The sequence below is a fragment of the Gossypium hirsutum genome, chromosome A11, assembly GCF_007990345.1.
Source record: "Gossypium hirsutum isolate 1008001.06 chromosome A11, Gossypium_hirsutum_v2.1, whole genome shotgun sequence".
NCBI classification, from domain to species: domain Eukaryota; kingdom Viridiplantae; phylum Streptophyta; class Magnoliopsida; order Malvales; family Malvaceae; genus Gossypium; species Gossypium hirsutum.
The window spans coordinates 59,236,913-59,309,001 of record NC_053434.1 but is presented as its reverse complement, the minus strand read 5'-3'; the positions used below and the strand labels follow the sequence as shown (position 1 = coordinate 59,309,001).

At 33.8% G+C, this 72,089-nt stretch overlaps 1 protein-coding gene and 1 non-coding gene across 3 annotated transcripts; one reads left to right on the top strand and one right to left on the bottom strand.

Moving 5' to 3' along the window:
• Nucleotides 1-12,249: 12,249 nt before the first annotated feature.
• Nucleotides 12,250-14,411, top strand: LOC107898910 (transcription factor bHLH18). 2 transcript variants are annotated; one of them, XM_016824485.2, is made up of 5 exons: nt 12,250-12,337; nt 12,437-12,502; nt 12,568-13,164; nt 13,260-13,640; nt 13,747-14,411. In XM_016824485.2, the coding sequence occupies exons 2-5, from the start codon at nt 12,467-12,469 to the stop codon at nt 13,819-13,821; spliced, it is 1,089 nt and encodes a 362-aa protein (XP_016679974.1). In that variant the 5' UTR covers nt 12,250-12,337; nt 12,437-12,466; the 3' UTR covers nt 13,822-14,411. The 2 variants fall into 2 exon arrangements, with proteins under 2 accessions (XP_016679974.1, XP_016679980.1); XM_016824491.2 differs by having other exon boundaries at nt 12,257-12,322.
• A 31,899-nt stretch (nt 14,412-46,310) lies between these two features.
• On the bottom strand, nt 46,311-46,417 carry LOC121210599 (small nucleolar RNA R71). The gene has a single exon (XR_005905714.1). It is a non-coding gene; the product is annotated as a small nucleolar RNA R71 (small nucleolar RNA).
• Between the last annotated feature and the right edge of the window lie 25,672 nt (nt 46,418-72,089).

Genomic DNA, 72,089 nt, shown 5'->3' with positions numbered 1-72,089 from the left:
ACCTTGTGGATTGTTTTATTCGGACTTTTTGGGACTGTTTTGCTTTTTGCTTTTTTTTTTGCTTTGGGTATTGTCCCTTGAATGTTTTCACTTCAAACTTAAAGAAATTGCATTTTAAACTAAAGACACGAATTTTCAAAACTACATCATTTTAGAATTTTCGCTGCACGATAACTACTAGGAAAAAATATGGTTTCCAAAAGAGTAACTAGTTAAAAATTAACAAGTAGTTTTCTTAAGGTTTTAGAAAGAGACAAAGAAGAGGGTTAGATTTTGAAATATACTGAGTTCAAATCTTGGATTTCAAAATGAACTTATGTAACCCTCGGGATTCGACCATAACGTCTAGGTTAGGTATGGGGTGTTACGTTTTGTTGTATAGGATCCAGGTTTCAAAACTTGGGCTGTGAAATTTTGGTTTTAAAATTTTGTGAAAATTTTTTTCCGAACAAAACCTATTTATATTTTAATCTGAAAAATAAGTTTATTGAATACTGAGTCTCCGCACCGATCCTAAAAGTATTTCTGATTAGTTAAAATGTTTAGTTAGAAACGAAATTGTAGCATTAAAAATACTTTCCTTTAGTTCAAAACTATAACAATTCTGAAAAGTTCTCTGATATGACTTTCGTACATAAAACATCTGATAAGAAAATTTGAACTGATACATAAAATTCTGTAATGTAGATAACTTATAATGAGTGCACGTGAAACTCATGACAAATGTACTCAAAGGCGCGACAGGCACCGAAGAGATGCTCGAGCTGAGTCGTCCTCCGTGGGTAGTATGCCCAATCTGGATACAAGTGAAACACCGGGTATACTTATTGCTGAGACTGGGTCTCAAACTAAGTCTGCTGGGGACGATGCATTGTCCCAAGCCATGTTGAGAGTTTTGGAGATTGTTGCTGGATGCCATTCTGGATCTGGGAGCCGAGGGTCGGTAACTAAACTACTCTAGTCCAACGGTGCAGAACTGGTTAGGGGTGTGACTAGAGTTGCCCCGACTGTGGCCGAGTATTGGTTAGAGGCCGCAGAGAGGACCGATATCGACTACACTCTTGAGCATAAATTGAAGGGTGTAGTATCTCTATTTCGTGACGAGGCATACCAGTGGTGGTTGACGATTGAGGAAGGTACTTAGATTGACTAGATTTCTAGGAGACTTTTAAAATTGTCTTCCAGAGCAAGTATGTGGGGGCAAGTTATGTGAAGGCTTGTTTATGCAAGTTTATGGGCCTTACTCAGGGAGATAGGTCCGTAGCCGAATATGAGCCCAAGTTTTTGAAACTGAGCATAGATGCTTGTGGATTTGTGTCGACTGACTATGATAAAGGTATCTGATTTGAGGAGGGGTGAAGTATGACCTAAAGGTTCCGATTGCTCTATAGAGATAGCGGGTTTTTGTCATCTTAGTGGACAATGTGAAGATTGCTGAGGAAGTTAGGCGCACTAAATGCGAAAAGAGGGATTCAAAACCCTCTAGTTCTATTCAGAGGCCTAAAAAGGGGGTCAGGTTTGATGGGCCTCTGATGGTTGAGGCTTCTGTTGCTCCTATTGTTGTTCAAACATGTGGAAATGATGGTAGACGCCATCCGAGCAAATGTTGAAAGAGGATGGGAGCTTATTTACGATGTGGGTTAATGGAGTATCGCATCAAGGATTGTTCACAGCGTTCTGATCAGGTGCAAACTTTGGCTTCGGGTTTGGTTCAGCTAATGGGGTAGTACAACAGTCACCTAAGAGCCATAGTCCGGCCAGGGGTGGTAATAGTATAGGTAGAGGTCAGAGAGAATTGGGCAAAGGTGCTAATCAGACTGAGGCTAGGCAGTCTGCGCCGGTATATGCGGCTAGGCACCACAAGGATAGAGATGTCGCAGACGTTATCGCCGGTGCATTTTATATTAATACTGCTCTGTACTTTGAATTGATAGACATATGATCAACACATTCTTATATAGCTAGTTCTGCTTCTATGAATTTAGATATTTCTGTTGAGAGTACTTCTGGTAAGGTTACTGTGATAAGTTGTAACACCCCCTAACCCTTATTCGTCGCCAAAATAAGGTTACGAAGTATTACCAGTCATTTCAGTTCAAATATAAACATTAGGCAATTAAATAACATACATTTCATAAATTAATCAATCTAATGACCTAACATATTTATTTATATAAATACTTTAACCATAATATCCAAATTAATTCAAAAACCACAATTTGAACCAAGTATAAGATTATACTAATTTCAACCAAAATATACCATTTAATAGCTATAACCCAAAACATATTTATATAAGTACCAATAATAACTTATACTTCATTTACAAACATTATCCAAAATGACAAGTACAACATCCTAGGTACATGCCATTTACCAAAAAGAAATATACATCACCACTTTGAGTTCGGGATCGGCTTTGGATGCTGATTCAATGATTTGACTTTACTTAACCTGCGCATAGAAACAAACCGTATGCTGAGTATAAACTCAGTGGTATTTCTATAATTCGAATGCGTATTAAGCAGAAATTTATATTGTTTATATATATATTCACACAAACACAATCATTCAAACAATTAATCAATTTCTTATACATATCATTCATAACACTTTCAATTATCATCCCTTCTATATCAATCTCTTAATTTCTATTCAATAACTTTTCACAATAAGATACTCAATTCAGTTTCAATATCAATATCCTTTTCATGAATCCATGATTCATTCAATTTCAAGCATTTCAATTGCATATTTCATTTCATTGTTCATTCCAATCCATATTCAATATCATTCAATACCATTCAATAACAATCAATTGTTCAATACACTTGTACACTCCTATTAACATGACTCGGACTCAGACGGATATGCGGATCCAACCAAACACACCAATACGGCACTCAGTGCCTCATCGGCTTTGCCGAAGTAAAACAGTAACAGTACGATACTCAATACCTCATCGGATTTAATCTGAAGCAATAATATGACACATAGTGCCTCATCGAAATTATCCGAAGCAATATTACGACACATATAGTGCCTCATCGACTTGAGGTCGAAGTATCCTTGAACACTTCCAATCCTATGATATGCCAACTATATCCAACTCAGCCGAATACAGTTAATAGGGTATTTGATTCATTTCTCAATTCACAGTAATTATACATTTCAATATCAATTTCACAATAGTCATAAATCATCATAATCTCAATTCAATATCAATATAATAACAAATAATACTCAATTCAATTCCATTTTATTCAATTCAACACTACAATTATCCAATATTCAAATATCATATTAATCACAAATTCACATACATTTAATTCAATATCAAAACACTAATACTTACATTAATATCTTTTCATACACATATAATCAAAATTCAACAATTAATAATTAAATTTGGATTATAGAAATACAAACCGTATTTTTCCGAGTCACTCGTCGTTGACTTTCTCTTTCCCTTTTTTAGCTGATGTCTTTGGTTCAACGTTAGCTATGGAAATTTAAAATAATTAAAATTTATCAATACAACACAATTTACATCAATTATTTCAATTTCTATTCAACTTTTGAATAAATTCTAATTTAATCCTTAACCAAAACTAATTTAATTTTCTTTACAATTTATTATCTATTTTTCATTCAACTATCACTTAAAACCAATTTCAACTCTCTAATTTCACCATAAATCCCTAATTTTGAATTTCTTTTAATTTAGTCCTTACTACATAAAACTTATGATTTAACTTACAATTTAATCCTTTTCTCAATTCTAACTTAACATTCTATCAATTTTAACCCAAATTCTTCAATTAATTCAACATAAACCACATTTAAAAATTAACTAACTTTCGAAATTTCCACTTATAGCAAGTAGTATTTTGTTCTAGGATTTCAAAAACTCAAAAATTACAAAAAAGGGATTAAATTGATTACCAATTAAATCTTGAACCTTTAAACCCCAGTTTCTCCCTTTTTTTTCTTTCCCTATTCTTCTCCCCTGTTTCGTTTTCCAACTCTGTTTTTTTTATTCTTTTGTTTCTTTATTTCTATTATATAATTTATGCTATATTATATTATATTATATTATATTATATTATATTATATTATATTATATTATATTATATTATATTATATTATATTATATTATATTAACTTAATAATTATTACTTCTTAAATTATAAGTAAATACATGTATATATTACAAATGTATGTATAATATTCAATACACATGTATTTTATTTTTACCATAGACTTGGCATTCATAGTTTAATTCCTAATTTAGTCCTTTAACTTTTCTTATTTCTATAAACTTTCACACTTTATTCAATTTAATCCTTATACCTAATTAACCTTAATTTAAACTAATTCGGCCATCCAAAACATAATTAACCTCACAACTAACTTCGTAAATATTTCTAATAAATATTTATGAATCCATTTCACAAAAATGAAGACCCTAATATACACTGTTCCGACAACCATAAATTTCAGGTCATTTCATAAGTCCACTGGATCAATAAGTTTGGGTTGATAGGATTTATTGGGGAGTACCATTGGAGATACAAGGGGTTGTGTTTCAGGCTAATCTGATGGAATTTCCATTTAGAGAATTTGATCTAATTTTGGGAATAGACTGGCTCGTGGAGCATCGAGTCAGCTTGGACTGTGCGACTAAGAGAGTAACTCTTAAGTCTGTGGATGATTTGGAGGTTGTTATGATCGGCGAGCTTCGAGGTTACCTATCCAATGTGATCTCCACTCTTATGGATGAAGAGTTGGTTCGTAAAAGATGTGAGACATTTCTAGCCTTTATGCATGATTCGACTTTTGTGGGTTCTTCTGTTGGGGATATTCAGACTGTTAAGGAGTTTCTGGATGTCTTTCTTGAGGAGTTGTTAGGGTTGCCTCTGGATAGGGAGGTTGAGTTTAGTATCGAGGTTCTACTGGGTACAGCTTGAGCTTATGAAATTAAAGGCTCAACTTCAGGAACTTCTCGATCGAGAGTTCATTCGGCCTAGTGTATCTTCGTAGGGAGTACCAGTTTTGTTCGTAAAGAAAAATATGATACAATAAGAATGTGTGTGGATTACCGCCAGCTGAATAAATTGACGGTAAAGAATAAATACCCACTTCTGAGGATTGATGATTTGTTCGATCAGTTCCTTGGGGCCTCTATGTTCTCCAAGATAGATCTTCATTCTGGGTACCATCTACTTAAGGTTAAGGAGACTGATGTTCATAAGACCACTTTTAGGACTCATTATGGGCACTACGAGTTCCTAGTTATGCCATTTAGCTTGACGAATGCTCCAGCTGCATTCACGGACCTTATGAATTGGGTTTTCTAGCCGCATTTAGACCAATTAACCGTGTTCTAAGACTGAGGATGATCATGATTAACATTTTAGAGTAGTTTTGTAGATACTTTGAGAGAAAAAGCTCTATGCTAAGTTGAGCAAATGTGAGTTCTAGTTAAGGGAGGTAATTTTTTTAGGACATGTGGTGTCTGTTGAGGAGATCCGAGTCAATCCTAAAAAATATTAAGGTTGTACTTGAGTGGGAACAACCTAGGAATGTGTTTGAGATCCATAGTTTCCTTGGTTTAGCGGGTTATTATCAAAGATTTATTACGAGATTCTTGCTTGTCGTAGCTTCTCTAACTAAGTTATTGTGTAAGAATGCATCATTTGTCTGGACTGATGGGTAGCAATTGAGCTTTGAGAAGCTCAAATCTATTTTGACTCAGGCACCTATTCTGATACAGCCAGAGTCCGGTAAGGAATTTGTGGTCTACAGTGATGCTTTTCATGTTGGACTGGGATGTGTTCTGATGCAAGACAGTAATGTAGTGGCTTATGCATCCCGACAGCTTAAGTCACCCGAAGGCAACTATCTCACGCACGATCTTGAGTTAACTGCGGTTGTCTTCGCTTTAAAAATCTGAAGGTATTATTTGTATAGTGAGAGGTGTATCATTGACATTGATCATAAGAGCTTCAAGTATCTCTTTACTAAAAAAGAGTTGAACCTTAGGCAATGTAGATGAATTGAGTTGCTTAAGGACTACGACTGTATTATGAAGTACCATCCCGGTAAGGCCAATGTTGTGGTCGATGTTCTTAGTTGCAGAGAAATGTCTGATTTAAGGGTGATGTTTACTAGCCTAAGTCTGTTCGATGATGGGAGTCTATTAGCCGAATTGCAAGTTAAGCCGAGTTAGATTGATTAGATTCGGGTTAAACAATTAGGGGATGATTCTTTGGTTCTACGATTCCTTCAAGTTGAGGAAGGTAGTACTTCTAGTTTTGGGCCGAACAGTGATGGAGTTTTGTGCTTCCGAGACCGGATTTGTGTGCTTAATGATCTTGATTTAAGGTAATCTATTCTGCGGGAAGCACATAGTAGACCTTATGCTATACATCCTGACAAAAATAAGATGTATCGGGGTATCTGTGAGTTATATAGGTGGCCTGGTTTGAAACGAGAGGTAACAAATTTTGTCTCTCGTTGTCTGACGTGTCAACAAGTTAAGACTGAACACCAATTACTTTCGGGTTTACTTCAACTTGTTAAGATTCCTAATTAGAAATGGGAACGAGTGACTACGGAATTCATTAGTGGATTGCCCTTAACAACTATTAAGAAGATTCTGTTTGGGTCATCATGGATCATTTGACCAGGTCTGCCCATTTTCATCCTGTCAGGACATACTACTTCTTGTAGAAGTTGGCTAAACTATATATTTCTGAGATTGTTAGACTTTATGGAGCACTGATCTCGATTATATCTGATAGAGATCCTCGATTCACCTTTTGGTTCTAGAAGAAACTTCATGAGACACTGGGTACTAGATTGGACTTCAGAACTGTGTTCTATCCTCAGATAGATGGACAATCTGAGAGGGTAATTCAGATACTAGGGGATATGCTATAGAGTTGTGTCATCGATTTTTGAGGTAGTTCGGATTGATGGTGAGCAAGATTTTGTGATGTTGGTTGATGATAAAGCCACGCAAAGAAATTGGAAACTATTATACAGACCAGAAAACTGGAAGTAATTAAAAGTTTATGGGGTTTTGTGCTATTCATAGATACATGCATTGCATTTTCATGGTTGTCTTTATAATTAATTGTATTTAGTTCTTTCCTTTTTTATATTTATCAAATCTGGTTACAATTGTTTTTTTTTCGTTGAAGTCATTGTTAGCTTTTCACTTTTAGTGACAAACATTTGCCAATGATTTTTTTAACTGGGATTAAAGTTAAATTATTAGTTATACTATACAATTCAATATTTAATTTTCTTGCCTTAATTTATCTCTTTGATTAAAAAAAACAAAATTACAATTTGGAATATGATTAATGTTATTATGTTCTGAATATGTATTCCATATGAATGTGATGCTTGTTTAGATAATTTTGAGAGCTTGACTATCTTAGTAGTAAACATGCTGACATTTGTACTCTGTATATATGATAATAAGATTACATTTGTATTTCATATATCTGGTAATGTGACACATCCGCATTTTGTATATCTGTTAACTTGATTGCATGTATTTGGGTTGGGGTATGATATGATGGAGGAAATGTTGGTAGATAATTTAACTACCTGTCAAATGGCTCAGCCACATATATCTGATTCTGGCGGTTTACTGCATACTATATATGGCAGCTTGTCTGCATTGTTACTGTAAAGTGACATATGCTCACTTATTGGTGTGTGGAGTTGGATGGGTACTAGATACCCTAACTGGTGTGTTGGCTTGGACAAAGATGGTGTGTAGCGGATGGGGGTAGGACCTACATGTGCATTTGATTCTGTTTCTGTTCTGAAAATAAATTTGTATTTGAACAGTTATTGAATAATATCTAAAATCTATAAATGAACATGATCTGGTATATGATCCCTATGATATTATGTATCTAGTTTATTGATTGAGTTATTTTACACACTGAGCTCGATTCATAAGATGCATTATCGTTAATATTGTTAAGTTATAATTATTACCTTGTAACTATTTTATTCGGACTTTTTGGGACTGTTTTGCTTTTGGATTTATTCTTTTCTTTGGGATAATTTAATTATCCCTTGGATGTTTTCACTTGAAACTTAAAGAAATTTCATTTTTAAAAGAAAGACACGACTTTTCAAAACTACATCATTTTAGAATTTCCGTTGCATAATAACTGCTAGAAAAAATGTGGTTTCCAAAAGAGTAAATAGCTAAAAATTAGCAAGGAGTTTTCTTAAGGTTTTGGAAAGGGACAAAAAGGAGGGTTAGATTTTGAAATATACTGAGTTCAAATCTTGGATTTCAAAACGAACTTATGTAATCTTCAGGATTCAGGCATAACGTCTAGGTTGGGTATGCGGTGTTACAAACACATACCCAGTTGACCTAGAGTTCGTAGGTAATGTTAGTACTAGAGGTAACAGAGTCAAGACAAAATAGTGGGGCCTTATCATGAGCTATAATAGCATCTGTAACAACATGTATAAATACCGGAACGTTCCTGTTAATGACACACAAGAAAATATTACTCAACAATACTATACTCTCATTTCTTTGAATCATGTTGTGCTAATATCTTGAATATAATATAAGTATCGTTCTCTTTAGGACACTTGGCAAATTGCTCAGGATTTCATTAATCAAAGGTGCCTTTTTTTTACGTTCAAATTCAAGACCTCTTTCAAGTAATGGAAGTAGACTCCCATATCTAGGAAGGCTTAAGTTTGAGGTTGGAGAGGTATACTTTTGGATGAAAAATGTCTCGTTTTTAATTGAGTTTGGGGTTTTAAATGTGTTTTCCCACCACTGAAGTAATGAAAAAAATTTAACTTTTGATGTCAAAATTACGGTGGAGAAGTGCATTTTCATCGATTAAATTGGCTAAATATGTAAAAAAAATTACCGGCCAAATAAGCCGAGTTTTTGAAAATATAAGGAAATAGGCCGTTTTTGGAAAGAGAATGTGAAAACGTGTTTAGTTGGGTGCACTTTCTTGTCAATTGTATCGAAAGTGTGCACAGTTAGATGTGCTTTCACACACATTCTCTAAAATAAGCCTATTTCTCTAAATTAAAAAAAAAGACCTATTTGGCCAATTAAGAAAAAAAAAGATGGCATATATGGCTAATTTAGCCTTTTTAACCCTTGCATTTAGGGTGAAAATTATCAAAATACCTTTATTTATATTAACTGTTTGAAAAGTATATAAAAGTTAGATCAATTTATATTTTATGTATTATTATGTTAAATTATTTAAATATTTTATGTAACATTATATTAAATTATTTAAATAAAAATTATTATTATATTTAAGTTTTTAAAATATCTTATTTATTATTAATTTTATATATAATTTATATTAACTACTTAAAAGTATTTAAAATTTATACTTCAAATACCATTATATTAAATTATTTAAATATCATATAATTTATTTAATTTTTAACTTTCCACTATCATATTTAAAAATGATATTTTAGTTTTTAACTACAATTTTAATAATAATTTTTTTTATAAAAATTAACAAACCACACTTTTTCACAACTTTTATTTTACCATATTTTTAAGAAATATTTTTTTCTAAAAAAGTAGTTTTCAACTGCAGCAATAAACAACTAACCAAAAATGTTGACGGAGATATGAAAGTACTCATTGAAAGGGAACATCACCGTACTGCAAGGAGGAGAGAAAAATAGAAGAAAAGAGTTGATGGTAGGTGTGAGTATTTTGCTGGATACCCAACAACACTGCAAACTTACCAACATAACAGGAAATAAGGTATGGAATTTCTAATAAAAGACAAATTAGTGTTCTAATTATAACCCAAATTTAGGACAATGGTGTGCTAAGCCTTAGCCAGGTTGTCTTTAAGAATTAGATTGTAGTAACTACCCTACCCAACTCTACAGTCACAACAAAACCACCAAATCACAAAATTTAAAAGAAAAAAAAGAAGGATTCCTCCCTTCCTTAGTGCCCCATTCGTGCGAATTAAACAAATTTCGGCCAATTATAATATTAATATTAATGCTACCAAATTCTTGATTTATTTCTTTAATTAAAAAAATATTATCCAAAGATAAGGATCTAGCCCTTCAATCTTTGAGTAGTACCTAATCTAAAATGGGGTCATCCCTTTTTTGTCTTTGCTCATGGAACTTTGTCGCCTTCTCTATAAAAATTCTTTGTTATCCATTTCAATGATTTTCACTTCTAATTTTATCTCTTAGATTAAAATATTCATAAATAAATTTATTTAAGGAAAATTATAGTAATAAAGTATATGAATTTATATTTTTTGTTGAGTGTTTTTCTTTGTCTCTCTAAGACGGTAGTGTTTGTATATTTATATGATAATGATATTGTTTATTGATGTGGCATATTAGGTTTCATGCATATAGACACGTATTCTACTCTAGACCAACACGTATTTATACAGTTCCATGCACGCATAACTTTGTAGGAGAACAAGCTCGATTTGCGAATTTTTTATACGAGTTCAATAGAATCTGATCTAAATCTATTTTAATTTTTGAGCCTATAATGATAATTATTCTAACAATACCTATATTTTGAGAGTAAGATATATATTAAGAGAGTGATACAAAAGGTAAACCTTTTCATTTATTTATAGTTGGATTTGATAAATTACATCTAAAGCGGTTAATGTAACTTTTTATGACAGTTCCATTTCATAAAGTTATGTTATCCATAATTTCAAAACTCGTACAAATTAATGTGGCCTTTTTTTTTTTAATAAAGTTTTGCAAGGAGTTTTAAAGAAGCAATATAAATTTATATGTATATATAAAAAAACAAAATGAATGGGCAAATTCGCAATTGAATTGAGAAAAAGGCACAAAATCATGATTTGGTGGTTGCCCGCAATCTTTTGTACCAAATAATACCACGAATCTTGGGGACTCCCACCAATTAATTATTAGTCTTCTTTATAATTAAACCAAATTAGCAGAATTTTATTTTGATTAGAATGTTGTTGCCATTCATTTCTAATAATTTTGCTGTCGCCATTCATTTCCTGAACTAGTGGTAAGATGTTTGTGTTGGGTAATAAGTTTAATTTTAAATATAATGTGGATTTAGTCGTTTTCGAATGGCATATTTTCAGCCATGTTGGTAGTTTATTTTATTAACTCAAATAAAAATAAAATTATATTATATCCCAAAGGATTTTCTTCTCCTAATTTACTTGAATACGCATGCGCTGATTTTGTATGTTCCGTCAAACAAAGATATTAAAATGGTCCAATGCTAAGGTTCACATTGAATTTGAAATAATCCCAAATCATAACATGATCAGTGTAGATGCTTGGCCAGGACTGATGCTTTCAGAAAATAAAAAAGGAAAAAGGCAACGATTGTGATGATGATGTTGAGATAAGAAGGGCGCAGGGTATTGAAGCATTGACGATGATAATGATGATGCATTGATGTTCGTGATACCCATATTTTGTAACAAATTAATCATAATAAGAAAAATAAAATTAATTTAATATGGGTTTGAAAGCAATATGGAAACAAATTATAAATTCTTGACATGGACTTGAATGATTAATTCAATAATTATTTCAGTTTCTTTCTTTTTTCTTCTGTTGATTCGCAATCTTCTGTTTGGATCAAATTGGGATTATTTTATTTGGTTTTCTTTTGCAGCGTCCACCTTTCCAATTCAATTGAGAGAGTTGAATAATGGGTTTAGAATAAGGACAAAATCTCATGGGAAGTCCCTGTATCTTTTACTTTTTGAATTGTATATTTTCAGTCTCGAGGTCAAATTTTTCTGTAAGTTCAGTAAAATAACTTGATGTGGTTTATTTTGTAAAAGAAATGCAATTATGTACATGTTGACACAACTATTTTACATTTTCTCATTTTTCTTCTTCTTTCAAATATGTAAAAGTTTTCCAATTATACAAAAAATGCCAAGGTAATTGTCATATAATCACCATGTTGTAAAAAGTAATATACGTCAATTTATTTGACAGAATGGATGGAAAAAAATTGGTTTTGAAAATACATATTTTAAAAGAGTAGAGGACTAGAAATGATCAAATTATAGTAGAGAGACTAAATTGGTAGAAATGCATAGTACAAGGACCTTACATAGAATTTGACCAAATTTCAAACGTGGGTTAGCGAAGGAGAGCTGGTTCACAGTTCACACACAACAACTATAAGAAAGAAACTGAGGAGAAGTCTTTTTTAGTTTTCGCAGCCATTGCAAAAGAAAATTGCAGCACTTTCCTAACTTTTCTTGTTCAACTTTCTTGCAAGGTCTGAAAAGCAAAGGTTTAATTGCTGTGTTTCAATTCCCTAATTTTGATTTTAGGTTGGTTTAATTTTCTTCATATCTAAACTGATTGGCCTTCTTTGATCTTACATTTTCAGGGTAGCCTTAATTCACATCTGGCCACAACTATGGATTCTTCATCAGCTAAATGGTTATCTGAATTGGTATGTACCAAGATGCATGTATATATATATGAACAGTTTTCTAACTTGGGGTTTCGAATTTCCAGGGAATGGATGAATACAACATCATCCATCAATGTCATATGAACACTTTAGCCGAACTCACCACTGCAGATGACTTGGCGACGGCCCTTGTGGCAGGAGGGAACTTGAAGCAATCATTCTCTTCGGAGAGCTATTCATCTTACCCTAACTTCAACACCAAAAACACCACCACCACTTTCAGCGGTTCATCATCCATCGAAACTCCAGATTACAGACCTGCCAAACATCTCAAAACCACCCATCATCATCCTGTTCCACCTAAACCTTCTTCTCCCACCTCTCAAATCCTTTCTTTCGGCAACTCCAATTCACTGCCCGCTACCTCTCATCACCACTTTTATAACGTCGACAACACCGTCAACCCTAAAGACGAGACGGTATCTTCGGGAAATATGAACTTTTTACCTCCGGTAACAAATGGTCCTTACGAGAGCACAAATTATGCACCCAAAATCATTAACCATGGGGTCAAGAGGACTTATTCTATGACCAGAACCCCTTCGGTTGCTCAAGATCACATCATAGCTGAGCGAAAGAGAAGAGAAAAACTCAGCCAGCGTTTCATAGCACTCTCAACCATAGTTCCTGGCTTGAAGAAGGTATACCATAAATCTTTTCTTCGTATCATCCATCCTTGTTTTTATTTTTCTTAATTTAAATTTCTTTGACTAAAATCATGAATTTCTGTTTGTAGATGGATAAGGCTTCAGTTCTTGGTGATGCTATAAAGTATGTGAAACAACTTCAAGAACGAGTAAAGGTGTTGGAGGAGCAAACCAAGAAGAGAACTGTGGAATCCGTAGTTTTTGTGAGGAAATCCCAGTTATCAGCTGATGATGAATCCTCTTCATGCGAAGACAACAACTCCGAATTAGGCCCGTCATCTGATGCAGCACTGCCGGAAATAGAAGCTCGAGTCTCCGACCACGATGTTCTCGTTCGAATCCATTGCGAGAACCACAAAGGTTTTGTGACCAAAATACTAAGCGAAATCGAGAACCTCCATCTATCTGTGGTTAATAGCACTGCCTTGCCTTTTGGGAACTCCACTCTCGACATAACCATAATCGCTAAGGTAATTAACTTGAGCAAATTTTATTTTCTTGGGAATTTTTAATCTACTAAAACTGAATTCAACGTTACCAATAAAAAACAACACCATTTCTTCTCTTATTTTGCAGAAGGATTCTGAATTCAACATTACAGTAAAGGATCTTGTTAAGGACATCAGATTGGCTTTATTGAAATTCATGTGACATCCAACAAGACATGTCATTGATTCTTAACTTTCCACAAATATCTTTAAGTTGTTTTGAACTCAAATCTTGTAAGGGAAACCATGGCTCTCCTTTTTATAGACCATATCTCTAGCTAGTACCCAAAAAAACTTGTTTTACCGTGAGGTTTGTTTCAGCCTATATAGATCGTGCGGGGTTTTTTTTTTTCTCTTCTTTTTTTTTGCGTGGTTTTTCACGTTTGTATTACTCCGCCTGCAAATCATAATAGGCTTTCAAATTTCATTGATTTTGGTTTCTTAGAGAACTTAGGGATTTCATTAACCTTATCAATATTTTTAGTGAAATCTCTCCCTTCTCTATTGAATTTGCTCAAACAGTCAGTCAACTTAGTGTTTTTGATATTGGTCTATGTTTATATACATTGGGAAGATGAGCCTGCAGTTTCTCTTAGAATTGGGTCTGTTTTTGTTTTTTTTGTTTTTTTCAGGGGTCTGGGGTCTGATCCTTGTGTGAAATTCCTCTGTAAAATGTTTATCCTCTGTAACATTTGATCGTTGAATCATGCAAAAAAGTACATGTATATTTTCATTAATTGGAAGTATTCTCAATTCTCTGTATATACTTCGATTCAACATATGAAATCCACATATGGGCTTAGCCACCCTATCACAATTTCACCTTGTAAGCTACAAGAAAACAGTGCTTATGATTTTAACATAATAACAATATATAGTATCAATTTAGTTAAATATGGGACTATTGATAATCTTCCTTAAATATATATAATCGATAACCTCGACATAGAGAAAAGCACAGGCTAATTAGTAAATACAAATAAATTTTCAACCCTAATTAAATAAATTTTCTTTTTATAAAATAAAAATAATAATATGAAAATATTTATGTCATTTTATATTTTATGTAAAATCTAGAAATATATAAAAGATGTAGTTTGAACCTAAAATAACATAATCTTTAATATATTAATTTTACTATTTTAATCATGATAGTTGATACTATATCGGTATTGGTCATATTAGTCGATATGTATAGTTTCAGTCTTAAACTGGTACTACGTAATCTATGTTCTGTTTTGATCAAAATTTCAACGAATATTTGAGCATTTTGGTGTGTCTCGGCTTGTTTGGTCAATATTGACCTGTACTGGTGCATATTGACTCGTGCTGACTGGTACAAAATTTTGATATTTTAAACCAACTTAAAATTTTTGTTATGTTAACCATATTAATTTTTCTACAATTACATTTAAATTTAACGGTTAATAAATTAAATTATTGAAGCTAATTAATAATTTTAAAACTTATACTTAAATATAAATATATTTATATGGATGTAGTTGATATATAATATAATATAATATTGATCAAAATGTATAAGTTATTAGGAAACTAAAAATTATATTATAAATATATATAAAGAATATTTAAAAATATCGATAAATCCAAAACAGTAAATCAAAACATGTTGGTATCAATACTTACGAATATCAAAACAAAAACATACCGTCTACTGATACAATACTAACTACTTGATTTTAACCAAAGCTTTATTTATTTATTATATTAATCTTTTTGCATATATTTTTATCAATCATGTACCCTAATCTATTAACCAATTATGGCATGAAATGTTAAAAACTATGAAAAATTAGATTTATGGTATTTAGATTGAATTTAAATTTAAATAAAATGATTTTATCTTCCATCATGATCTTTATATGCAATGCAAAGTGATATATCTTCCACCGTCCTCTCCACATCACGACGGTTAGGTAACATCAAGCAACTCAATCTAATTTTCAGCATCAACATCAAGAAAATCAACGTATCATTAAGGTATTTTTATTGGAAACCCTAAATATATAATATAGAGTAGTTAATTATGTAGCTGTTTCAAACAAATCATGATCTATATCTGTTCCCATTATTATTAGAAAGATAGTATTTACACATGAATCACGCCATTCCTATAATTTTCACCTATAGTCAGCTGTCTGCTAATTGAAAATTGGTGTTCTAATTTACTTCTTCAACCTCGTTTTCTCACTTCGAAACTAATTATTATTTCCCTCTTCTTTAATTTACTTCTTCAAACAATTATGAACGCAGACGAATCGCGGTCAAAATATACATATTCCTTCTAGAATATTTTAAAAGAACAGGCATACACTAACATTAACATATTTCTGGATAAGAATTACAGTGTGATATTAAGAGGGAAAAAGGAAGTTGGATGATCAAAGAAAATTTGTCATCTCCAACTATTAGGGTTATATTTAGATTTCAACTTGCTTGTAATTTGTCATTTGACTTCGAACCACGTTGAAAACAATTGCAAATTATCTAAAAGCAAGTTGGGATATATAATAGCAAGTACAAAAAGTTTATCATATATGTTATGCTTATGACTTGATTATAGATAACTTCAGCTGACCGGGATTCTGAACTTTGGATTTCTTGTTTCTTGGGTGTGGGTAGGCTGCAATTCGGCTACAGTTTCTCCATAAATTAATGAGTTGGATGATTAGATTAGCATTATTTTATTGATTAATGAAATGGGAAAATGGTTGGATTGTTTTTGAAACTTGAAGATTTGCAAGATGTAAGGCATATAAAGTTGGTAGTATAATTGGAAAGGTGGCTTCCATTATTGCTCCAACCTCCAGGAAAACGGGATCGATGTTACCAAAAGTTGCTGCGAGTCAACAGCCCACCATTTCCTCTTTGCATCCATACGTTTCAATTTTAGAGTTAACTTCAATCTTATTTAATTATCCAATAAAACAACGTTTAATTTTTCAACTTAACACTTTTCTTCTCTTTCAGATTCTTCTATGTGACAAGACTGCAACAAGTTCTTTTTAGTACACATTAATTTTGGAACTTAACAAACTTTTTTCTAAATTAATCCACTATATAAGGATGTAGTATTTTAAGGTTATGTAAATAAGGGTGAAGTTAGATATTTTGTTTAGAGGCTGGAATTAAATTGTTTATAATAGTAAAAATGTAATTTTATATTTTTAATAGCTTATATCTTTATAAATTTTAAAGGATTAAATCAAATTTTTATCATTTTAGGGGGATTAAAGTGTAATTTTATTTTACTAATTTAAAATTTTAAAAATTTTAAAGGGCATAAATAAAAAAAATTAATTTTAGGGGGACTCGGGGCCTTGCTCGCCCCCTTAGTTGCGTCCCCATATGTCAAGTCATCACTTCAATTTTTTTAAAAACAATTATATAATATCCAAAAAAATATATATTAAAAATTATAATGATTTTTTTTTATTTTTTTTTCAAGAGATAACGTGATACAATTTCAATTTATCCATTTAAGTTTCTATTTTCCAAGTAAAACTTAAACATATGGCAATTAATGAAAGCCATGATAATTAAAATAATTCTAACACTTAGATAAAATGAGTTTTTATTTTTAGACATGGATCTATACAAGTCACCAAATTAAAAAAAAAGAAAAGATTTCATTTTTTTTTTTTGAAAATTATAAAGCAATGTTTTTCAATTTTAATCTAAATAACAACTTATATTCTTGAAAATTCGTTAGATTCAAAGGTAAAATGAAGTTTAATTCTCATTAAAACTTTTGCCACTGAATCATACCCGTTTTTTATTTTGGTATTTAAGTTTTTTTTATTTAAATTGGTATCACAAGTATACCCATTTCTCAATTTGGTATTTAAAATATATTTTTGTTATATTTTTTAATCCATTTTTTAACAAATGTCAAAAAGCATTTGACAACCAATCATATAGAGCCACATGACATCTTTTTGTAAAAAATATATCTATCCTTTTATCAAATATATATAAACATTAACAAAATAGAAAAATAGAAAATATATATATATATATAATCTAGAAAAATCATATAAATTATACAAATAAAAATTACAAAATTTGATAAATGAAAAAAATAGTTGAAATGGTAATATTATTATAACAAATGTAAGAAACACTTGTAAAAATTATTAAAAAATTATAAAAATTGAAAAACATATTTAAAAAAATTAAAGTTCATTAAAATTTTTGAAAAATATTAAAAATTTTAATCTATACAAGTCATAAAAAAATTTCATTTCCTTTTTTTGAAATAAATTGAAAATTAGGTAGCAAAGATATTCAATTTTAATCTAAATACGGTTTTATATTCTTGAAAATGCGTTAGATTCAAAGGTGAAATAAATTTTGAATTCCATAAGTTTAATCCTCTTATAGATTTTAAAATACTAAAAAACTTCGGTAAATTTCAATCATTAAAGTTTATTGAATGTGAAAATTTTTAAAATTTAAAAAATATTAATAAAGTTGAAATGAGTACATAAGATCCATAAAATAAAAAAAAATCAAAATAAATATTTTTTAACTTTTCAATTGAAAATTTAGTATAGTAATTAAAATTAAAATTTTAATGGTTGCCCCTTTATGAGATGAGAATGTAGCAACAATAGAGTATTCTTTAGTGATTCACAATAATATGAAAACAAAATTGCTTTGCAAGTTGATCATTCCTTATTTTAGAGACATCGGTTTTTATCATGCTACTTAAAGTAAGAATTTTACTTTCTTATTGTTATTAATTTATATTTTGATTGAATGATGGAGACTTTAGATTTATGCATTTAATTTTCAATGTGCCAAAGCAACAATAATGCTAGAAGATATATGTTACTGATGGGCCTTCCAGTGGACAAAAGTCCAATATCAGGAAATAATGGCTATAACCTAGGGGAGGTCATTGTTCGAGCGTTGGGAATATGCACAAACCTTATTCGTTAGTTCCTACAATCTCTTAGTGAATCCAATGCCTGAAGATATTCAACGTTCTAGAACTTATATTTTTTGGTGGATCGGAGGAATACTGATGCTAGAGAAGTCTGGAAAGTGAGTTCATATCAAGTATATTTGATTGTTATATAATCTCAAAGTCCATCAACTCCGAAAAACATAGATGACTATCATGTTATGGATTTTCATTTGGGATCACATAATAATTGGGCCATTAAACATGCAGAGCATGTTGCGCCGTTGGGCCAATCATCTTAGACATGCCATAACCCACACAACCTGTTTCTCACTAAAATCCATCTATCGCATTACAACATTTAGAAAGTCCCAATCAAAAATATCATATGCTTTGTACATATTACGCTTAACTGCCATTTATTTTTTACAACCTTCTAGCTTTCTTCTTAGAGCTCAACTATCAACATATTGTATGTAATGAATCACTCTATGATAAATACTTTCTAATGTTTGTATATCATATCATTCAAATAAGCCTTTAGTATATTAGAAAGCACCTTGGGTAGGATATTGTATAATACAATTCACAAGTTAAATGATTAATAATCTATAATTTATTGTGCATCACTTTTCTTAGAATTAAAATAATTTTTTGTGTTGTTAATGCTTTTGAGTAAATTAAAAATTCTAGAAAGAAGGGATTCATTGAAGAAACCTTTACATGTCATAAAGATGGCATCACCCATTATTTCCCAATAGGTTTGAAAGAAGCTAGTCGGCATACCATCTTGACCAAGGGCTCTAGCAAGATACACAAACATTATTCAAGAGTTCCTTCTTACCAATGATATAGTGAACAGAACATTCATCAAACAGATAACCTTTGTTTTGATTTTATTAGTAACTCTAGCCATATTAGTAGGGCCATTCAAAGAGAATAATGAATGAAAGTACTTGGAAACCAATTGTTCATTCTCTGTTTGATTAGTAACTATTAGACTCTAAACATCTTCCAAAAGCTTTATAAAGTTTCTCTTTTTCCTTTTAGAAGCCATTCTTGGAAATATGACGTGTTATGATCACCATGTTGTAACCAATTAACTATGGGTATTTGCTTTTGATAAAGAACATCTAATATGTTTATAGAGAGATTATAGAAGATTATGCAGCTAATTTGTAGGGATCTAGATTTAATTAGATTATATCCTCTTTACTTGTAGAACCAGTACTAACATGTATATATATGTGTTCCTAATAGAGTAATAATATCACACCCCAAATCTGGCGAACTTGATTTGAAGGTGTATAAATGTGAAATTACCTCTTTGGCGTAGTATAGTCTGCCCATTTACAATTTATTGGCGAATAAGAGTTGGTGTATGGTACCCTATATATAGGTAATTAAAGATTCTGTCTCGGGTTATTCTGCTATTTAAAAAAAGAATGTGTAAGATAACTTCAGACTGATTACAACAAAAATTTTACTAAAAAAAAAAACCTTTAAGGTGTAGTCCTACTATCTGCCATGTTCCTAAATTGTCCTCTGTACGCATGAAATCCTGACTCGCCGCTTCCCTGGCGTACTCATTTTTACATTGTGACCTGAAACGTGAACAAAACACTTGTAAGTTTACTCGAACTTAGTGAGTTTAAATACAAAATACCTTGAAGTCTATCTTGTTGAAATCTTCATTTTGAATTTGAATCATCAACCTGTCTTTAACGAACACCTTCGTAACATTGGATATGTATATCCGTATACACCATCAACCATTTTTATTGTATCAACTCTCATTTTGCTACTTCTTTAACTCCAGATGTTACTAAACAATCATTATATCTTTTTTTCTCTCAAAACAACAGAGATACTTCTCCAATGATATCTAAACAGAGCCCACTTTTTACGGTTTTACCCTTCCACAACATATCCTTTATCCCAGAATGATTGTTCATAGACACTTTATTTCTTGGCGGATACTACTTACAGATCTTACAATTGGCAGAATCCCATACCGAGTTGAATAACTATTAGACTACCAACTAGATCAAATCCTAACTAAAATCTAAACCAAACTCATTCTAACGATGTAACATCCCAGATCATTTAGAAGAATTCCCAATGTCCATGTCACATAACATAAGTACGCCCAAATTGAAAAATGTCTTAGAGCCTAAATTGCCTCTAAACGAACCATGGAAACCATTCTAATATGGTGGATACTAGATTTTAGACATCACCAATACATATCATAAATGAATTCATTGCAGCGCGCACTTAAACCATTTATTGTATGAATATATCCCTTAAAGTTTATCAAACTTTATTACAAGATTAAACCAACTAAGCTATCTTTAAAGTCACCAGATTCTTATCATAGAACTAATTATTGAAGAAGCCTCAGAACATATCCAGATCTTACTACATATACAGTTAACTAGATTCTGCTACTTTGACAATACAAAATTTCCACGAAGACAAATACATAATGCGTCACTAAGGCTTGGTAGACCACGCCATTCAAGTTTTACAAATTAAGTTACAAAGGCAATACTGAATATGCCACAAAGCTAAATAGAATACGCCTCAAAGGCTTAGCAGACCATGCCACACAAATAACATACAGAATCACATGTTTATTGTCCTGATAGACTTTCACAGAAGGTGCCATGGTTTTAGCCACATGGACTTATACCTAATTTCATGTTGTGATCTGCTAGTCCGTTTACTTATTACCGAAGGCATCACCATGAGTATTCATTTTATTATATCATCCCATAGGTTTTAAGCATATAGACTTGTACATCCTCATGTCGTGATCTGCCAATCTAGACTTATTCTTACTGAAGGCATTACCATGGGTGTTTTGACAATGTGATCTTTTATTCCGGTTAGCAATGTATCTGCCCTACCGAAGGCATCACAATTGAATGTTTACTCCACACACACACACACACACACACACACACACACACACACACACACACACACACACACACACACACACATATATATTTACCTATATTCATTTTCATACCTTTCTAGCTCATCTTCTTTTAACAAACTCATCTTTCCACACGTTATAATCCTATGCATTACCTTTACAAAACACTTTAAATATGTACAGTGATTCACTATCATCCAAGATGAACATGCAGTGACACTACTATGCTTACTATACTTGCCAGATATCTATAGTGATCTTAACATGTTCATGTACTATTTTAAATTAACTTACATGAGTCAGGTTGGGGACTCATTTGGTATGCACCTAAACTGTAACTCGAAGCTCCAAACTTGAACAACCTTCTCGAACTAGCAGCAACAACTACTTATAGGACATAAAATCACCATTAAAATCCATTTACATATAGATTACTAACATCTCAATGATAGACAACCCCTATATAAGGCATTGTTCAACCTATTGTTCATAAGCTTCTTAACAGTCTTATTCTTTTGAAAAACTTAACATCTATTAGACTTACCAAGAGGTGAAACATCCACTAGTTAACTCAAAAACCTTAGCTCTATCTTAAGGAAGAAGAAAACATATAGTTTAAGAAGAAGACCCAGAGAATAGTGTTTTTTAGAATTAAAAACCTCCTAACAAATTCTTCTTACTATATATACCCTCAGTTCCCTTTAGTGGAACTTAACAAGTTTTACTGGTGTTTAGAATTTGTCTCAAGAAATGGCTTACCAGATTTAAGATAAACATAAATGAAAATCATGTACAATTGATGTTTGAACAGTCAATCTAGTTGGCTCCTAACCAGATCATATTACAAAGCCCTACCAGCACAGTGCTAAGGAAAACTAGGTGTACCATACATTTGGCGGTAACTCTTACCAGACTTACTTTTTGCTTGACACATTTTCTTCTTAAATATCAGAATAATCTGAGATAGAATTTGTAATTACCTATATGACGGGTACCATACGCCCACTACTATTCGCCAATAAACTGTAAATGGGCGGACTATACTATGCTAAATGGGTAATTTCACATTTATACGCCTTTGATTTGGGTTTGTAAGATATGGGGTGTACAAATCCCGTACTCGTCAAGGACTGTATAGAAAAAGGGTTGCAAGGAGAGGTGGAAACTAGCATCAAACAAATAAAGAGATAGTATGAGGCTCTCACTCGAATCACTTAATTATCTCTCCCCAATGACTATTTCAAAGTGGTAGGCAAAGTTTGGCAACTAGATACCCCAAGTTGCCAAATAACTGACAATCTCTTACTAGGTGGTTAGGCAACTATACAAGGGTGACATTACTGATGTGTTGGTCTATCGAGACTGTAGCTCATCGCCACCTTCAACTATAGAGCTACCTCGGTGACCTCTTTGGCTCTGGTGCCTGTAACCTCTTGCCCTCTGTAACATCCCCACCCGATTAGTTCGCCAAATCCAGGTGTGGGCATCACAATAGAACCGGGTCTTCACTTATACCCCACCTTATCGGCCTTCAAATAAATAGAAATAAATATAAAAACTCTATGTTCCCTGGAAACATTGCTATTAAGCTATTGTAATGGACTTTTCCATACATCCGATCCTATCCATTGATAGATAGATTGTTGAGCGATGTCATTCCAACTACACTACAAGTAGTTGGTCAGCCTTGGTAGATTCTCAACATGTGATGCCATCTTTACAGACTCTATCTTTACTTTTATTTAAATTCTTTCTTCCACTTATCTTTCGAGTGAATTTCTACTCCTCACCCTCTTGCCCTATTAAGGCGACCTTTCTAGATCTATTTAATCTGTGGAGGACTCTTTTCTCATTATAACCCTATATGACTTGCTTATCTTTCATACACGAATATGTCTAACAAGTACTCACGCTACATTGACTGTCTAAATCCTACTTAGTATAAATATTCATCGGATTACTTCTTTGTAATCTGCCTTAGTCAAAGTTCCTTACCCTTAAGCGTAGCACTCCTTTCTACCATGGGCCGTCTTGGCCTACTATTTTTAGCTAATAGTCGTTTGAGTTAAGATCAGAGCTTGCGATTCCTTTTTCCTACTAGTTCTTATAGAATTAGCCATTTGGTTGTTACTTCGCCGTATAATCCCCTTAAGGAAGAATAGTTTTGATAAAAATATTTGTCACACAATATATCCCTTTGTACGACTCTCTATTTGTTAATGGGTCTTAGTTAACCCCTTTGGACTCTCTAAACTAAAAACTGATTGTCATAATTATACTCAATCTCTTCCATATAGGTTTTCACCGAGCATTCTTTGGTGGTTCCTATCGGCATATCCTTATATGCAATTCTTGGATAAACCTTTTCTCGCTTTCCTTTACCCAATCATTACTCGCACATCATTTCTCCCATTTGAATCTTGTTGGGCTATCATCTATATGCCCTTCTGACTTTTTTAATCATTGTATTGACGTCCTATTTTCATTTCTACTTCCTTCTCCTTATTCGATTGATTTTGCAGCAACCCGCTGACTCACTATCATCTTGCCATTACTTACCCCATTTTTTTCCAACCTTCTTTTCCTTACTTGTGGGATTTTTCCCCAATTACTATCTTGATTCTTTCACTCGTATTTATTGTCTTGAAAGACTCGATATGCAACCATAATCAAGCCTATTTCTGACACAGTATAATCCCATATCCTGGTGAACTCTATTAGTTTCCATATTCGAGCTATGGTCTTACTCCTATGATCCTCGTGTTTACTGCCCAGTAGACTACCCTGTGTTTAACGTCCCATAGGACTATCCCGTGTTTAATGTCTCGTCGGACTAAGTATGATGTCATATCATCTATCAACTAAGGTTTTACACATTATAATCTCGTGTTTACTGTCCCAACGTACTGCATTGGTGGCCATAGTCTAAATATGGTATTACACATTATGTTTTCTTGTGTTTACTGTCCTGATGGACTTTCAAAGGATGTAATAGTGCCTTTTAGCTATGGTCTTACTCACTTTCGTTATGATGTCATAACGCCTTTCAACTATGGGCTTACTCATTTTAGGTATATAGCCTCCAATTAGTCTCATGGCTTTGCTATGATCTTTCTTACATAACCTATTACATTCCTTCCATTCTTTCGATTCACCTTTCCTATACCTTGATACTCGAACACCGCAGTGTTCCCTTTGCAAGGCCTGAATCTCCACCCATCATGGGTGCACACAGCAACACCATATGGTGGTATCTAACAATATCATCCTTATTTCCTGTTCCTAACTTCGCCTACACATCATTTATCCCCTTATCATTCATACTGAACTAGAATGGAGGATACTCAAAGCTTCTTCGCTTGACAGTTCGGTGTTTGAGTACAGAAACTCACCTAATGCTTCTTCGCCTTCTCTACTTAACTTTTTCGGTAGCCAAAGCTTCTATTCTCCTGGAAGCTAAGCAAGATAAGCAATTTATGGGTTAAACTTATGAATTACAGTTTAAAACTTAGTTTCCAAAAATATGAAAAACTCTTAAAAATAGTCTCAGGAAACTTTTAACTTTGTTTCTAAATCTTACGTACCATGAAGGACTTAGAACCTTACCAGTTCCCTGAATTCTCCTTTCCTACTGAACTTCCATGACCATAGCTCCATCCAGAGCTTTTTCATAACCATCTTCTCCAAGAGTTAGTAAGGGAGAAGTTAAAGAAAAATAAAACATGCCGGAGGAGAAGTCTCTCGAGAAGTCATTCCTCGGTTATTTATAGCCTTTCATGCATAGTCTCGAACAGTATATTAACCATTCATCCTTAATCATTTTAACTTCCATTAAGAGACCGATTGGTTCTAATCCAACTAAATTGGAATTTGATTTCAACCATACTCCATTCCATTTCTAACTTTTCCCATTTTTCCAATAGAGACCATAAACTCTCAGTCTTTTTCAATCTAATCCTTAATATTCCAAATTTCTAGGTTTCACGGGAAATTGGGTGTGACACCCTCCCTACTAACACCGGGTGGATTTCAAACATACTAATAACAAAGTGAGAAATAGGTGCAAAAAAATGAAGATTTACTTTAGGATTGGGTATTGCTTATAAAAGGAAGATAAACGCTAGCAGTGAAATCGAAAGTAGAATAATAAAAATGAAAGAAATAAGGGTTTCAAATAGAAACGTAATTGGCAAGGAATTAGGGAAATTATGATTTCAAATGTAAGGGTTTTCCTTCTCTATGTATTAATATAAATAGTCAAACGTCTGTGAGAAGTTTATGTTTCAGATTTGTAATAAATCGTTCAGGTCTTCCAATCAGCATATAACACCTGTTAGCCATGAGAAGAGTTTTTCTTAAACCCCTTGGTATTCAGAAAAGTGGTAATATCTATCAAAGCCAGTTTTCAAACAAGTATCTGCCAATTGGTATTTTCCCAAAAAGTGTCCACCAAGTAGTATTCTAATTGGGCAATCTTCGAGTTAAGAGTGTAAGCCATGGTTTTTTGCTGGGATGACTGTGATTATGTCTTGAGTATAGATGGATCTGCCAATTAAACGAAATAGGTTATGGTGAATCTATGAAAAAGCAAAAAAAAACATTAAAGAACTAGGGAAAAACTAGAGGTGTTTGCATTGGTGATGGAAGAAGGCTATTGAAGAACATATTATTACACTGAGTTTGCTTTTGGTTTTCTCATGAGAAGAAATTTAAGGGACAATTTTTTTAGGGTGGGAGATTTTTTAGACCTTATTTCTATTAAGGTTGACAGTTAAATAAGATTTAAGGGTAATTGAAAAAAAAAGTATATCTAGTGGACTTCACTGAAAAATCTAGAAATTTTAATGATTGAATGATAAATAGTTGGGTTTGGGTTTCAATTCTGGTGTAATTAAGTTGGAATTGACTAGTTCCTTAGTGGAAAACATAATGATTATTAATGGATGGTTATTTAGGGTTTTGGTGACCGTGTAAGAAAGATTATGTAACACCCCTAACCCGTATCCATCGTCGAAACAAAGTTTCAGAATATTACCAGAACTTTCAAAACATTTTATAACTAATTTCCATAGATTACTAGTCATTAACTTGGATCATCCAAAACGTCCCTTAAATGGACCTTCGAGGTCCAATACGTGCATTAGAATTGAGTCAGGACTTAATTTGGGACCCTAAGAATTTTTTGAGAAATTACAAAAATTTTCCAAGGTGCAGGGCTCACACGCCCGTGTGGTCCAAGGGACACGCTTGTGTGACCCTGGGACATGCTCATGCTAGAGGTCTTGTTTGACCCTGTGTAACTCTCTGACTTGTGCACACGGCCATGCCACACGCCTGTGTGTTAGGCCGTGTGGTTAATTAATTTAATTCGAAATTAGGTACAAGTTTCACACGGCCAAGACACATGCCCGTGTTCTAAGCCGTGTAGCACACACGGCTGGGACACACGCCTGTGTCTTTTCCCATGATCTCACTTCAGAGCATTCTGTTTCTCAAAATCAAGGTGCAGGGGACACATGGCCTACCCACATGCCTATGTTACCAGCCCATGTGTCACACACGGTCTAGACACATGCTAGTGTGTTTGCTTGTATGGACAAAATGAAGCCATTTATAGCTTCATTTCTCACCCATAATTTCACCCAAGACCTGCATTTGAAACACACATCCAATACCAACCAATCCAAGCATTCAAATTAAACAATTTCATCATTCATCGTGGCATACCATTACATGCATATGTGTTTATAAACTTACCTTGGATTAACTTAGGCATTAACATCATTTGATCACATATACTTAACATATCACATATGAGTATATCATAATCGCCTACTTAATCATACCAAAATAAGCCATTACTAGCCATTCCAATGGCTAGGTTACAAAACATCATTTTTCATGCCACTAATGGCCAAGTTGTCCTATACATGCCACTATACCAAAATAATTTTGCCATATATATACCCAAAATAAGTAGTTGATAGTGTGACGATGCTCCAATGATCTCTAACCTTCGCGAGCTTCTGAGCACTATAAAATAGGGGAAAAACAAACGGAGTAAGCATTACATGCTTAGTAAGTTTGTATAACGGAAACTAAACTTACCAATACCGTTTATTAAATCTAAGCATACACTATCATGTTTTCCATCCATTTGGAAAAAATTCCTAAACACATACATTCAATCAAATATGTTTGTCACAAGGTTTACATATACATCAAGTAAAGATAGATGAGCTAATCATGCAATACTCTTTCAAGACATTATCATTTCATCTAATAATTCTCATGCCATGTCAAGAGTTTTATGTACGATTCAATAATCTGTCAATTCTTATTCATGGAAACCAATTAAGGCACTTAATCAAGGAACACACTCTCTAGCCACATATCATATAACAGGATTACCAGTCCAAGCTAAATCCTCTATATAACGTAAGTTCAAAAGAGCTCAATTAGGATTACCAGTCCAGCCTAAACCCTAATCGTAACATATAATTGAGAGGTATCATATCCGGATTACCCGTCTGGGCTAAATCCTTTCTATAACAAGGTCAATAGGATTACTCGTCTGAGCTAAATCTCGCCTGTAACAAATGCATGACCTTATTCATTTCGAGAAAGCACATATATTCATCGAAATTCAATATTCAATCGGGACTTAACCCTTTTTCACCATATCAAGTATGTATTAAATTTCTCATTATATCATTCAAGTAATGTACATCAATATAAGTCACATTTTATACAACACAACATTCAATTAAACATATTTACATGCCCGATTAAGTTACATGAACTTACCTCGACATTTATTCGCGTATAAAATCTACTAATTTGAAATCTTTTCTTTTCCTCGGTCTAACCTCAAATTTGAGTTATCCGGATCTACATAAATAGCTTTAATCATTAATTCCTCATATTCCATACTCATTTGGACTCAATTTATGTCCTAGAAAAATTTACAATTTTGCCCCTAACTTTTCCATAAATTTCAATTTCGTCCCTAGGCTCGAAAAATGAAACTTGTGCAATTTACTCCCTATTCCAAGCCTAACCAAAATCCCATTACAAAATTTACAGCACATGTGTTCATAAAAATTTAGAATTTTTCTTCAATTTCACAAGTTTACATTTTAGTCCCTAAGTCATGTTTTCATCAAAAATCACTTTGTAAAAGTTGTTTATCTATCAACAACCTTTCATTTTCTACCATAAATTTCTAATTTTTAGCATATATATCCATTAACCATTTTCCATACTTTGATAACTTTTCAAATTAATCCCACAAATAGATATATTAGACTATTCTGGTTTCAAAAATATCAAAATTACTAAAAACAGGGCAATGAAACTTACCCAATTAAGCCTTGAAAGTTTCTTCTCTTTCCTAGGGTTTCCATAGAATTTTGGGGTTGATGATGACAAAACAAGATGATATTTTCATTTTATCATCTTTTAATTAATTATTTCAATTTCCAATTTAGTCCCTACTCTTTTCTAATTTTTCCATGGACGAGTCTCCAAAAATCTACGTACTTTTTTTGATGGTCTATTACTATATAAGGACCTTTAGATTTAAATTCCATAGCTATTTAATCCTTATAGCTATTAGAATTCAACTTTGGCATTTTATGTGATTTAGTCCTTCTTGTAATTAAACACTTAATCGATAAAATTTTCGTATCAAATTTTTCACACGACATGTGTATCATAATACGAACCATTTAATAAAATAAAAATAAATTTTATTTTTGGGTCGGATTTGTGGTCCCAAAACCACTGTTCCGATTTCGCTAAAAAATGGGCTGTTACAGGTTATAAATTTGTATGAGAAGCCTTTTTCTGTAGATAAAATTCTTTTCATTTCTTTCTATATTTTCTTCTCTTTTGCATCATCTTCTCTAGTTACTCTAAAAAAAAGTTGAGGAAACCTTTGCATGGAGTACTAATTATGAGGTTTAAGACTAGAAAATAGGGAATCCAGTGAGCCGGTAAGCTTCTTAATCTTTCTGTATTCGTAAATTTAAGAAAAAGAAAAGTTAAGGATTTCTAAAATCTTTAAAAACTTTTGCATTTTACTAGATTTTGGGTTTTAAAGCTCAAATACCTTTGATTTAATTGGTGTATTGGTTGTCGTGCTTAGCTTCCAAGATGAATGAAGCTTTGGCATTTGGAAAAGCTAAGCTGGCAAGGGCGAATGATAGCAGGTGAGTTCCTATACTCCACTATTTGGGTTTTGTTCTAGTTGTTGTGTTGCTTGCCTGACCTGTACTAAGTTTGGTTTGTGTCTATGGTTGTGTGTGAGTGTTTTTGTCTAGGATTGTTTGGAGAATATACACATGCATAAGTCTGTGCAAATATGAGAGTTGCAAGAAAGTTTCTGTTAAATGAGTATAGTTGTGTATTGATTGAAATGTGATGTACTATATGATATGTTAGGAATAAATTGCATTGATTGTAGTAATGCATGTAATATGCATGTTTATAAAATGTGGAGTTTGGAGGGAAGTGTTGGTGGAATAGTTGAAGATAAAAAATTGGCATAATGGAGGAATGGATAAATTGAAAAGGGATTCAAGTAGGTTGGGTTTGATAAATAATCTTCTAGCTCTACGAAACGACATCACGAAAATAATTTATTGGGTCTATGGAGTGGCATCACGAAAGTGATCTACTGGCTTTATGGAGCGACACCATGAAAATGGTTTCTTGACTCTTTGGAGCCAGAAGTCCATGGCTAGAAATGACATGATTCAGTGGAGGACAGGTTTTCTCAAATGGAAAAAATGAAGTCTGTCGGGATAGTAAACAAGGAAGCCTATTAGGATATGTACATGAAAGCTACTACATGGCTCGCATGAAGGAAAGTTTATCATGATGGTTATGGCGCATATGGGAACATTGGCAAGTTTGTGAATAAAAGGCGTTGCCAAGTTGCAAAGGTAAGAGGAATACGTGGAAACGTATTGTAGGTAGACGTACGGGAAAAAGGGGGTGTTCCTTCAAAATGTTTTGGAAATGTTATCCGCCATTAAGAGTCTACTAGAGGTAACAAACAAGCCAACAGTGGTCATGAAAAGGCGAGACGACCCTTCAAAAGTTATTTCTAAGTGTTTCTTGGAGAGAAGGTCGTCATAAAAAAAAGGAAGTCCGCCATGGACTATCTTACGTGGAATGTCTGCCATAGACTATCTTATGTGGAATGTCCACCAAAGACTATCTTAAAAATGGGAACTCTGCCTTATATGATCTAATAAGGGGATAACCCATTGGGGACTGCATGCTACTGGGAAGTCCATTGAAGAAGGAAAGTGAAGTGGTACTATCTTAAGAGTAAAATTTCTTAAGAAAAAGGTAGTGCTTGAATATCCGTCAAATGTTATTTAAAGGCCACATTAAAGGATAGAAGTAAACGGGTTTCCTTCTAAAAATGGTTCACACAAAATTTAAGTTATAAGGAAACGAATGATTGGATAATACAATAAGTAGGATCTAGATTTGAGGTGGAATGAAGGAATCGGGGTAAGAATCCGCCATTTCGACAAAGTGACTACAAGTCTGCCAAAGTTAGTCGAAGATTTGTGCACCATGTGACTATCTTTTGATGTGTCAAACCAATAAGATAGAATAGAAGTTTGAGTTAAGGCTTGACAAGACAAGTCTCAAAAGGGAGATGTCAAAAGAGAATGATTATGTGCAAATCAACACTATTATATCTACTAGGGATATGTTCTAGAAGAACGTATGGGCATTGTCTACACCTATCGAATTGTGAGACATACTATGTTATTTAGGGAGTTTAATTATGTGTACTAATTCTTTATTTTTCAAAAAATTTAAAAGTCTTTTATGAATGCTGGTGTATAGATTCTCACTAAGTCCATTTAAACTTTCGAGTGTTTTACCTTGAATGCAGGGTCAAGGATTGACTCGAGGATTGTGTGGAGGGACCAAGCCAGACATCGCCACGTCTACGTGAATGGCATCGTAACTGTATCATGCATATAGAGGGGAACCCTTAGAGGCTATGCCTCGGGGTTTGAATAAGTGTAACTTTTCCAAAATTTTAAGCTCCAGGTCACTGTGTATATATATATAGGCTCAGTAAGCAAAATGATTGTAAGAACCATAGAAATTGTAGAATAAAAAATTTGTTTGAAGTTTAAATTTCAAATATGTTGATATCTAAGAGACTAGTATAAAGGTATATGGTAAATATGGATTAAATCTAGCATTTTTTAAGTTTGTAAATGAACCAAGCTAGAAATGTTGTTAAGTAATGCGGTGTAGTTGTGACATTTGGTACCTGAATTCAGTGATCAGATCAGGTGTAGGGTGTTACAGAAGCTACATTATACCAATTCAGATAGCAAAAAATATACAAATTTGAAAATTGCACTAATTTGGACAGTAGCAGAATTCACTAATTTGAACAATAGTAAAATTTCATTTATTTGGATAGATTAACAAGGATAATGAACAACATTTACAAGGAAATTAAATCGGATAGCATTATATACATTTAAATACTTAAAATAAATGCTAAAATTTATATATGGGGGGTCGTTTAGGACAACATAAATATGGTATTTTATTTACTAGGTTTAATCAGGCAATTTCATCTTCAAATTGTCTAGACCAGATCGTAACTTACAATGGAAAAAGTCATGAAATTCAGCTTACAATTCCATCTTCAATTTATCTAAATTAATTGGACCAGATTTAACATGGCAATATCATAGAACTTCACATGTAGTTTCACCTTCAGTTGGTCCAAGTTAAGGCAGTAGTTACCATGGCAAAATCAGACCTTAACAACCTCTAATCACAAGCAGCCATTAAACTACAAACATAACTCAACTATACTTTCACAGTAGACCCTTTATGTTAGCTTAACAGTTACCAAAACACAAAAATAAATTTATAAAGAAACTCAATAGATATATATAAACATCAAAATATAAAATACATCCCAATGACCAACTCAGATAGATTAATAGTAGCAACAATTATTTGATATTAATATTAATTTAGTTTATAGCCAAAGGCTTTATTGGTGACTTAAATCGGTTTGCAATCGCTTGGCATTGATGATAAAAATTTACCCATACCAGGACTGTTTGGATACACACCTACAACAGAAAATTTAGAAGGTTTAACATGTAAGAACAATTTCGATTTGTCCAAAATCCGGTAGCATAAACACAACACACACTTATGGTAATTAACTTACAAAAAAATCACATTTAATTTTTCCAATTTTGGGACAACATAATACACCATTAAAATAGAGCATTTGATCATCAATATCATATTTAACTTGTCCTATTTTGGATAACAAAAATGAGTCAATAATGTAGGCACTTAATCGGCAATAAACATAATTAATATGTCCTGTTTTAGACAACACAAACACATTAATTGTAATACCCCTAACCCGTCTCTCTTGCTGGATTAGGGTTACTGAGTATTATGACACATATCAAAACAATTAACATCATTAAGTCATTCATTTATTAATTTAAATAAAAACATTCAAATATATATTTAATTCATAGCATCAATATATTTTGGACCTTAAATTAAGCTTAAGAGGCTTTAAAATTAGTTTGGGAACAATCAGAGACTAATTTGAAACAAAATAGAAAATTTTAGAAAAATATGAAAATTTTAGAAACAAGGATCACATGACCGTGTGGCCAAATAGTAAACAATTCGAAGTAAGGGTCACACAATCGTGTCGCTACTCGTGTGCTCACCCGTGTACAAATCAAAATAGTGTCACACGATCATGTTGCAAGCCGTGTCCCAAATCGTGTTAGTATTCAAAATGAGGTTACACGGCCGTGTCACCAGGCCGTGTAACTCTCTGTGACTGTGTGTGTTAAACTTGCACCAAAAAAATAGAGACATATGGCTATGTGAGGAGACCGTGTGCGGCACATGGCCGTGTGACAACCCGTGTCCCAAACCATGTGCACTTTAAATAACTTTTAAATCAATGCAAAACTTCATTCAAACTTAGGTACCAAGCCAAACCCAAAAGCAACCATTTTCATACCTTCAAAACACATTGAAATATGCTCAAAACATATCAAAACATTCAACCTAAGTGCCTAACCAATGTGCTCTCATTGACACAACAATTCAATTATCAAACTAATTTGCATTCAAAGTCCACAAGTCTTTAAATTAACATATACCAAACTTGCCATTTCATAGAATCCATTCGTATCTATTTCTACCATAACCTATTCATTCACAAATAGCATATACCAAAATAACCAAAACTTATATAAATGGACCTTTACAACCCAAAACCTAAAAGCATATAAAAATGAGCCAAAAACCAAGTTTACACAACATCATCATCCAAGTACAAAATGCATCACAAGGGATAAGTATTCAAACACATACAAGATACCTCTTACATGCCATATAACCTAAAGATAAACTTGTCAAAATCTACTAATAGATCTCTAGATAGTGTGATATTTAGGTTGACTCGATTGTCCGATTCCATAAAACAATATCTATAAAGAAACAGGAAAATGACACGAGTAAGCTTTTATAAGCTTAGTAAGTACAATGGTTAAAATGATAAAGCTTATCGAATAAACATGTCATTCACAAAATACAATTAATAAATAATAATCCTGTCAACCACAACCATTCAATGGCTGAGTCTTTATGTTTATACAAATATTGTATAATTTATTCAATTATACTAGGTCATTCCATATCAGCTTATGTTAATCAAGCAGAAAATCATGTAACCTTTGAAAATCTGTTCGATGAACGATATAAACGAATTCAGATACACAATTAACCATCAAGAACAAACCAGGACGCTCAAACGAGCCAAGCCAATCGAGAACACAGTTGGGCACCAAGTTTCTAGCCCGAAGGCCTTACATTTGCCCCGGATAACACACCAGAATCATTATAAATATAACATGATAGTTCGTAACAAATGCTGGACCTCGGTATATTTAGTGGATAGCATCAAATCAATAATCACTATCTCTTCACAAGTCAAACCCATACCGCACGCTATATAACCTATTGGCATGCCAATTGTATCCTATCATATATTAATTCTGGCTCGATATAGATAATTGTATAACATTTCCAATTCAATTTATTTTCTTGCCTTGTATAAATTTGTAACAATTAAAATATATAGAGATATAATTTTGACATATCACAACTCAGAATTCAATATAATATTGCAAATTATACCAAATTAAATTGTATGAACTTACCAGGGCTAAACTGCAGTGATAGCAAAAGTTCAGAGACTAATCAACAACTTTTCTTTTTCCTTGGTTATATTCTTGTTCTTGATCTATGAATAGTTTATTCCAACTTATTAGCCTCAATTTCATATAATATTCAATTTAATGCATATGATTTCCTATTAAAAATTTTCACATTTGCCCCAAACTTTTACATTTTATTCAATTTGATCCTTAGGACCAAAACATAATTATTTTCACAATTAAATCCTTTACCCATTGATCTTAATTCATAATAATCCTAAATAAATCCTCACATGTTAAAATTTTACAAGAAAAACATTTCATATTTTTATTATTTTCAATTAAGTCCTAAGCTTAAAAATCATACAAAATCACTTAATAAAATATTTCTATTTAACGCCTAAGCATAGTAATCTACTTTTAAACATGAAAAACATATCATATTCATCAACGACATCTTCCAAAACATTTAACAATTTAACAAATTAACCTATGGGTTGTTAGATTAAGCTAAAACGATCTCAAAAACATAAAATTCATGCATTAGTATAAGCAAGACCGAAGCTTGAAAACCAAAAATCTATGGAGTTGAGAAGCTTAAAGTGATGAAGATGACCCTATTTTCATTATATTACTTTTATTATTTTCATTATTTTAACTTATTATTCAATAGCTTAATTTATTAAGCTTTAAGTTGTCCACTACAATTAGAAATGGCTTAATTTCCATTTAAGACCATCTACTTAAACCTTTATACTCAATTTGCATAAAAATAGTAATAGTAGTTGACTTTTGTAATTTTTATGATTTAGTCCTTTTTACTTAATTAAGTATTTAAATGTCAAAATTTCTAAACCAAAATTTAATACTACACTAATGAACTCATAAATATTAAATAAATAATATTTATAGACTCACTTGTCAAAATTATGGTCCCGAAACCACTGGAAAGTAGACTGTTACAACTCCCCCTTAGGAAATTTCATCCTCAAAATTCTTACTTGAGAATAAATTCGGGTATTGCAATTTCATCGATTCCTTGGTTTCCCAGGTATCTTCCTCAATACAGTATCGATGCTACAAAACTTTTACCGGCGATACTTGTTTATTTTAAAGTTCTTTTACCTTGCGAGCTAAAATTCTTATTGGCTCTTCAGAAAATGACAAACCTGGTTATAATTCAATTTCATTGGGAGTGATCACATGTGAAGAATCTGACCTGGCCTTAGCATTGAAGCATGGAAAACGTTGTGAATCTTTTTAAGTTTAGGAGGTAACGCCAATTTGTAAAATACAGAGCCGATTCTTTCAATAATTTCATACAACCCGAAAAATCTCGGACTCAGTTTCCCTTTTCTGTCGAATTGTAACACATTTTTCCACAGTAAAACTATTAAAAACTACGAATAATTCGAAATTTGTCTTTAGTTTCATGAATCTAATCGATTCCAACTATCTTAGATTCACTCAACTCTGACCAGTATCGCAGTATTTTTCATTTTCGTCCATATGAAGCTTCAAATGGTGCCATTTTAATACTGGTTAATAGTTGTTATTATAAGAAAATTCAGTCAACGACAAATATTTTTCCCAGCTACCTTCAAACTCAAGAATACAATACCATAAAATGCCTTCTAGCACCTGTATTACATGTTCTGGCTATTTATTAGTTTGTGGATGTAATGTTGTAATGAAGTTGAGTTTTGTGCCTGACTGCCTCTGGATGTAATAACGTTGAATGTGTGAATATTACAGTAAATGATATATAAATAAGGTGGTATCCGCAAGTATACGGGTCCATTTGTAATATAGTTACAACGGAGTACGTGAGTACTACGAGGATCGTACCCAAGGGAGGCGAGTGCTAGATTAATTTTAACCTAAACATTGAAAGATTTAATTAGGAATTTAGTTTCGAAGGTAAAATAAAAGGAGTTTTTAGGGTTTTTATAATAATAAAAACAAAATAACACAAGGAACAAAAATTCAAGAGATTGAAGAAAAGAAATAATCGAATATGATTATGGGTGATTAGCTCGCTTCAGTAATCCTCATCAACTGTCACTTCAGGTTCCTTGTCAATCAACTAGTCGCTATCCTAGCAGGATATTCCAATCTTCTACTCAAATAACGAGTTGGCAAGGACTAATTATCTTTCAACCTCATAGTCTAAACTGGCTTAGGGTGAAGATGTTCACGGATGAGACATACCAATTTTGGGTTAATTCCCACCTTGATGACTTTCCAGGGTTGTTAGGCCTAGAGTTTACGAAATAGTTAATAGAACATGCATCAACTCGCTTATCCTCCATAGATGATTTAGTTCCTCACGATCTCCATAGACAATATAAAATCAATATAAAGAGAAAACATGCTAAATAAATCGACAATATATAGTTTACGAAAGAGCTTGATTGTATTAAGATTGATCGAGAATCTACTAGGTTTGATTGTTTCCGCAATTCAAATCTCCTAAAATATCCATAGAACAAATGAAAATAAATCTAACATAAGAAAAGAGAAAACTGAACTGAAATTAAAAAAACTAATTCTAGGCTAAGTGAATGGTGTCTATAACATGTGACAAACGAGCATATTTATATATTTTAGGTGGTTATCTTCCTTAACCCTAGGTCAACTGACATTCCCAAGCTTTAAGTTTGATTGTACAGACTAAAAAGCTCTTATCTCGTGTTTAATTTCCATCCAGAGTCGATGTCGCGACACACCAGGTCCTGCGTCGCGACATACAAGGTAGTTTTGTGATTTCTCCATTTTGCTCCCTATGTTGCGACATCAAGCATTCAGTTTTGTGACATAGTGATCAATATCGATTTATTACACGTTCTAATGGTCTCCTGCACACTTACAAAGGTCATTAGCTTAACCGTAGGCCTCATTCGGCCTCTAAGGTCAATAAAAGACTTAATTTGCACATTTTATTAACTTAACAAAAACTTACAAAAGCATAATTATACCAAATGAAAATGCTTTCTTTCAAGCTCCTAAAGTGCAGAAATCAGTTTAATATGCTACACTGAATTACGATAGATTAGTGCCCAAAGCCTCGTCAAGTTTAGCTCAAATTCTAGAAGTCAATCTCAATCAGAAATAATAGATATCGGCACTCTGTGCAATCTAACGGTCTTGGACATATACAACTTGACTAACTATTTGAGCAAATAAAATAAGCCGATTTCGTCAATCTGTCAATAATAACCCTGATCAAATCTTTCTTTCTCAAAGTCATAGGCAATCCTGATAAAGAATCAATCGTAACTAGCTTCCATTTTCACTCGGGAACCATAATAAGCTGTAGTAACCCAGACGAAACCTGATGCTCAGCTTTTACCTGTTGGCAAACTAGAAATTTAGGCACAAATTCTGAAATTTCACATTTTATACCTAGCCACCAATACATCTGTTTCGAATCACTAAACATTTTATTACTACCTGGGTGAATAGATTGCGTACTATTGTGAGCCTTAGATCAAATGTCTTGTTTCAATTGCAGATTATTCAGAATGCACAATATATTACATAAATACAATATTACATCAGTACCAGCCTTAAATTCTACAGATTGATCACTCTGAATCTATTCTTGTTTAGCTAATAATGTCGGATCATCATTTTGTAATACCTGAATTCGCTGAAGAAACAACGGTAGCTTTCAATTAAGCTAAAATAGAACCGTCATGTTTCCAAATCAATTGTGTGTTCAACGCTCTAAATGAAAACAATGATTTTTCACTTGGATGATAATCAGTAACTAGATTATAATCTTTAATTAATTCAAGCCACCATCGCTGCCTCAGATTCAATTCTTTTTTAGTCAATAAATATTTCAGGCTTCTGTGATCAGTAAATATGTGGCATTTTTCCCTATACAAATAATGTAGCCAAATCTTCAGAGCGAACACAATCGTAACCAGTTCTAGATCGTGAGTCAGATAATTTATTTTCTGTGGCTTTAAAAGTTGAGAAGCATATGCTATAACTTTTTCGACTTGCATCAACACACAACCTAATCCACCGTGCGATGCATCACTATAAATAACATACTCTTTCTCGAATTCAGGCTGACTCAGTATAGGAGCTTCCGTAAACATATTTTTCAGCTGATCAAAACTCTGTTGGGATTTATATGACCAAATAAACTCAACATTTTTTTGTAACAACTTGGTCATCAATAAAGCAATTATCGAGAAATTCTTAATGAATCGACGATAATAACCAGCTAAGCCCAGGAAACTATGTACCTCATAAACATTCTTTGGAGCTTTCTAGTTAACAATGGTGAAAACTTTGCTCAGATCAACATGAATCCCATCTTGCAAAAATTATATGATCAAGAAATCCAACTTCTCTGAGCCAGAACTCACATTTACTGAATTTTTCATACAATTATTTCTCACACAAAATTTGCAATACAATTCTTAAATACTAAACATGATTGAATTCTATTTTTGAATAAATCAGTATGCCATCAATAAACACAAATACAAATCTATTCAAATGAGGTTGAAAAACCCAATTCATTAGATCCATAAAAATAGCAGGGGCATTAGTTAATCTAAATAGCATCATTAAAAATTAGTAATGGCCATAACAAGTGTGGAAGATAGTTTTTTACACGTCACAATTTTTAACTCGCAACTGATAATAACCTGATCTAAGATCTATTTTTGGAAACATGGTTGCACCTTTCAACTGGTCAAATAAATCGTCAATATGAGGCAAAGGATATTTATTATGAATTGTAACTTTACTCAATAGCTTGTAATCAATACAGAATCTCAATGACCTGTCTTTCTTTTTCACAAATAACACAGGTGCACCCAAATGAGATACACTCGGCTTAATAAAACATTTGTCTGAAAATTCTTACAATTGTGTTTTAAGTTCTTTCAACTTAGTTGGTGCCATTCGATACAATGCGATCAATATCGAAGCAGTCCCAAGCATAAGATCAATCAGAAATTCAACTTCACGGTCCAGCGACAATCTTGGTAACTCTTCAAGAAAAACTTTTGTAAACTCATACACAATCAATACTTGATCAAGTTTTAATTCTGGATCTCAAGTATCAAGTATATGTGAAAAATGCCTCAGAACCTTTACGAATCAAATTCTATGCCGAAATAGCTGAAATAACTTTGGTAGCACTGTTTGATTTGTCTGATTAACTGTAATCATTTTTCCCTTTGACATCTTATAGCAATGCATTTCAGTCTACAGTTTACCACAACGTCATGAAGTGTCAACCAATCCATTCTCAGAATGATGTCAAATTCGTGAAAGGGTAACAACATTAAATCGACAGGAAAGTCACAACCCTAAATTCTCAGTGGACACTTATGAAATATTAAGTTAACTATCACACTTTGACTCAGTGGATTAGTAACTTGAACATCAAATTTAGTTAAATCAATATCAAATTCTTATCTGAAATAATTGATACAGGCACTCCGTGGAATCTGACGGTCTCAGACACATACAACTCAGCTAATTTTTCAAGCGAATAATTCAATCTGACTAGGATGAAATGACCCGATTTCGTCAAGCTGTCAACGGTAACCCAGTCCGAATCTTTCTTTCTTGGTGATACTTGCAATCTAGATACAAAATCCATCGTGACTCATTCCTATTTCATTTAAAGAATCATGAGAGTCTGTAATAATCTTAACGGTACCTGATGCTCAGCTTTCACCTGTTAACAAATCAAACATTTAGCTACGACCTTAGAAATTTTGTGTTTCACACCCAACCACCAATACATCTTTTCCAGATCACAAAAAATCTTTTTACTACCTCGATGAATAGAGTATGTACTACTGTGAGCTTTAGAAAAAATGTCTCGCTTCAACTCCAAGTTGTTTGGAGCACATAATCTATTGCGAAAGTATATTAAATCATCAACATTCACTCTAAATCCTATAGATTGATCACACTGAATCTATTCTCGTTTAGCTACTAATTTCAAGTCACCATTTCGCAATTCTCGAATTCGCTGAAGAAACATCGATTTAATTTTTAGTTCAACTAAAAATGAACCATCACGATTCCAAGTCAACTGAGGATTTAACGCTCTAAAGGAAAATAGTGATTTCCGGATAAGTGCGTCTGCAACCACATTAGCTTTTCAGAGGTGATAACTGGAAACATGAAAATATACACACTTTTTCATGCCCTTTTTAACTTAAATTCATGCAATTTCGGTAAAATTCTTGTCCAAAAATATATAATTCTTATAAAATAATTAAATTGTATACTTATTATAAAATAATTAAATTGTACTTAAATTATTAACATGTTGAATTTTACTTAATTTTATAATAAATTTTGATTAATTTTGATCATTTTCGACAGATTGGCACAAAGGGTAAAAAACGGCTCGGCAGACACTACTAGAAGCACAAAACCGAGAAGCAAATTTGAAGCATCAGGACGAATTTATTTTTCAGCCTAAGATGGTCCATATTATGTGTATTAATTCATAATATAATTAATTTTAATTTTAATTTTAATTTTAATTTTAATCCAAATTTAATTTGGGTTAAATAAATTATTGTTAATTAATTATAAAAAGGGGCCCAGTTGAATTGAACCAAGAAAATTGATCCAACCGAGCACTGGGCAACCCAAAACTGTCCCACATGCTGACCCAATCAGCTTGTTTAGCTGATTATTTGGCTTGCAAAATGGCCCTTGAAGACTCCTTCAATTTGCATTCAAACCCATCCACTATTCATGCCTTTTAAGATTTGCCCTTACCTAAAAATAACATGTTTGAAATCTTCAAACATGCCACATGTGTGGCCGGGATTCTTTGGCTGCTAATTTTGGATATTTTTAGCAGCCTTCTCAACATATAAATAGCTCCCTTGTCTACTCACTTCAAACACATCTCAAACCAATTCATTTCTTCACTTCTCTCCCACTTTTCTCTCTTTAATCCTTCCATTGTTCTTCATTTTCCTCCCCTATTCCCTTTCCCATTTCACCTCTTAAAAAAAATTCCTTCAACCACCATCTGGAGCAGCATTCAAGTGTTCATGAAAGCCTCAGTTCAATAATAATAAGTGGAGAAGGAGGAGCAGCGCAAACTAGTCAAGCCTCAGAGAAACACCGGAGTTGATTCTTGTTCCTTATCCTTTTAATTCTATTGTTGCTATTATGAACATGTCTATGAATATTTGTGATGTTGATATGTTTAATTTAATTTGTAACAAGCCATTTTTCAGTGAAATCGGAATAGTGGTTTCGGGACCACAAATTTGAGCCAAAAATAAGGTTTATTTTTATTTCATTATATGGTCCATAATATGGTAGATATGTCGTGTGAAAATTTTTATACAAAAATTTATCGATTAAGTGCTTAATTATGAGAAGGACTAAATCACATAAAATGTGAAAGTTAAATTCTAGTAGCTATAAGGATCAAATAGCTATGGAATTCAAAACTTAAGGTCCCTATATGATAATTTGACCATTAAGAAAGTATATAGGTTTTTCTTGATGACTCATCCATGGAATTATGGAAAAAAAAGGCAAGGACTAAATTAGAAATACCAAAATACTTAATTAATTAAAAGATGAAAAGAATTAAATCTTCTTATTTTCATCATCTTCAGCCTAAAATACATGGAAAACCTAGGAGAGAGAAAAGAAACTTTCAAGACCTAATTGGGTAAGTTCTCTTGTCTCTTTTTTAGTAATTTTGGTATTTTTGAAACCGGAATAACTTAATCTCTTTATTTGTTGGATTACTTTAAAAATTTATGAAGGTATGAAAATGGGTCATGGATGTATTATGCTAGAAATTAGAAATTTATGGTAGAGAATAAAATATTATTGATAGATAAACAACTTTTACAAATTGATTTTTGATGAAAACATGATCTAGGGACTAAAATGAAAAGTTATAAAAATTGATGAAAAATTCTAAAATTTTATGAATACATGTGCTGGAAAATTTTTAATAAAGCTTTGGTTAGGCTTGGAATAGGGAGTAATTTGCACAAGTTTCTTTTTCTGAGCCTAGGGATGAAAATGGAATTTTTAGAAAAGTTAGGGGCAAAATGGTAATTTTTCCTAGGACATAATTTGAGTTTGTTTAGGTATGAAATGTATGAAATTGATGATAAAATTCATTTATATAGATCCAAAAAACATAAACTCGAGGCTAGATAGAGGAAAAGAAAAAATTTCGGATTAGTAGACGTTCACGCGAACAAGTGTCGAGGTAAGTTCGTGTAACTTAATCGGCTATGCAATTATGTTAATTGAATGTTACATTGTATGTAATGTAATTTATATAATGTGCCTTATATGTATGTTATGATGGAAAATTTATATGTGCTTAAAATGAAGATAAAGGGTTAATCCCAAATGAATGTTGAATTCCGGTGATTATATGCACTTTCCCAAAACGGATAAGGTCCTACATTTTTTGCAGACGGGATTTACCTTGGACTCTTGTTATAAAAAGGATTTAGCTCAGACGGGTAATATCGATATAATACCTCTCGAGCATGCGTTATGATTAGGGTTTAGCCTGGACTGATAATCCTAATTGAGCTCTCATGAGCATACGTTATATAAAGGATTTAGCCTGGAATGGTAATCCTGTTAAACGATATATGGCTCGAGAGAGTGTTTCTTGGTTAAGTGCCCTTGAATAAGAAATTGACAAATTGTTGAATCGTACACTTCGAGTGTACTACTTGAGCATTCATTGGAATTAAATGATTCAAAGGCCATATAACTCTTGACTTGGCATGAAAACCTTAAGATGAAATAGTAATGACTAGATAGAATATTGCTTGATGAGCTCCTCTATGTTACTCAATTTATACGAAGATCTTAGTGACTAACATGTTTGATTGAATATATGTGCTTAGGAAAATTTAGCCAAATGGATGGAAAATGATATTATATGTTTAGATTTAATCATCAAGATTGGTAAGTTTAATTTCTGCTATATGAACTTACTAAGCATGCAATGCTTACTCCTTTTATTTTTCCCTTGTCTTATAGTGTTCTGAAGCTCTTGAGGGTTGGGAGATCATTGGAGCTTCGTCACACTATCAACTAGCTATCCTGGGTATATATAGTAGAATCATTTTGGTATAATGACATGTACAGGACAACTTGGCCAATGGCGGTTTGAAACGTTATTCTGTAACCTAGCCATTGGAATGGCTAGTGGTGGTTCATTTTGGGTATGATTTAGTAAGCTATTGTGATATATATATACATATGTGTTATGCTAAGTTCATGTGATCAAATGTTGTTAATGCCTAAGTTAAGCTAAGGTGAGTTTGTAACCATGTATGCATGAAATAGTATGCCTTGATGAATGATGAAATTTCCAAATTTGAATGCTTGAAATGGTTGGAATTGATTGAGTGTTTCATGTACAGGTTTTTGGGTGATTTTGGGTGAGAAATGAAGCTAGGAAATGGCTTTATTTTGTCCATACAAGCAGACACACGGGCGTGTGTCTAGACCACTTCACATGCTAGTGTGTGACACACGGCCTGGTGACACGGGCATGTAGTTAGGTTGTGTGTCCTCTATACCTTAATTTTGAGAAACAGAATGCTCAGAATTGGGCACATGGGCGTGTGTCTCAGCCATGTGTGCCACACGGCCTAGAACACAGGCATGTGTTTTGGCCGTGTGAAACCTGTACCTAATTCGAATTAAATTAATTAACTACACGGCCTAGCACATGGGCGTGTGACTTGTTCATGTGATCTCAATTTGTTCATGAGTTACAAGTCAGAGAGTTACACGGGGTCACGACACGGGCATGTGTGATCACACAGCCTGCCCACATGGGTGTGTCCCATATTCACACGGGCGTGTGACCCCTGTATGATGGAAAATTTTCTAAGTTTTGTAAAAATTTCTATAAGTTCTCGATTTAGTCTCGAACTACTTCTAAAGCATGATTTGAGCCTCGTAGGCTCGTATTAGGGACTTTATGATTGGTTACAAATGGTTTTAATTTGGACGCAAATTTATGGTTCTGAATTGTATGATTGCTTATGATGTGAGTCCGGTAATGCTTGTACCTTGTTCCGGTATCGAATACGGGTAATAGGTTTTACATAATTAATATGACTTAAATTTCATTCGTGTTAGGTTGATTTTGTTTCATCTACTTGAGTTATTAAAATTTTGTTTGTGTTGTTATAGGCCTCAATAAGATTTTGGTTAAGTAAAACAATGACTAAGTTATTCTTTCATTACAATTGTAAGGTAACTAATGAATTAATTATTTAAATGGATTGAAATTGTAATTAATTGACACGATACTTAATCAGTGCATGTTTAATCATCTAATGTAGCTGAGGGTTAAATTAGCAACGGTATCTAACGAAACATTAGTCTTGCATAACTTGTAAGATTATTGTGATTAAACTGTTTCAAGGTATAAATACATTGTTACCTCACGTAATCTTTTATGTGCTTATGAGATTGAATTAATTGTTTGAATTAGCATAGAGATATGTACAAGAGATTATTTTAATTTCATAGCTATGTAAGTGCATTAACACATTTGCTTATTAAAATTTTTTCAATCAGTTGAATTGACATAGAGATATATTCAAGAGATAAATGGATTTTGGTAGGTAAGTATGTTCATAAGTTAGCAAATTACTAAGTTGCCGTGAATTTATTTGTAACAACATAAACATGAGTTTAGTAATTCTAAAGTATGAGTTTATTAATTAAAATCATCTTTTGAAGTCATACATTAGAACTTTTATTTTATTTTTATTTATTTTACTTAGTTAGAATCCTAGTTTTTAATCACCTCCTCAAAATAAAATATTTTTCTTCACCAAAGTGTTTTTAAATTGCATTCATATATGATTCTTTTCACAATCCCTGTGGGTATGATAACTCGACATTTACTTGTCACTTTATTACTTGTTGCGATTGTGTACACTTGTATATTTTCGTCGTTCCATGTTTTTGGCACCGTTGTCGGGGATTGTTTTAAATAGTCATTATTTGTGAATTTGTTAATTTTGCATTTTGATTTATTTTTCTTTTCAATTTTAACTTAATTAATTTTTCCGTGTTTAGTTTAGGTGTTTATTAGTATTGACCAAATCATCAATTTACTCCCTGTAGACCCTGAGATTGAAAGAAATTTTTGATAGCGAAGAAGACAAGCAAGTCATTGAAGGACCGAAGAGATGAACTTTAAAAATCTGAATCAAGGAAATGGTGCAAACCTTGCTCAAAATCCTATCCTTATTGCTGATAATAGGGATAGAGCTTTAAGATAATATGTGGTGCCAGTATTTCATGATCTTAATCCAGGTATTAGGAGACCCGAAGATGCACTACGATTGGAGCAGTTCCCATATTCACTAAGGGATAGAGCTCGAGCCTGGTTGAACTCATTACCACCAAATTCAATTTCCATATGGCAAGAGTTAGCAGAAAGATTCCTCATGAAGTATTTACTGCCTAGCAAGAATGCTAAGTTAAGGAACGAGATCACTGCTTTCCAAGAAATGGATGATGAGTCCTTGTATGAGGCATGGGAAAGGTATAAAGAATTATTACGGAAGTTCCTTCATCATAGAATCCCACATTGCATCCAACTTAAGACATTTTATAATGGTCTCAATGCTAATACGAGGATGGTAGTGGACGTTTCTATTAATGGTGGAGGCTTATGAAATCATTGAAAGGATTTCCAGCAACAATTATCAATGGCCAACCAATCGAGCAACGTCACGAGTAGCTAGAATACATGATGTAGACACTCTCACTTCATCGCATCTTAAGTATCCTTGATTTCCTCAATGCTTAAAAATTTTACCACTAATGGGTTTAATAGATTTGCTGCACAGCCACCAAATCAATTTGAAAATGTAGCCTGTGGCTATTGTTGGAAAGGACAAGTGTTCGAAGAATGTCCATCGAACCCAGAATCCTTGTATTACATGGGTAACTAGAACCAAAACCGAGGAAGGAAAGGACTACAATCCAATTCCTATAACCCATCGTGGTAAAACCACCCTAATTTCTCTTGGAGTATCCAAGGGGTTGGACCCAACTACCTATTTTTACCCAACAAGTTTAGAAACAACCTCAAGTTGAGCCATCCCATGGCATAGAAAACTTGTTGAAGGTATACATAGCCAGGAATAATGCCTTAATCCAAAGCCAAGTAGCTACATTGAAAAACCTGGAAAACCAAATGGGCCAGCTTGCAACTGAACTCAAAAGCCAACCACAAGGTGTTTTACCTAGTGATATAGAGAATTTAAGGAATCTAGGGAAGGAGTATTGTAAAGCGTTGACATTAAGGAGCAGAAAGACATTAGAGCTCAACACCATTGAAGTTGAAGAGGAGTCAGCTGATGTTTAAAACTCAGAGAAAGTTCAACTGAGTATTGAAATTTCAGTTTCACCAAAACTAGAGTCTACAAAACCTATAAGGTAATTTCTGAACCAATCAATTCTTATAAACAAAAAATTTTGTTAGATGCAAAATTTCCACAGAAGACGAATCAACTAGTTCTATTAAAGAACCTCTACCACCCTACCTTTAAAGACTTCAAAGCAAAAGCAAGAAGTTCAATTCAAGAAGTTCCTAAATGTACTCAAGCAACTTCATATCAACATTTCATTGGTTGAAGCACTTGAACAAATGCCAAACTAAGCCAAATTCATGAAGGATATCTTGTCAAAAAAATGAAGACTTAGAGAACTTGAGATAGTAGCCCCGACAAAGGAATGCGGTGCATATTTTCAAGACAAACTACCCCCAAAGTTGAAGGATCCTGGATGTTTTACCATACCTTCCAACATTGGAGCATTATATTGTGGTAAGGCACTATGTGATTTGGGTGCGAGTATTAACTTGATGTCCATGTAAATATTTAGGAAGTTGGGGATAGGTGAAGTTAGACCTATTATGGTTACACTTCAATTAGCAGATCGATTCTCAACATATCCAAAAGGAAAAATCAAGGACGTATTGGTACGTGTAGACCAATTTATTTTTCCTACTAACTTTGTTATTTTAGACTTTGAAGTAGACAAAGAAGTGTTAATCATCCTGGGAAGGCCTTTCCTAGCAACTGGAAGGACCCTTATTGATGTGCAGAAGGGCAAGCTTATTATGCATGTTTAGGACAATTAGGTAACATTTAATGTTTTTAAGTCTATGCGATTTCCTAACACAATTTATGATTGTTCTGCAGAGTCTGATTTAGAGGAATTAATCATGGAAAAGGAACTCAACTATGTTGAGGACCCGTTGGAAAGAAATTTGACATCAGACCCTCCAAATGATGAAGAGGAGGATAAATATTTAGCTTTGCTAGAAGCTAACCAAAGGAGATTTAATCTACAATCCCACTTTGAATCTTCGAAGTTAGAGAATAGGGATTAAGTGTGACAGCCCTAATGCGACCCTAGTCGGAAAGTGGTTTCGGGATCACAAAACCGAGTCGTAAAAATAATTAATTGTTATATTCTATGCTTATTATGTGTGTACATGCATATGTCGACGTTTCATTCCCTAATTTTACCAATTGCATTGAGAAATTATTAAATAGGGATCAATATGAGACATGATGAAATATGATAGACTAATTTTAAATGGTTTATTAGTGCATGTCAACACAAGGGTGGGCTTGCATGTCAAATTGCCCAATTTTCTTTATAGTGGCCGGCCAAGATGGGTGTTGATGGGCAAATATATATGTTTAATTAGTTATTAAAATAAGAAATGGCATTATGTGAGAAAAAAATAATATTAGTGAAATAAAGTAAAGAAAACAAAGAGGAAGGAAGGCTCATCTTTCATCTCCTTCATTGCCGAAATTGAGAAAGTAAAGATTGAAAAAAAGAAACCAAGGCATTCGGCCATGGCTAGTTCAAAGGAAAGGTATGCATTGTGATTTTATTCTAATTGATGTTGAGATTAAGTTGATAAGTGTATAGTCTAGTTAACCCATAGCTAAATTCATGAATTCATTGTTGGGAGATAAGAATGGAAGTTGTCGTATGTATGGGTATATATGCACTTTGGAAAGGAGATTTTTGGGTGTTATTTGAGTTCTCTTTATGTATGTATGTGCATGAGTATTCGGTCATGTTATAGATTCATGTTGAAAAATGTTAATGCTATATGTGTCATATAAATGTACTTGTGAATGAACTTGAGAATATCTAAATTATAGGTTGGAGGTGCCAAATGTAGTGTTGGATGAGTTTTTAAAGAATAAAAATTTAGGTGACTAGAGGTTAATGACATTCGGCCAAAGGCTTGTGTGCTAGCAAAATCGGTATAAATGTTGTTCGATGTGTTGAATTGAGTAAGTTAGATGTTGGAACACTTAAGGATTTGGCATCTCTATGACATTAGATATAAATGTATGAAAGGCTAAGTTTAAGTAGTAAGGCCGAATAGGTTATAGATAAGGCACTTGTGAGTCTTTGGCCAAGCAATTTGCAAATTAGATTAGGGTTCTTGTGACATTTAATGTTGAGTTTAAATTGGTATATTCGGCCATCTAATTAAGTATATAGGTGATGTTGAATTTAATCTTGCACATTCGGCTATATGGGTGTACACAATTGTGATACTATCCTTGATTGGATTATCGACAATAGGGTGATAGTATATGGTTGTTAACCAAATAGTTCAAAAGCATGGGGTAGAAAGATAAGAATTGGCCATGTGTCTCCTATGCTATGAAATCATTAATATTTTGATATAAATATTTAGCAAGACGGTTAAACTAGTTAATTTATCGATTTAGCTCAAGAAGTTAAAGGTGGAGAGGCAAGCAAGGGCAAAGGAAAGAACATCGAGTAGCCGAGTTGGAATCGTTTTCACCAACATAAGGTAAGTCACCAAGCATATATTTTGTATTGATCTAAATAGATATAATGTTTATGTAATTATGCCGAATGGAATGATAAATTTATATACATGTATGCATGTGGTGATGAAAGTGTTGAATGAAAAGAAAAGAGGTGAGATGTATTGAGTTGTTGATTTCGGCACTAAGTGTGCGGGTATAAACATTTATGATCATGAGATTGGCACTAAGTGTGCGAGTTTAAATTGTACAGCACTAAGTGTGCGAGTTTGATTATATAGCACTAAGTGTGCGAGTTGATTATATAGCACTGAGTGTGCAGACTTAATATATATTTTTGAATCACTATGGACACTAAGTGTGCGACATTATTGAGTTGATCACGGACAGCGGATCGGGTAAGTACCTTGAGTTCATGGCTAATAGGCGCTATGTTTATATTTGGAATTGAGCTTGGTAAGTTTGAACCTATGTGACAATTATAATTGAAGTCACGTACATAAGATTTATCGTGGAATAGATGAAAGGTCGTTTAGTTGTATGATTGTAACGAAAATAAAATGATGTATGAAAATGCCTCAAATATCCTATTGATTAGTATATGGAATGTGAATGCATGACTTGGTATGAGATTGAACCGATAGGTCTAAGGAACTATGGTATGGTTCGGTATGGATGGAGTAACTAGCCTCGTTCCATTTTGTTTCCTCTTGTGATAATGTTATTAATGGATGGTAGTGCATTGCTTATGACTTACTGAGTTATATACTCACTCGGTGTTTCCTTGTCACCTATTTTAGGTTTCTTGGACTCGTCTCTTTTTGCGTGATCGGGCCGTCATCGAAGTCATCACAGCAGCTAGCAAGTTTTGGTACTTTCTTCTTAGTCGGTTTAGGAGAACATTTCGGCATGTATAGGCTATTATGTTGTGTTTGAACTTTGGTATGTAAACTTTCAGCCATGCGAAAATGGCATAAATGTTAATTTGGACTTTGGGTCCTATGATACTTAGTTATAAAACGTAGTAAATGGGTTTTATAATGTGGTCATGACTGATATTGGGCCAATTCGGTTTTGGTTGAATAATAGTTGAGGCCTAATCGATTTTTATGCCATATGTCATGGTTGATTAATTTTGGTGTTAAAATTCATGATATGGCAATAGTGTAATAGGGAGATGTTTGTCAATGATTAGCCTTTGGCATGGCTAGTCATGATCATAATTTGTGATATGCATGATGAATTATTAGTTAGATCAAGGAGATATCACGAAATAGGCATAGTTGCTTTAGTAACAGATGTTGGCAGCAGCAGTGATGTGAGATTGAAAAATCGAAAAAAATAGTAGGCATGGAATTAAATAATGAATAAATTATGTAATCGAAGCTTGATGAGTCTATTTTCATATGGAAGAAACGAAATGACCATATGAGCTGTATGTTAGGAGATAATTAAACCCTTGTGAAACAGGGCCAGAGCGATTTCTGGATCCCCTGTTCCGACTTTAGAGATTCACCATAAATTAATAAGAGACAATTAGAAGTCATGCCTTATATGTATAGATTCCCTTTTGAGTCTAGTTTCATTAGAAACAAATGGCATAAGTATTGAAGCTCTGTAAAGGGAGATATCTAAGTCGTAATGCACAAAGGTCAGAGTAGTCGAACCCAGGAACAGGGACGACTTTAACTAATAAACTGTACCAATTGGCCCAACAAAAAATTCTACAAAAATTCTACCATATAGATATATGAGTCTAGTTCTGGGGAAAATTTACGGAACTGGATTTCGAGTTTCAGAACTCAAGATATGATTTTTAAAGAGACTAGTATGCAGATTGGCAGCTTGTCTGGGAAATTTTTAATAAGTGGTTTGAAGTCTGTTAACACCTCGTGTTCGACTCCGGCGACGGTCTCGGGTTCGGGGTGTTACATTATGCCCAACCAAAAGCGTCAATCGAGAAGCCACCTAATTTAGAAATAAAGGTACTTCCCTCATATTTAAAATATGTTTATTTAGGTAATGCTTCTAATTTGTCTGTGGTTGTTTTAGTGGAATTAACCGTTGAGCAAGAAGAGAAAGTCATTATAGTATTGAAACAATCCAAGGAGGCTATTGAATGGACCATAGCCAATATTTGCGACATTAGTCTGTTTGTATGCATGCACAAGATCATCCTAGAAGATGGGAAAAAAGGGGCAATTGATGGACAACGAAGACTGAACCCCATCATGAAGGACGTGGTAAAGAAAGAAATCATCAAGTGGTTAGATACGAGTATAATTTACCCAATCTTAGACAGTTTGTAAGTAAGTCGGTCCAATGTGTGCCAAATAAAAGAGGTATTACGGTCATTAAAAATTAAAATAACGAGTTGATAATGACTAGAACGGTTAGGAGATGAAAATTTGCATTGATTACCGGAAGCTAAACAAGATGACTAGGAAAGATCACTTTCCTTTGCCATTTTTGGACCAGATGCTAGATAGACTCGCAGGGTGTGGCTATTACTATTTTCTCGATAGATATCGGGGTATAATTAGATTACAGTAGCATCAGAAGATGAACACAAGACAACATTCACCTGCCCGTACAGTACATTTGCATGTAGACGCATTCCATTTGGTTTATGTAATGCACTTGCTACATTTCAAAGATGTATGATGTCTATTTTTACTGATATGGTTGAAAAATACTTGGAAGTATTTATGGATGATTTTTCAGTATTCAGAGATACATATAATGATTGCCTAGCCAATCTAGCCCAGGTACTAAGGCGATGCGAAGAGACAAACCTCGTACTCAACTGGGAAAAATGTCATTTTATGGTACAATAAGGTATTGTTCTAGGGCATTGGATAATGAGACATGGAATTGAGGTAGATAAAGCAAAGGTAGACGTTATTGAGAAACTCCCACCTCAAACATCTGTAAAGAGTGTTAGGAGCTTTTTAGGCCATACTGGTTTCTACCAAAGATTTATCAAAGTCTTCTCCAAAGTTGTTAAACCCTTATGCAAATTATTGGAGAAGGACACAACGTTCAAATTTGACAAGGAGTTTCAAAGATTTGAAGAGTCGGTTGGTCTCGGCACCTATAATCGTCACACCGAATGGGATTTTCCATTTGAATTGATGTGTGACGCAAGTGACTTCACGATAGGAGCTATCATGGGCCAGGAAAAGAACAAAGTTTTTCATCCCATCTACTACGCAAGTTGGACTTGACGGGAGCTCAACTGAATTGTATGGTAAAAGAGAAAGAGTTACTTGCTATTTTGTTTGCTTTTGACTAGTTTCAATCTTATCTTGTAGGTACCAAGTGACTGTCTATATGGACCATTCGACAATTAAGTATTTACTTACCAAGAAAGACGCTAAGCAGAGACTGATCTGATAGGTACTTCTACTTCAAGACTTCTATCTAGAACTTCTAGATCGGGAGGGAGTAGAAGACAAAGTAGTAGGCCACTTGTCTAGATTGGAGACGTAAGAAGGGAACTCTCTACTTATACCCATTCAGGAGACATTTCCCGATGAACACATACTGAAGGTAAATCATGTCCTTAATACCCATTGGTTTGCTGATATTGATAACTATTTAGCTTATTGTTTGATGCCAATTGATAAGACGTATCATCAAAAGAAAAAGTTCCTTCACGATGTGAAGTACTATTTTGGAGAAGCACCATACTTGTTTAAAAAGTGTGCAGATCAAATGATCAGGAGATGCATGTTAGAAAATGAAGTACATAAGATTCTATATCATTGCCACTCAGCTTCGAGTGGAGGGCACTTCGAAGGTACACGTACTGCGGCCAAGGTCTTGCAATCTAGATTCTTTTTTCCAACACTATTCAAAGACTTACGTAAAGAGTTTTAATCGATGTCAAAGGGTTGGAAACGTCACCAACAGAAATGAAGGGTCCCATTTTGTGAACAGATGCCCCGAACAAAAATTATTGAGAAGCATGTGTTCACAAGGTTTAGAACCTCAAAAGCTATCATCAGTAATGAAGGGCCCCATTCTGTGAATAGAGGGTTGAAATGGTTACTCGACAAACACGGAGTGAAGCATAAGGTTGCCACAACTTACCATCCGAAGATGAATGGGATACCACTAAATGTAACACCCCAAACCCGGCCTGGAAGTTTGGCTTGAATCTGGCATGTCACATTGAAGTGTTTTTCGAAAACCATGTTTCCATTAAAAACCCTTATTAATAATTAAAAACTTATACCCTTTTTAAACCTTGTTAGAAACCTCAGCTGAATAACATTCTTAACAACTTTGTAAAAATCTTGGCAGTTACGGAAGCTTGATTTAAAAACAATTGCGGTTACGTGATGTTTTGAACAACAGTAGTTACTTTGGAAAATCGTGTTCTAATACTAGCAATTATAAAAACAATAAATAAAATTCCAAATTTGAAATCCAGAAAATTGCAACGACTTTACTACAACCCACATAAAACATTTAAAAGTAATAATCAAAACTATAAAATAAACAGTGTGTGTGGCTTCCTCCGAGCCCCTCACAGCCCCAATCTGTCTAAGGCTGGAAATTACCCGAAAGGTTAATAAACGAGGTGAGTTTACGAAAACTCAGTGTGAAATCCCTTACTATAAAAGGAACAGTCAATCGTATAAAAGAATTAAAAGTCTGGCCCCAGCCTTACTTACAGTTTCAATACCAATTGGGCATTAGCACATTATAACAGACAGTACCAGATGGGCTTTAACCCATTACAGAATAAGAAACATTATCAGAACTAGAATCAAAATCAGAATGAAAATTAGGTGACAGAATCAGAATCAAAATCAGTATCAGGTAACAGAATCAAAACTCAGAATGTGAATGCAATCCCAACCCAATCCAGCCTATAACCAACCGCTACACTCCACCCGTACCAGCCCTACACTCCATGTGGGGAATAGCTCAACCCACCCAACCCTAAACTCCACAGTTGCAGCATTGCTGCTCAGTTATCAGATATTGTGACAGAGTCACTAGATACAGATATTGTGGCAGAGCCACCAGAACAGATATTTGTGGCATAGCCACCAGAAACAGATAATGTGGCAAAGCCACATAACAGAATACGTGGCACAAAGCCATCGATAACTGCATTATGTTAGGCACATAGCCATCAACTAGAGTAACATAACTGGCACACAGCCCTTGGTAAATGTGATTGACACAGAGTCGTCAATAACCATATATTGGCACATAGCCTTAGGCAAATACGTTTGGCATACAGCCATAATCAAGTTGGCACAGAGCCATATGTAGGTTGACATAAAGCCATAATCAGAAGGCTTTAAGCCATCGGTAGCTGTATCATGTTAGGCACATAGCCATCAGCGACGATAATATAGTCGGCACACAGCCTCGGGTAAATATGATCGGCACTCAGCCATTGATCGGTCCACAATCGTCTTGGCCAACCCGTACGACCTTATTAAATCAGTATGAATATACGGCTCTTAAGCCTTCGGTGGATCCACAGTCGTCAAGCAACCATGCGATCCTAACAGATCAGATCTTCCTCCGTACAAAATCCCAACCCATGCAACATGTCATGTATGCAGAATGTCATGCCCATATTTGAATCAAACAATCACAGTCAAGTCATTTATATACCAACATATATTCACAATCAAATTCGTCAACCACACAGTCCAAGTTAGTCACTTGGCCACAAGGGCAAAACAGTCATTTAACACTTTAGGGGTAAAATGGTAATTTTACCCTACAAGGTATCTCGGTAATTCCACTCTACAGGGGTATTTTAGTAATTCTACCCTACAGGGGTATTTCGGTAATTCTACCCTATAGGGGTATTTCAGTAATTCTACCCTACAGGGGTATTTCGGTAATTTTACCCTACAGGGGTATTGCGATAATTCTACCCTACAGGGGTATTTCGGTAATTCTACCTTACAGGGGTATTTCGGTAATTCTACCCTACAGGGGTATTTTGGTAATTTTACCCTACAGGGGTATTGCGATAATTCTACCCTATAGGGGTATTTCGGTAATTCTACCATACAAGGGTATTCCGGTAATTCTACCCTACAAGGGTATTTCGGTAATTCTACCCTACAGGGTATTTCGATAATTTCACAAATCAGGGGTATTTCGATAATTTTACAAACTAGGGATATTTTTGTAATTTTACAAACTAGGGGTATTTTGGTAATTTTATAAACCAAAGGGTATTTTAGTAATTTTACAAACCAGGGGTATTTTGGTAATTTTTTGTAAACCAAGGGTATTTTGGTAATCTTACAAACCAGGGGTATTTTGGTAATTTTATTGATCGAGGGTATTTGGGTAATTTTGTAAACCAAGGGTATTTCAGTAATTTTGTAAATCAAGGGTAAAATGGTAATTCTATCTTATTTCAGTAATTTTACAAATCGAGGATATTTGGGTAATTTTATAAATCAGGGGTACTTTGGTAATTTTACAAGTCGAGGGTATTTCAGTAATTTGGTAAACTAAAGTATTCTAAATAAGGATAACAACACGAATGGGCCTAAAGTCCTTCTCGACCCAAATGGGCCCACACGCTCGTGTGGCCCTTTTAGCCCAAATCTAGCCACATATGAGATTCACCTAGCCTAGTCCAATATTTACTACAAAATCAAACAACTTATCCAATTAGGCTCATAGGCCCATTGGGCCCACATGGCCCCTTTCGGCCCATCGCGGCCCGAAGTAGCCATCCTACAGCTAGAGTAGTGAGAAATACACACGTGATTGGAGACTGGAGTTAATCCACACTCCGAGCACTCTTAGCCGACGCCCAACCCAAACCAGCACGCCATAAAGCGAAAGGGATCAGCCAAGAAAGGTACCTTACTCTCCTCATGGTTCTCTCTACTTAAAGCCAGCTTCGCATCCACTCTTATGTTAGCTTCCCGATGTGGGATCCCTCCATCATCAGAGTTTAAATTCAACACCAGCTCTTGTCGCCCCCTGTTAGCAAAATAAATACTCTTTGCTTGCCATGGGATTCGAACCCATGCCTCCCCCTAAATGCTCCACACGCTACTTGCCACTAAGCCAGAAGGCTTTTTGTGTCACAATTTCTCCAACAATATTCTTAAGGCCTACCTACTACACCCAGGGTTTGATTCACCTTAAACCAAAATTTTTGTTAGAGTCCAGGTTTGAACCCAGGACTTCTCCAACACTTTTCAGCACACTTAACCACTAAAACAAGCCTTCAACTACGAAATTTTCACGCACAACAGAATATTATAAGCTACCTTCAACCGCTCCCATGCTCAAGGCCCAAAACCTCTAGGCCCAAATTCAGGGTGTTACAACTCTACGTCCCTTAAAGGAATTTCGTTCCTAAAATTTCCATCTAACAGGGTGGTCGTGTAACATCTACCCCACTACGCTACCGCTGCGCACTTTGATCCTACTATCACTATCACACATCAACTAGAACTTGAAACATCTCATACATACAACACTTATTCACTGAAGCAGACACATATTTATCACTCATATATACAATTTCTATATCCAAACATCACATCCACATAAAATAAATACCAAATTTAAATTCAGACCAATATCTAAGGAATCCACAGTATTTCAATTTCTAAACAGACAAAAGTATTCAGAAGACTTACGGATTCGGCCCCGGAGACTCGGTGTGCCACACATTTTAGGAAAAATACATCAAACAGACCACGTGGTTGAAAATGATTTTCTGAAATTCAACCTTTGAAAACCCAATCCACAGCCGAGTTGTTGCAACTAGGCTCTGATACCACTAAATGTAACACCCCAAACTCGGCCTAAAAGTTTGGCTCGAATCTGGCGTGTCACATTGAAGTGTTTTTCGAAAACCATGTTTCCATTAAAAACCCTTCTTAATAATTAAAAACTTATACCCTTTTTAAACCTTGTTAGAAACCTCAGCTGAATAACATTCTTAACAACTTTGTAAAAATCTTGGCAGTTGCGGAAGCTTGATTTAAAAATAATTGTGGTTACGTGATGTTTTGAACAACAGTAGTTGCTTTGGAAAACTGTGTTCTAATACTAGCAATTATAAGAACAATAAATAAAATTCCAAAATTGAAATCCAGAAAATTACAACGGCTTTACTAAAACCCACATAAAACATTTAAAAGTAATAATCAAAACTATAAAATAAACAATGTGTGTGGCTTCCTCCGAGCCCCTCGCAGCCCCGATCCGTCTAAGGCTGGAAATTACCTGAAAGGTTAATAAACGGGGTAAGTTTACGAAAACTCAGTGTGAAATCCCTTAATATAAAAGGAACAGTCAGTCATATAAAAGAATTAAAAGTCTGGCCCCAGCCTTACTTACAGTTTCAATACCAATTGGGCCTTAACCCATTATAATAGACAGTACCAGATGGGCTTTAACCCATTACAGAATAAGAAACATTATCAGAACTAGAATCAGAATCAGAATGAAAATTAGGTGACAGAATCAGAATCAAAATCAGTATCAGGTAACAGAATCAAAACCAGAATCAGTATGAGGTAACAGAATCAAAAATCAGAATGTGAATGCAATCCCAACCCAATCCAGCCTATAACCAACCGCTACACTCCACCCGTACCAGCCCTACACTCCATGTGGGGAATAGCTCAACCCACCCAGCCCTACACTCCATAGTTGCAGTATTGTTGCTCAGTTATCAGATATTATGACAGAGTCACCAGATACAGATATTGTGGCAGAGCCACCAGAACAGATATTTGTGGCATAGCCACCAGAAACAGATAATGTGGCAAAGCCACATAATAGAATACGTGGCACAAAGCCATTGATAACTGCATTATGTTAGGCACATAGCCATCAACTAGAGTAACATAACTGACACACAGCCCTAGGTAAATGTGATCGACACATAGTCGTCAATAACCATATATTGGCACATAGCCTTAGGCAAATACGTTTGGCACACAACCATAATCAGGTTGGCACAGAGCCATATGTAGGTTGACGCAAAGCCATAATCAGAAGGCTTTAAGCCATTGGTAGCTGTATCATGTTAGGCACATAGCCATCAGCGATGGTAATATAGTCGGTACATAGCCTCGGGTAAATACGATCGGCACTCAGCCATTGATCGGTCCACAGTCGTCTTGGCCAGCCCATACGACCTTATCAAATCAGTACGAATATACGGCTCTTAAGCCTTCGGTGGATCCACAGTCGTCAAGCAACCATGCGATCCTAACAGATCAGATCTTCCTCCGTACAAAATCCCAACCCATGCAACATGTCATGTATGCAGAATGTCATGCCCATATTTGAATCAAACAATCACAGTCAAGTCATTCATATACCAACATATATTCACAATCAAATTCGTCAACCACACAGTTCAAGTTAGTCACTTGGCCACAAGGGCAAAATAGTCATTTAACACCTGAGGGGAAAAATGGTAATTTTACCCCACAAGGTATCTCGGTAATTCCACCCTACAGGGGTATTTCGGTAATTCTACCCTACAGGGGTATTTCGGTAATTTTACCCTACAAGGGTATTGCGATAATTCTACCCTACAGGGGTATTTTGGTAATTCTACCCTATAGGGGTATTTCGGTAATTCTACCCTACAGGGGTATTTCGGTAATTTTACCATACAGGGGTATTGTGATAATTCTACTCTACAAGGGTATTTCGGTAATTCTACCCTACAGGGGTATTTCAGTAATTCTACAAATCAGGGGTATTTCGATAATTCTACCCTACAAGGGTATTTCGATAATTTCACAAATCAGGGGTATTTCGATAATTTTACAAACTAGGGGTATTTTGGTAATTTTAGAAACTAGGGGTATTTTGGTGATTTTATAAACCAAGGGTATTTTAGTAATTTTACAAACCAGGGGTATTTTGGTAATTTTGTAAACCAAGGGTATTTTGGTAATTTTACAAACTAGGGGTATTTTGGTAATTTTATTGATCGAGGGTATTAGGGTAATTTTGTAAACCAAGGGTATTTCAGTAATTTTGTAAATTGAGGGTAAAATGGTAATTCTGTAAATCGAGGGTAAAATGGTAATTCTATCTTATTTCAGTAATTTTACAAATCGAGGATATTTAGGTAATTTTATAAATCGGGGGTACTTTGGTAATTTTACAAGTCGAGGGTATTTAGTAATTTGGTAAACTAAAGTATTCTAAATAGGGATAACAACACGAATGGGCCTAAAGTCCTTCTCGACCCAAATGGGCCCACACGCTCTTGTGGCCCTTTTAGCCCAAATCTAGCTACAAATATGAGATTCACCTAGCCTAGTCCAATATTTACTACACAATCAAACAACTTATCCAATTGGGCTCGTAGGCCCATTGGGCCCACATGGCCCCTTTCGGCCCATCGCGGCCCGAAGTAGCCATCTACAGCTAGACTAGTGAGAAATACACACCTGATTGGAGACTGGAGTTAATCCACGCTCCGAGCACTCTTAGCCGACGCCTAACCCAAACCAGCACGCCATAAAGCGAAAGGGATCAGCCAAGAAAGGTACCTTACTCTCCTCATGGTTCTCTCTATTTAAAGCCAGCTTCGCATCCACTCTTATGTTAGCTTCCCGATGTGTGATCCCTCCATCATCAGAGTTTAAATTCAACACCAACTCTTGCCGCCCCCTGTTAGCAAAATAAATGCTCTTTGCTTGCCATGTGATTCGAACCCATGCCTCCTCTTAAATGCTCCACACGCTACTTGCCACTAAGCCAGAAGGCTTTTTGTGTCACAATTTCTCCAACAATATTCTTAAGGCCTACCTACTTCACCCAGGGTTTGATTCACCTTAAACCAAAATTTTTGCTAGAGTCCAAGTTTGAACCCAGGACTTCTCCAACACTTCTCAGCACACTTAACCACTAAAACAAGCCTTCAACTACGAAATTTTCACGCATAACAGAATATTATAACCTGCCTTCAACCGCTCCCATGCTCAAGGCCCAAAACTTCTAGGCCCAAATTTAGGGTGTTACATGAATTGGCAAACAAAGAGATCAAAGGCATACTCGAAAAGGTGGTTTGAGCAATCCGACAAGATTGGTCCAAAAGATTAGACGATGCTTTATGGGCCTGCAGGAAATCATAGAAGACACCTTTAGGGATGTCACCCTATAGGTTGGTCTTTGGGAAAGCCTACTACTTGCCCTTGGAGTTAGAGCACAAAGCTTACTGGGCTCTCCAACAACTCAACTTGGATGTTTAAAGAGAAACAAATGCTCCAACTCAATGAGTTAGAAGAATTTCGAATGTTTTCATACGAGAATGCCAAATTACTCAAGGAAAGACTTAAGAGATGGCACGACAAGCACATTCGAGTTCAAGAATTTGAAGCAGGTCAGCAAGTCTTCTTATTCCATTCCAGATTAAGGTTCTTTCCAGGTAAGTTAAAATCACGTTAGGTCAGTCCATTTACGATTCACCAAGTTTATCCATATGGAGTTGTCGAACTTCAAAGTAAGGGAGGTAATTTTTGAGTTAATGCTTAACACTTAAAACATTACTAAGGGGATAAAATTGAACGGGATCAGATCCTATTCATTTTATTAGATATTTAATTTTTCTTGTTTTTCTTTTTAAATAAATGATTTAGGGTATATTTTTGGGATTAGTAAGTTTAAATAAATTCTGTCTAGGAGATTGGAACTTAAGCGAGACCGCTTGTGACCCCTCCAATCTTTCTTAAGAATTGATTTTAACAGAATCTTCCAAGAAATTATTCCCTAAATGGAAAAATAAATTTTTAGTGTTTCAAACAAAAGGGTTAATTTTGATCTAAGTTTTAATTGCAGCTCAATTTCAAATTTTCTTTAAGTTTAGGTACTTAATTGAACTATTTTCAAAATTTGGTTGCTCTTTTTGTAAATATTAAAAATTAGATGTCTCTTTTTGTAAATGTTTTCAAAAGGCATCTAGAATAAATTTTTTAATTTAATTTAATATATAATATGATAGTAACTAGTATACAATTATATTTATTATAATATATTAATTATTATTAACTTTGTATAGAACTAGGATTAGTTTAAATTTGACCATATTTTAGTTAATAAGTTTTTATTTTAATAAATTAATAGCAAATAATAATTTAATTTTCATTATAGTACTTATAATTTGTTCTAAGAATTCTAATTAGACTCCTACTCCCTTCACTATAAATTTCACCCACATTTTCCCTTTTTTTTTACTCATCCCTTCATCCATCCTAGCATCCAAAACTTGCCAAGTACTGAATCACCTAGTGCCAAACTCTCTAGCCGCAACACTGCCTAGCTCCACATGGCACCCTCAAGCCTAGCAGCAGCCCCATTCGGCCAGCAGCCCACACACGCACCCAGTAGCTCACGTTGCTACTGCCACTCGAGCCAAACTTGCTCTCATGCACCTGCTCGTGCACGCCAACGCACTAGCCCTGCTTCTCGCTTGACAATGTCGCCTGCTGCCCACACATTTGCTCACACCGTGCCTTGCTACTCATCCTTTCCTATCACACCACACCATCAAGACACCCTACAACCATCCCTAAACCAACCTCTTTTGCTTTATATTTATTATCTTTGAGTTCCTAACTTCTATAAAAAGGTGGTAAGACAAATTTTTCTCCTTAATTTCAATTTTAATTAATTATTTAAAATTTAAAATTATTGAATTATTAATATTTTATACTAATTAAGATTCTGAGAAAATATTTGTTCGATCTTATGATCAGGTTAATCATGCCTCGCAAAAGAACTCGTGCCTCTGCTCAAATTGACGAATCACAAAACAAATTCCACTATTAAGAAGCTAAACCAAGATACAAAAATGCTTTCAAGAATCAACAGATGTACCTAGAAAAAGGCTTTACGTTGAAAGAAAGCAACTATATCGATTTCGTGGTGTGCATTCGACAAATTGCTTAAGCTCTCTATTGGGAGTTATTTTATGAGAAAAGACCTAGTGCAAATGAGGAGCTAGTTCGTGAATTTTACACGAATTTGACCTCAGGCGAATTGATAGAAGTTTTTGTTCGCAAAATCAAGTTCCAAGTTCTAAGTGGACTGTGTCAAAGCAAGGAATTCACACCTGTCCTAGAAAATATATGACACCACTAGCGAAGGTATGGTTTTATTTTATTTGATTTAGCCTTATGCCTATTTCATATGGGACTACAAATTTCATTAGAGCAAATGGTCTTGTTATACTCAATTTTAACTGGAAAGACCATTGATGTAAGAAAAATCATCCTGAGAGAAATGGGAATTGTGCCGCTAGACTTTTTGGCCCAACTTACTTTCCCTTTACGATAACAATTTTGTGCTTGAAAGCTAAAATTCTTGCAAATGTAAAGAAGATAGGTTATTTCCAGGGACCTCTACCGAATAGCTGAAGACTCTATTCTACATCAACAAGTTGAAGAAAGCAAGGATCCTGAAGAAGAAGAAGAAGAAGAAGAAGAAGAAGAAGAAGAAGAAGAAGATCCCATAGAGGTCGAACCAATGAAGTCAGCTAAAATCCTTAATCAGGCAGAACCAATGGAACCAGTAACCAAACCTGACGTTGCAACTTCAATGTTCAGGACTCAATCGCCTTGCCCAGATCTTCGAGATGAGCTGTCAAAATTGATGGACATAATGCAACATATGCAGTGGCAGCAACAAGCTTACTGGAGATACTAAAAAATACGGGAGACTCAATAAGATGTGTTCTTATTAAAATATACAATGACCCGTTTATTTTTGTGCCTGAGTTTCCAGACTTCATATTTGAACCATAGAGTCCACTATCAAAGAGGGAGCGAAGTGATTCATGCAAAAACAAATACGATGGAGTAAAAGATGAGTCGAATTCAGAGGGATCTGCAAATAAATGGAAAGGGGGGATCTCGACTTTATTTTATTTCTATTCTTAGATTATTTAATAGAATTAGGTTTTATTAGGACTTTTTATTTTTGCATAATAAAAAAAGATGTGGAAATCATAAATAAAAATAACAAGTTGCAAAGTAAAAACTGTGGCAATAGATATATACATGTCTAGGATTGGATTTAGAGAGAGCTTGGTACTTAAGAAGTAAAATTGACTCACCTCCTCTTTTTTAGAATCCTACTTGGTGTATATTATCTATTCATTTTTAACAATAAGGGCATTGTTCATCTTAAGTAAGGGGACCAAAAAATTGAAATTATTTCCACTCATAATAAATTTTTCTTTCAGTTATGATTAGGTTATATTTTGTTCAAAAATTTTAAAATTTGTTAAATATACTAATCTTCAGTATGAGTAAAGTTTGATTATTTCAATAATTGTTATGTTAACTAATATATGACAAAAATGTATTTTTAATAAATCATGCAAATCATACCATAAAATTTGTAGTTCCTCAGGAAGTTACTCATGCATGAAAGTTTAAGTCTTTAGAATTGACTTAGTGTTTCTTGAGGCAAAATCCTAGGAAGCATGGAATGTTGAAAATGATTTAGGCAACTTTTTTTTGGACCGTTTGAGCCTTTCAAGCCAACCTTGATGAATTTTTATCCTTTGAAACCCAACTTTGAGACTATATGGCCTAATTTTATTTGAACCATTGCAATATTTAGCCATCACTTTTCTCTTAATTATCTTTAAATTGTCCGAAACACTAGACTTAGTACTATTTAGAATGTTCTTTGAAAATAAGTTTGGGGGAGTTGAAAAGAAGTATCAAATGCTCAAAAAATTGTAGTACATATAGTAAAATGCTCATGAAAAAAAAAAGAAAAGAAAAAGAACAAAAAAAGAGCATATGTACTTGAAAGAAAATAGATGTACAAAAGAACATGTGAAAGCAAAGTAAGTTGGTGTATTGAAGGTAATTATTCTGAAGGTCCAATTGAAGCTGAGTCTAGGGTTTTTAGCCTAAATTTATCTATCTTTTTCCTACCCCTAGCCTAGCCATGTTACAACCTTTTTAAAGACCTATTGATTCAAGTTTCTATGCTACCTACATTAGTGGAAAGAAATTGCTATGTTCAACATATGAAGGTATAAGTTAAACTTAATGATTGCAGCTTAATCTTGAATAAGAAAATAAAATAAAATTGATAGGGATTTAACATGTCTTTATTAGGAAGCATTTAGTCTATTTTTGCTATCATATGAATAATTGAGATTAATTTGAATGATATGTATAATTAAGTAGTGTAAATCTCAAAACTTTTGTTTTTGAGCATAAGTATACCAAATTCATAATTCTAGGAAGAATGTCATTTTGAAGGAAATTTTCAAAGGTGTTTTTGAAAAACTTCTTTTCAATTTGTGCATTACTTGGGACGAGAAATGAATTAAGTTTGGGGGTGTGGAAACATGAATATATACACACTTTTTCATGCCCTTTTTAACTCAAATTCATGTAGTTTTGGTAAAATTCTTATCGAAAAATATATAATTATTATAAAATAATTAAATTGTACTTAAATTATTAACATGTTGAATTTTACTTAATTTTATAATAAATTTTTATTAATTTTGATCATTTTCGACAGATTGGCACAAAGGGTAAAAATGGCTCGGCAGACAATACTAGAAGCACAAAACCGAGAAGCAATTTTGAAGCATCAGGGTGAATTTATTTTTCAGCCTAAGATGGTCCATATTATGTGTATTAAATCATAATATAATTAATTTTAATTTTAATTTTAATCCAATTTAATTTGGGTTAAATAAATTATTGTTAATTAATTATGAAAAGGGGCCCAGTTGAACTAAACCGAGAAAATTGATCAACCGAGCACTGGGCAGCCCAAAAATGTCCCACATGCTGACACAATTAGCTTGTTTGGCTGATTATTTGGCTTGCAAGATAGCCCTTGAAGACTCCTTCAATTTGCATTCAAACCCCTCCACTATTCATGCCTTTGAAGATTTGCCCCTACCTAAAAATAGCATGTTTGAAATCTTCAAACATGCCACATTTTTGGCCGGCCATGGGCAGAGTTTTTGGCTGCTGATTTTGGCTACTTTTAGCAGACTTATAAACCTATAAATACCCCCCTTGGCTACTCACTTCAAACCTATCTCAAACCTATTCATTTCTTCACTTCTCTCACACCTTTCTCTCTTCATTCCTTTCTATTGTTCTTCATTTTCTTCCCCTATTCCTTTGCCGATTTCACCTCTTGAAAAAGAGTCCTCCAACCACCATTTTGAGCAGCATTAAAGTGTTTCTGGAAGCCTCGGTTCAATAAGAACAAGCGGAGAAGGAGGAGTGGAGCAAACTAGTCAAGCCTCGGAGAAACACCGGATTTGATTCTTGTTCCTTATCCTTTTAATTTTATTTTTGTTGTCATGAACATGTCTATGAATATTTGTGATGTTGATATGGTTAATTTAATTAATATAACTTAAATTTAATTCGCGTTAGGTTGATTGCATTTCGTCTACATGAGTTAATAAAATTGTGTTTATGTATTCTTGCATTACAATTGCAAGGTAAATAATGAATTAATTATTTAAATGGTTTGAAATTGTAATTAATTGACAAGATACTTAATTAGTGCATGTTTAATCATCTAAGGTAGCTAAGGGTTAAATTAGCAACGGTATCTAACAATTTAATAGCCTTGCATAACTTGCAAGATGATTCTGATTAAACTGTTTTAAGGTAGAAATACATTGTTACCTCACATAATCCTTTATGTGCTTATGAGAATGAATTAATTGTTTTAATTGGCATATAGATATGTATAAGAGATTATTTTAACTTCATAGGTATGTATGTGCAGTAACACATTTTCTTATTAAAATTTGTTCAATCAGTTGAACTAACATAGAGATATAGTCAAGAGATAAATGGATTTTGGTAGGTAAGTATGTTCATAAGTTAACAAATTACCGAGTTGTCGTGAATTTATTCATAACAACATAAACATGAGTTTAATAATTCTAAGTTAAGAAATGTAATTAATCTAGCACAGTTATGTCATCTTGATTAAAGTCATCTTTTGAAATAGTGCACTGGAACTTTTATTTTATTTTTATTTATTTTACTTAGTTAAAATCCTTGTTTTTAATCACCTTCTCAAAACAAAATATTTTTCTTCAACAAAGTGTTTTTAAATTGCATTCATAAATAATTCTTTTTACAGTCCCTATGGATACGAGAACTCAATATTTACTTGTCACTTTATTACTTGTTGCGATTATGTACACTTGCGCATTTCCATCGTTCCAATGGCCAATAACAAGATCATAATAATTCAATAGTTCAAGCCATCGTCGCTGGCTCAAATTTACTTCATTTTTAGTCATGAAATATTTCAAACTTTTGTGATCTATAAATATATGACATTTGTCATCGTACAAATAATGTCACCAAATCTTCAAAGCAAAAACAATTGTAGCCAATTCAAGATTACGAATCAGGTAATTTCTCTTGTGCGGCTTTAATTGGAAAGAAGCATATGCTATAAATTTCCCGGCGTACATCAATACGCAACCCAATCCACTGAGTGACGTGTCACTGTAAACAACATATTCTTTTCCGAATTCAGGTTGAGTTAGTAAATGAGCTTCCATTAACATATTTTTCAACTGTTCAAAACTCTGCTGACATTTTTCTACCAAAATAAACTTAACATTTTTCTGTAACATCTTAGTCATCCGTAAAGAAATTATCAAAAAGTTCTTAATGAAACGACGATAATAACCAGCCAACCCCAGAAAACTATGTACCTCAGAAATAGTCTTCAGAACTTCCTAGTTTACAATAGAAAAAATTTTACTTGGATCAACATGAATACCATTTGCAGAAATTACATGATCGAGAAATCTGACTTCACGAAGCCAAAACTCAAATTTACTGAACTTTGCATAGAACTCTTTCTCTCATAAAATCTGTAAAACAATCTACAAATGATGAGCATGCTTGGATTTTATTTTAGAATAGATTAGGATATCATCATTAAATCCATAAAAGTAACAGAAGCATTTGTTAATTCGAACGAAATCACCAAAAATTCATAGTGACCATATTGAGTTCTAAAAGTAGTTTTCAGCAAATCAACATCTTTAACTCGCAATTGATAATAACCTGATCTAAGATCTATTTTTGAGAATACTATCACACCTTTCAACTGATTAAATAAATCGTCGATCCACGACAAAGGATATTTATTCTTTATTGTAACCTTATTCAACTTCTTGTAATCAATACATAATCCCAATGACTTGTCTTTCCTTTTCACAACTAACACAGGTCCACCCCAAGGAGATACATTGGGTCGAATAAAGCCTTTGTTTAGAATTTCTTTCCATTGTGCCTTAAGTTCTTTGAACTCCGCTAGTGCAATTCTATATAGCGATATAAATATCAATGTAGTTCCAGGCATCAAATAAATAACAAATTCCCTTCACTTTTTGAATCTCAAGTATCTAGAATATAGGTTAAAAATGCCTCAAAACCTTTTTGAATTAATTTCAGTGCTGAAATAGTTGAAATAAATCCAGTAACACTGTTTGATCTATCAAGCTCAACTGTAATCATTTTACCTTTCTAACATCTCAAATCAATCCGTTTCTATCTACAGTTTACCGCGGCATCATGCAGCATCAACCAATTCATTCCCAGGATGATATCAAATTTCGGAAAGGGTAATAATATCAAATCAGTAGGAAAATCATAGCCTTGAATTCTCATCGAACATTTACGACATATTGAATTAGCTAACACATTATTACCTAGTGATTTAGTAACTTTGATATCAAACTCTGTTAACTCAACAAGTATATTCTTATCCGTTACTAATGCTGTGCAAATATATAAATGATTTGACCTAGGGTTAATCAATGCATACATAGTAACATAAAACAGATAGAATGTACCGAGAATAGCGTCAGGTGCAACAGCTTCCTCTCTGGCTTGGATAGCGTATGCTCGTGTAAGAGCTCTAGCCTCTGATCGGGCAATTGTGTCCTTAGTACCACTACGATTTGCTCCAGTATTATTACTCTGGCTTGGACATCTGCTCTTATCAGGTGTTGACCTTTTCTTTTCATTCTTTTCTTCATTTTTCTCCAGCTAACCTCAGATAATTCTGCACAAAGTGATCTATTGAACCATATCTGTAACATGCGTCACTTCTAGTCCTACACTCACCAGCAAGTAGTTTCCACAGTGTTCATACACAAATCTCAGAACATTTCAGAAACTAGCCACACTGTCAACAAGTTTAATCTGAGACTGTGAATCATGTTGCACTAACTTGTTTTTACCCAAAAATTTAGATGGTGAAGTAACACAGATAAAATCTTCCTTTTTCTTCTTTGTTGTCGGAGCAGAAAATGACTTGGAAATTTTTTTTTACCAAATTCTCAATTCTTCCTCTCTCTACCTCTTATGATTATACACTTCTTTCATCTTTTGAGCTCGATTAGATACTACTAAAAATTATCATATTTCTGTCCTTCTAATCATCATCTTAATTTCATCATTCAAACCATCTTCAAATTGGATGAACATTTCTTCTTCATTCGGTACAATTTCACAAACATACTTGTTGAGATGTACAAACTCTCTTTCATATTCAGCTACTAATTTGTTTCCCTATCTCTGTTTAAGAAATTCGTTCTTTTTTTGATCTAGATAACATTTACTGACATACTTCTTTTTAAACTCCACTTTGAAGAAATCCAGTTAACATTTTCCTCCAGCACTATAGCTGTTAATGTTGACCACCAACTATAAGCTTCATCTTTCAGTAACAATATTGCACACATCAAATAATCATCGTCGTTTCTAACCCTAAATTCCTCAACTCCAGAGTTTCTAATTTTACCAACAAGGATCTGTCGACTCGCTTCGGTCGTCTGAGGGGGTGGAAGCACCATAGGAAGTACTATAGGGGGTAGAGGTTGTTGAGCCATAGGGTTGGGTCGCATGAATTCCGTGAACCACTGGCCCATTAAACCAAAGAAAATATTTTTGACTTTATTTTATAACATTTAGGGAATCGATAAAATATGACTCGCTTCTTGTTCCAAATTCGAAACGTTACTATTAACTTCATCAGTGTCAACACATTCAGATTCTGCCGACATCTTTAAAATTTATAAGAAAAATAGGGGTTAGATCGGATCAATCAATATCACACTATCATAGGTATTTATGGCATGTAATTTGTAGACTCCAAACACGCTATGTTTAATCTGAGAATTGACTAAACTGCAGCTCTCATGCTAGTAAATATAACACCTCTAACTCGTCTCCGTTGTCGGTTAAAGGTTACAGAGTATTATAGCTTAATTCGAGATATTAACTTTCAAATAGATATAGTTATACAAATCATTCCATATCATTCAATAATTCATTTAAATTCAAAGTAAAAATACATTTACGGACCTTAAACCGAGCCAACGATGCCTTAAAAAACTTGAAAACAATTAGGGTTCATTTTAGGACAAAACAGAAAAATCCAAGAAAATTAGAAAACAAAGGTTACGTGACCATGTGGCAGAGCCCAGCCAGTGTGGCTCAGAAATATGGTTGTGTAGCTACTACACACGCCCGAGTGACTTCTTCACATGCCCCTATACGCTGACCGTGTAACTCACCGTGATCGTGCAGTTTAGGGTCACATGGTTGTGTCGCCAAGCTGTGTAACTTTCTATGCCTGTGTGGACCAACCAGTATAGTAACAATTTACATACACCGGTGTGTGAGTAGGTTATGTGTGGCACACAGCCATGTGACAGCCAGTGCGCACCAAAATGTACCTTAAAAAATCAAGTTTACCAAAACATAATTACTAGACACCAAGAAACCCTATAACCATCAATTAGACTCACTCAAAACATGATTAAATGGGCTCAAAACATATCAAAACATCCATCCTAAGTGCGAAATCAATGTGCCATTGTAACAGCCTGGTTTAGACCCTAGTTAGAATAGTGGTTTTGAGACCACAAATCTGAGTCAAAAAACATTTTAATATTATTTTTCGTGCTTATAATATATGAATTGATATGTGTGAAATTTTCGTGTGCAAATTTTATCATTTGTGTGCTTAATTTTGAAAAAAGACTTAATTGCGTAAAATGTAAAATTGGCCTTCTATTTGAATTAGTGTTAAGTTGCTATGTCTTTATATATGTGAGGTCCTTATGTTGTAAATGGACCATTGAATTCATGAATAGACATTAATGGACATTAGTTAGTGGAATTTTAATGATATTAATAAGGGTTAAATTGGTAAATGGCTAAATAATGTTGATTTAATTAAACAAAGGCATGAAAATAAGCCATTTTATGTTCATCCATTGCCAAAAATCAAAGAAAAATAAAAGAATAAGCAAGCTAGGGTTTTGACACTTATATTGGCTAATTAAGATATGTGTTTTGATTCGTTTTTGATAATTTCTACATTTTTGTGATTGTTGTTAATTGTTCTAGCAAGCCCATGTCTCAATTTCTAAAATTGTTGCCGATTTTGAGTTGAGCCATTGATTAAATTATGAGTTTTATGAAGTTTGATGATAGTATATGAAAGATATGTGTTAGATTATCACGTTTTGTAATGGGATTTTTGATGAATTTGAGTAATTTGGACTAAATTGTGAAAATGAGAAATTGAAGGGCTAAAATATGAAATAAACGAAATGTGTGGGCTCATATGAGCTAGGGTAAATTTTGGCTAGGCATGTGTATAAGGAAATTTTGTGTATTTTGTGATTTTATGAATTAAGGACTAAAGTGTTAAACTATGAAAATGTGAGGGCTAATTTGTAAAATGGCCTAAATATGTGTATATCTATTAAATTGAATGTGTTAGTGATTAAATGAGTTAATTTTGAATACATATAGATCAAGAAAGGAGAAATTCAGACCTAAATCGAGGCAAATACAAAGTGCTCGATTGATCGACTAATATCATGGTTTTACGTTCGAGGTAAGTTCGTGTATAATACATATTGTTTATATAATGTTTATATGTGATGAAAGAAATAGAAATGAAATTGAGAAGTTGAGTATGTGAAATGTGAATTGAATTTGAGGCACTAAGTGTGCGAGAAATGAAATAGCTACGGCTATTAAAAATGGCACTGAGTGTGCGAGATTATATTAGCGATGACTGAATAAAGGGCACTAAGTGTGCAATATCGATATAAGTTCGGTTTAATGAAATGGCACTAAGTGTGCAATATTATTATGCTTCAACTAATTAACTGGCACTAAGTGTGCCAGTTCACAGAACGTCTAAAGATGATTGAATGACATTGTGCATCAAGCATTAAAGTGATAAATGTGATAGGTAAAAATGTGACAATACAGGTATGTACGGAACCTATGTGGTTGATGATATTATGTATGATATAGATGAGAGACTATGTAAATGAATGATGAAATGAGTTGCATTATATAGCAT

Bases quoted from the DNA above. Each gene is read 5' to 3' on its own strand.
- LOC107898910 (XM_016824485.2), top strand. From the start codon at position 12,467: ATGGATTCTTCATCAGCTAAATGGTTATCTGAATTG. The intron at 12,503-12,567 runs GTATGTACCAAG...TCGAATTTCCAG, and splicing joins CTAAATGGTTATCTGAATTG to GGAATGGATGAATACAACAT. The intron at 13,165-13,259 runs GTATACCATAAA...TTCTGTTTGTAG, and splicing joins TAGTTCCTGGCTTGAAGAAG to ATGGATAAGGCTTCAGTTCT.